The sequence below is a fragment of the Hypanus sabinus genome, chromosome 23, assembly GCF_030144855.1.
Source record: "Hypanus sabinus isolate sHypSab1 chromosome 23, sHypSab1.hap1, whole genome shotgun sequence".
NCBI lineage: Eukaryota > Metazoa > Chordata > Chondrichthyes > Myliobatiformes > Dasyatidae > Hypanus > Hypanus sabinus.
Window position 1 is genome coordinate 5,153,256 of NC_082728.1, and position 60,948 is coordinate 5,214,203.

Here is a 60,948-nt window from a genome sequence, read left to right on the forward strand (position 1 = left end):
AAACATCCTCCAACATGTGTAGGGCTGTACGTCCTTACCCCTGAAGAGCTGTGTTCAGCGTGTTCAGGTGCGCTGTCATGTCTACCATGAAGTGTAGCTTTTCCAGCCACTCTGGCTGTTCCAGCTCAGGAAAGGTGAGCCCTTTGCTGCCCAGGAAAGTTTTCACTTCTTCCAGACACGCGACAAAGCGTTTCAGCACCTTCCGTCTGGACAGCCAGCGATAAAAACACGTCGTAGCGGTGTCAGTAAACTGCAGTCAAAGATAGCTTTATTCGAACTAAACAGCCTTGCTTTTAAGCCTCTCTCAACCCAGCCCCCATGGACGCAGATGCTGCAAAAGACGCGTACTCACAAACCCCCGTAGGCTATCTCCCTTAGCCGGAATGCTGGCTAATTGTGAGCCGTTTCGGATGTCGCCACACTTAGATTGTACAAGATCACCATAATCTTCAAATTTAGAATTACATTTCAAAAGCTAACAAACTAACATAAAATACATTTTAATTAAATACTGACCAATTATTTCCCAAAGCCACAGGGAGCCGCAGCACAGAGGTGAAAGAGCCACAAATGGCTCGGGAGCCGCAGGTTGCCGACCCCCGCTCTAGCCGATCAGTGTCAGTATCTGTTTGCATTTACTTACAGAGGTGCTCAGTATACCTATACCAGAATGCCGCAAGGGTTTAAACATTCACCACACTTTTTTAATCAGGTGTTGAAGGCAGACCTAGAGGGCATACCGTTGGAAAGTACATTGTTACAGTATGTGGATGACCTGTTGATTTGCTCCCACAGCGAGGAACAGTGTGAGCAGGACACTATGGCTCTGTTAGAGAAGCTGGCGCACGGAGGACATAAAGTATCCAAAAAGAAACTGCAATTTTGCACGCAGCAAGTGGAATACTTAGACAGGGTAATATCCAAGGGAGTGAAGGCGATAGCACCAGATCAGATTGAGGCAATAACTAAGGCCCCCAAACCCCAGACTGTAGGGCAGATGATGATGTTTTTTCGGAATGGCAGGGTACAGCTCAGATTGGATCGGAGAATATGCTGAGATTGTGGCACCTTTGAGAAAGATAATGAAAGAAGCAGGACATAAAATTTGAAGAACGGCTTACAGTGGAATGGAGAGGCGGAGATAGCTTTCAATACTATTAAGCAGGAATTGCAGTCAGCACCAGCATTAGCTTTGCCTGACTACGAGAAGGTTTTTCATTTGTATGTATCCAACCGACAGGAGGGTTATGTCACAGCGGTTCTAACACAAGAGACAGGCACAGGAAAAACAAAACAGCCGATAGCATACTACAGTACGAGACTAGATGAGGTGGCTCAGGGGTATCCACTCTGTTATCAGGGATTGGCGGCGCTGTACTATGCATATGAAAAGGCATCATCTGTAACCCTGGGCTATCCTGTGTCTCTGTACACACACCACAAAGTAGCAGAATTGCTGGAAAGAGGGAAATTTGTGCAGACGCCAGCCAGGATACCAGCGTATCAGATGCTATTGACATTTCCAGATATAACTATACAGAGATGCACTACCAGTAATATAGCCGATTTTGTCCCTTTGGGCTATGAAGGAGAACCCCATGATTGTGTAGGGATGACGGTGGCATTTGCCAAATTGAGAGCAGATTTACGGTCAGAACCACTAGAGGATGCAGATAAAAAGGTTCTGTTTGTAGATGGCTCTTGTTATAGGGACTATGATGGAAACCATGCAGGATTCTCAGTAGTGCAGCAGGATCAGTCGAGCTATAAGATTATTAGGATGGAGTCCAGTCCCCAACCGTGTTCCGCCCAACTAGCGGAAATCAAAGCCCTGACAGCTGCGTGTGAAATGATGGAAAGTGAGAAAGTAGACATCTATACTAATTCGGCATATGCCCATGGAGTGTGCCATTTGTTCGGGGCAGTGTGGAAGCAGAGAGGTTTTTAAAAAAGTAATGGAGATCCCATACAACATTGTCAGCAAATTCTAGACTTAATAAAAGCCATAATGAAACCTAAAGCATTGGCTATAGTAAAATGCCAGGCACATAGAAAGGGAAATGATGTAATAACAAAGGGAAATCAAGCTGCGGACGAGGCAGCCAGAAAAGCGTCTGGGTGTACATCAGCTGTCATTGCCCCCCAGGTAAACCTAACTCCAGAACCTGAGGTAGAGTACCTGATTGAAATACAAGGTAAGGCATCTTTGGCAGAACAGATAATGTGGAGAAAAAGTGGGGCCAAGCAGAACCCGGAAGGCTTGTGGAGCATGGAAGACGGTTTGTTGGTAGTGCCCACCCCTCTACTGACGACTCTGATTTCAGAAGCGCATGGGATGGACCATTGTGCAAGGGGGGAAGTGATAAAGAAAATAAAGAAGGATGGTTTTTGGTCACCTTATTTACAGGCTTCAGTGGACTTTGCCTTGTCACAGTGCGAGGTGTGTGCACAGAATAATGTTCGGAAGGGAATTACAACCCCAATAGGTCACATTCCTGTACCTGAAGGACCATTTAAACATCTAGTGATCTACGTAGACATGTGTAAAGGGGGTTTCTTTTTTTTTGTGTTGGGAAAAGGTTTCCTTTTGTTAACTAGCAGGAATGCTAATTTACTGATAACGAGAATGGTATTCCTTTGTAAACCAAATGGGGATTAATGTTCTTTCTTCTGAGTCTGTAAACTTTTGTTGACGGGCTTTTGGGCAGATCGGCGCAAGGGGGTCGAGAGAGAGGACGCAATGCTCTAAGCTGGGCGAGGATCGGACCCCAAAAGGGGGTCCGAAGCCGGGAGATTCTCCGAGGGGGGGGGGGATGAAGCTAGATGTGCTTGGTTGACCACTCGGAGGGTCCTGAGCTGTTTGGAGAGTCGAGGAGTTCGGAGGGTCCTGAGCTGCGAGTCGAGGAGTTCGGAGGGGATCGAATGGTGGCCAGAAGACTTCAGTAATTGAGCTCCTACGGTTGTGCACGAAGTGGTTTGGACTTTGATAAGTTTGGCGCCTTTTCTTTAATTTTCTCTTCATATATACTGTATCGTTATTAATCACTTAGTTATAGTAACCTTTATAAATTGTACTCATTTAATCGCATATGGTGTACTGTCTGGTTTTGGGCGAGGCGGGGACATCACACAGCATCCACACCAGCTGATTACCCAGTTTGGCGGGACCGAAGGCTGCTCCCCCTAGACGAGAACGAGCTGAGCAAGCCTGAGGCGACCCAGGGAGTTACATTGTGGGGTGCTCGTCTGGGGTTGATTTCTGTGGAAGCTGTGTGATCACCCTCTTTAAATTGTGTCTGCGGCGAAGAGCTGGTGTGCCTTTGTGGGTGTGCGATTGCTGGTTATCGCTGTGTGTGTGTTGGGTGGGGTGGTTGCTGTTGGTAGCAATTGTCGTTGTTCGAGTTCCGACTAGTGCTGACGAAATGGTGGTGGGACCATGGGCTGTCCGTACTGTTTGGAGATTGAGGAGTGACAGGTTGGGATGTTTCAGCAGTGGTGAGCTCCGTCCGGTTATTGGAATAATGTCCAGCCCTAAAGGGGCGGAGCGGACCTCTCAGTTGTTGGGTGAGTGGCAGTGCTTGGCTGAGGAAAAGCGACAGGGACGGGTTGAAAGTTTGAGTAGGCGGGCTGGTGACTTTGTTAGAACTGTCAGGCGCAATTACCTCGAAGTGACCGCTGCCAGTTCTGGGAAAGTGTGGGAAAATGCGTGTGGTTCGACTGGAAGTCAAATGCCGCAGCTGGGGGGCTTATTATATCTGTGGCAGGAGATTGGTGGGAAGTTTTTAGGGTATCCCTTTTTGCCTAGGGGGGCAGATAAATTGCTCGTGGTGCCAAGGGGATCTGTCAAGGGGATCAGTTGTTCCGTTGATTCGAGAGGTGTCGGGAAACTTAGAGGAGGCCCAGTGGGGGAACGGCTTGGGGTCTCTGGGGGAGCATGTTCCCAGCAATGTACCAAGGAACTCCCGAAAGGAACAGACCCTATTCCTGAAGGCTTAGAGGGGCCATGCGCACAGGTGTTGTTACGGATGGATGGAAGTCAAGTTAAAGCCATCCTCGGCACCGGGGCGCCAGTGAAGTTGCTGTACAGTTTGTTTCATAACCGTTATTGGAAGCATTTACCCTTGACAACATTGAGGACACTGGAGATTCCAGTGCCAGTACCAGTGCCAGTGATTATCCAGACGACGGTTGTTGGTCAGTGAAAATGGAGTTCTTAGAGGCAAATGTGGAGGAGACTGAGGTTCATGAATCGTTAATGCTGATGTGTCCGGACCCTGTTGAGACGGGCAGCGTTTCGAGAAAGAACCAATATCCTGCTGGTGAGCTTGGGGGCCTACTCGGAGGAGGTGGGTGAGCGCTGTTTGGAGGCATTGTTGATGCACCCAGGGTTTCGAGCTGCTTGTGCGGACGTGTGTAGCAGCATTGGGCTGATACCGAATTCAAACAAGAGCCAGTGGTGGTACGGCCTGGGGGAAGTATCTGAGGGTGAGACCCTCTTCGTGGACGCTGCGAAATACCACAAGGGAGGGGAGTTGACTGCTGAAGACACCTCAGAGAGAGAGAGAGGTTGCGGCGACTGGCCCCTACAGCCATGGAAGATGTAGGCAGCGTGTGTATGGATTATATTGCGTTGAAGAGGCGCACTGTCAGTGACCAGAATATGGCCCTGAGGGCCAGAGAGGCGATGGCCTGTCTGAGTGGTGTGAAGTGGTTTAAGGTGCTGGATCTGAGGAGTGGATGTTGCCAGATCCCGATGAGTGGGGCCAACAAGGAGAAGACGGCCGTTATAAATTCCCTAGGAGTCTTCGGGTCCGAAAAGATGCCACAGGGCATATCTGGAGCCCTTGCAACCTTCCTGCTGGGCAGGTGGAAGACCATAGGGGATGTGGAGGCGTTTGGTTTTGGTGTATGTGGATGATCTCTTGGTATTTGGATTTGCCTCAGGAGAATATGAAGTGAGGTCGTTGCAGTAGCAGCTGAGAACTACCGAGTTAAAGTGTTTTCGGGACACGTGCCAGGGCTGGCGAAGGTCGCAGCTCGTGAGAGACTGTCTCTACGGAATCAAGTTTGAAATGAAGACGGAGAGACTGGAGAAAGTGATCTGGAACCATTCGGAAGACTTACAAGTTGGAGAGAATGAAGAAAGTTGTCTGACTGAGGGTAATAGCAAACTGAGAACCCGGAGAGGGGAGTTTGCAGAGGTGAAGAAATTACAGACGAATCTCAGAAGAGAGAAGCGGAAGCTTGAAGGGAACCTGAAGATGACCATCGACAGTTCAAATGAAGTGCAAAACCTGAAAGTTGATCTGGAAGAAGTCATGAGGAAGAAAAAGCTGGAGAGAAGTGCAGTGAATACTGAACAGGAGGCTGAAGAGACTGCGGGAGCAGTGCAGGCCACGTGTTTCCGTTTGGAGAAGATCAAACAGCAGCTACCGATCACAGGAATGAGGAAGAATACAGATTCGATGGATGATGTGCTGGATGTGTGGTACATGCTGCCTTTTGCTGACTTTCCCTCGATTGAGGAAGAGACCTTTGGCCCTTCTCCCATTGAGTCAGGTGTAGCGGGGAGGGTTAGCTGTGTGCAGTGTGGGGCATGAGTGAGAGGTTGAGAGAGGAGTTGGTAGTGGGCCCAAGGTATCCCCAGTTGTGTCCCAGCCTGAAGGGTTTAGGTGAGGGGGTACGGAGGCCTCAGAAGGGTTAGGGAACTCCCAGATAGTTGGCCTAAGTAGCGCCTGAGGAACAGGGCGTGAGGGTTACTGTGTGGGGAGGAGATGTCACTGTTTGTGCTTGGGTTACGGTGTGTTGGCAGGAAAGGTGACGAGTTATTTAGTAGTCATGAGGACATGACTTTTATTTGGTGGAGGAAGTGTGTAAAGGGGGTTTCTTTTTTTCTTTGTTACTGTTGGGAAAGGGTTTCCTTTTGTTAACTAGCAGGAATGCTAATTTACTGATAACGAGAATGGTATTCCTTTGTAAACCAAATGGGGATTAATGTTCTTTCTTCTGAGTCTGTAAACTTTTGTTGATGGGCTTTTGGGCAGATCGGCGCAAGGGGGTCGAGAGAGAGGACGCAATGCTCTAAGCTGGGCGAGGATCGGACCCCAAAGGGGGGTCCGAGGCCGGGAGATTCTCCGAGGAGGGAGGGGGGGATGAAGCTAGATGTGCTTGGTTGACCACTCGGAGGGTCCTGAGCTGTTTGGAGAGTCGAGGAGTTCGGAGGGTCCTGAGCTGCGAGTCGAGGAGTTCGGAGGGGATCGAATGGTGGCCAGAAGACTTCAGTAATTGTGCTCCAACGGTTGTGCACGAAGTGGTTTGGACTTTGATAAGTTTGGCGCCTTTTCTTTAATTTTCTCTTCATATATACTGTATCGTTATTAATCACTTAGTTATAGTAACCTTTATAAATTGTACTCATTTAATCGCATATGGTGTACTGTCTGGTTTTGGGCGAGGCGGGGACATCACACAGCACCCACACCAGCTGATTACCCAGTTTGGCGGGGCCGAAGGCTGCTCCCCCTAGACGAGAATGAGCTGAGCGAGCCTGAGGCGACCCAGGGAGTTACACGTGATAAAGACAGTGAGAGGGAAAAGATACATGCTGGTAGTAATTGATCGATTTAGCAGATGGGTGGAGGCGGTACCTTCAAGAGATCAAGGGGCAAAGACAGTGGTAAAATTTCTGACAAATTAAGTGATCCCAAGATTTGGAATACCTACAGAAGTTAGCTCAGACAATGGTTCAGCTTTTATCCAGAAAGTGGTCAAACTGGTACTACAGGCGCTGAGGATAAAGCAAAGATTTGAATGTGTATACCACCCTCAGTCGCAGGGCATGGTAGAGAGAATTAATGGAACCCTGAAAGCCAAACTAAACAAAATTTGTGCAGACACTAAACTTAATTGGGTCGATGCTTTACCGTTAGCGTTGATGAGTTACCGCATGCAAACTAATCGAATCACATGCCTGACGCCGCATGAGATGCTCACTGGGAGGCCCATGCCAGTGCCCCAGCGAAGAGGGCCGTATAAGGGACCTAGTTTGGAACAATTGGAAATAGAAATGAAACAATACATGCAGCAGCTAACTGTGATACATAGGTCTATTTAGGCACAGGAAAAACCGAAAGAGCTGGAGACCGTACAAGGGGAAGGACCGATCAAACCAGGAGACCAGGTTTACGTGTGAGTTTTTCAGAGAAAGTGAAATGAGCCGAGAAGGGAAGGGTCCTTTACGGTGACCAAGGCGTCACCCACCGCAGTTCAGATAGAAGGACGCTCCACCTGGTACCATCTGAACCATTGCACGAGGGCAGTCCCGCAAGGGCAATCAGGTGAGGTGTCCGAGGTAAGTGATGCGGAAGAGCAGTTAGCGGGAGACAGACAGGAGGAACAAGAAGCTGACACTGCACCGCCGGAGTTTGATCAATTAGTAAGGGAAATTTTTGATTCTGAGGACGGGCCCGAAGACCCCCAGGATGTGGTGGTGGACAGTAGGGCTTCTTCAGATAATGGGGATGAGCTGGGAACGACCAATCGTGCCCTGGGGACAAAGCACCCACAAACTCCAGTGCAGACTTGGGAACCGTTAGTGTGGCAGATATGGAATGGGAATGGTAACCTGCAGAAAGGAAGTAAGAGGAGCACAACACTTACCTCCTCGCCATGGTTAAAGACACGGACTAATCAGTGGTATCAATGGGCAACTTACACGGCAGGAATGATGAAGAGACAGAATTGCTACCTGTGCTCAAGGGAAAGCCCCACTCAGCATGTAGTCCCCATGCCTTATAACTCCTCCACTTGCACGCAGTGGCGAAGAGAGCACAGGGAACAATGCGAACGACAGTGTCCAGGTCCGGTTAGGGCTTGTTTCATGAGGATTTGCGTTAAAGCAGATCCCTGCTATCCCTGAGCTTAAGTTACCACTCAATGCACTTTAGTAAACTATTTAAGAACTTTTTAAAAGCTATTTATTAATGCTTTTTGGGAGGGTGATTTTAGATGCATATCATATTTATACTGAGTTAAATACTGTATGTAATTAGTTTTGCTACAATAAGTGTATGGGACACTGGAAAAATGTTGAATTTCCCCTTGGGGATGAATAAAGTATCTATCTATCTGTCTATCTATCTATCTATCAAAACTGTCTGAACAATGCACCAATGTGCCCCTATTGGTGTGTGCTATATCAGGCTTCCTCGCAGTTTGATCAAAGCAAGCTTGCCTCTGAATGCAATTACAGCAGACCATGGGCTATAAGTAAAAGAAGCCAGACACCTACACTGCAACAGCTTATAATGCAGGACCATCTGAATTATGAATGTTTCATGCGGGTGGGCACTCACCTGGTCGGCCACTTCCGAGGCAACTGCACTCAGACGTGGGATGTAACCTCAGGTAAAAGACACTTGACGGGTTCCCCTCCTCCCGAGGGTGCAATGGACTCTCAGACTATCCCATTAGCAGACATTTGGTGGCTGTGTGGACAGGAAGGAGGTCTGAGATCTACGCTCCCCCTCAGGTGGGAAGGAACGTGTACGAGTGTCATGCTGCTTCAGGAAGTTATAATGTCCCCTGAAGTACAGTCCAATGCTAACTTCCCTGAGCAGCGGACTCTGCTACGGCAGAAGAGAAAATATGACCCGGACCCGACAATCCGGATTGACAGTACAGGGCAGCCGAGAGGTATACCTAACGAATTCAAGGCACGAAATGAGATTGCTGCAGGCTGGGAAGCTATCATACCTGTGATAGGGGTAAGCAAAAATGTTGAATGGATAAACTATGTATACTATAATCAGCAGAGATTCATCAAATATACCGATGATGCACTGGAGGCCTTAGGGCAACAGCTGGATGCAACTAGCAGGATGGCGTGGCAAAACAGACAGGTACTGGATTGGCTTTTGGCAGAAAAAGGGGGTGTGTGTGTAATGTTTGGAGAACAATGCTGCACTTTCATACCAAACAATACTAGCACAGAAGGGTCTTTCACCAGAGCAATGAATAAATTAAAGAATCTGCGGACGGAGGTCAAACAGAATGCAGGGTTTGGACATAAGTTCTTTGATTGGTTGGAAAATAGACTCGGAGGATGGGGAGCATGGCTGACTAAAATGGCAATAACTGTCAGTATTGTATTGTTGAGCTGTGCGCTTGTGCTGTGCTGTTTTCTTCCTTGTCTCAAATCTCTTATAGTGCGTGATGCAACCAAACAATTTCCGATGCTCGTGGCAATTACTGAAGCAAGCTTAGTGGAGAAAGAAACACCGAAAATGTATCGTTACAGCCTACAACACCTGCAGGATGAACAAGAGCAAAACGACAGTGTGGGAGGAGATTGTAAGGGCTTCTGAGTCTTTTTCCCTGTCTCAGGTACAGAGGGACAGGTTTTTGGCTCAGCGGCCCAGGGTAACACAGAGAGAATACTTTGAGGTCTTGACGCAGAAAATTATAGTTTACCCAAGATTTGGGAATAAATGCTTGAGTTTATTGGGGCTTTTATGCGCAGACTCTCAGTCTTTTCTCTGTGTGAGACCCTCTGGGTCTCAAAGGGGGGATATATTGGAGTATAAAAGTTGCAACTTGCTATTTGCTAGAGAATGAAATATTAAGAATGTAGAAGACAATGGTGTGTTAATGAAAGGTAGCTAAGAGATGTCGATTAGAAAATCTGAGTTTGCTATTTGCTATGCATGTACCCAATTTAGTAGGAGAATGAAATATTAAGAATGTAGAAGACAATGGTGGGTTAATGAGAGGTAGCTAAGAGATGTAGATTAGAACATGATTAAGTCAATGGGTAGAAACAATAGTGGCGGATGTACGTGTGATACGCAACTGTAGACCGATTGCATATGCTAATGCAACTAAACCAGGAGATTGCTATAAAAAATGCTATGTCCAAAGATCGGTGGGCAATCAGCGACTAGCTCAATGATTGCCTCAGCTTTGATTTGCAAATTAAAGTTTAACCCTTCTTGAAGAATCTTCTGCATCTCCTAATTATTTGTAGGGCACGAGAAACCACGACAATACTAGGCATTAATGTCCAGCCTCGCTGATGACTGGCTCCTGAACAGGAAGGCTGAAAGTCTGGATTCACTGATTTGCGAACCCGGGGGTCATCGCAACTCGTGCATCCTGCTCGCATGGAACTCTTAATCGGAAACCCACCAACAACAAGCTGAAATGTTTTCCTGGCTTGGGGGCAGGGGCAGGGGGGGGGCAACCCAACATCCAATTTCGAACCACAGAGGTCCCACGTCTGTGTCACTGGCCTTTGATCTCGGAATGGAAACTTAAGACACTGTCCTGACCAGAAACTTGCATTCATAAATCAGGTTAAGATCAGGCACGGCTCCTGGACTCCTCAGGTTTCAGCAAAGAGCTTTCCTGACATTCCATTCTCTTTTATTTTATTTAGAGACACAAGACGGAACAGGCCCTCCAGCAACCATGGAGCGTAGCGGTCAGCGGGACATTATTACAACGTGGGGCGTCAGAGTTCAGAATTAAATTCCAGCATCCCCTGTAAGGAAACTGTATATCCTCACCGCGGAATGTGTGGGTTTTCTCCAGGGCCCCCCGGTTTCCTCCCACAGTCTAAAGACATACTGGGTAGGTTAATGGGTCATTGTAAATCATCCTATTAGTCGGCTAGGGTTAAATCGGGGTTGTTGGGGTTTACAGGCTGATGCAGCTCGAAGGGCCAGAAGGGGCCAACTCCATGCTGGGTCAATTAATAAAACAAAATAACCCCCCCCCCCACCCCAGTTTTATCCCAGCCTGATCACAGGTCAATTCACAATGACCTATTAACCAGTACGTCTCTGGGAGGTGGGTGGAAGGACACCCACATGGTCACGGGGCGAAGGTACAAACTTGTTATAGATGGCAATGGAACTGAGCTCTAAACTCAGGAGTGGCTCAGAGCAGAATGCCGTGCTTACCACGACATTACCGTAACACCAAACAGCTCAGATGAAACTGCACTGATCAAGCTGGAATGAACCGACACATTTCACACTAACCAGACTGGTTTTTACAACTGCTGTGTACCGTTTGGCTTGGTACTCAGAAATACAGTAACAAACTACAACAGATTCAGAGTGGATCCAATTATAAGCATTTTTTATTACTTGCAAGGGAAGAGCTACCTTCACGTATTAAATCATTTGGAAAGAAGCCTCAATCTTACAACTCAAAACAGACCATTTGATACATTTAAAAAGTCCGGTAATTCACCAACTTATCTGTATCCTTGGCATTTGTTCTTTAATCCGTCCATTCGTCTTTTGAGGCTTCGCCCCTCACGTCAGCTGAGTTCTGTTTTTCTCTGTTGTCAAAACATGACCTGCCATAAATCACCCCCCCCCCCCCCCCCGGTATAAAACACACACAGACTTCTTGTAAGCCTCCCATCCAAACAAACCAATAAGCCAGCAAAGCACTCTGGGATCACACACATTCCATCTTGTCACATTACCTTTTTACAAAAGTTATAAATTCATCAGTTCAGGAAGGGTTTCGGGGGTATTCCTGCAGAACATCTGGGAAGTTTCAATGTTATTCAGATTTTTTATTCTTCCAAATGTATTTAATTACTTGAATTTAAAATTTCCCAGTTGCTACATAGTCATTTAAAATTGTTTAATGTTTAATGTCATTTCCAGTACACAAGTGTTAAAGGGAATGAAATTATTGTTACTCTGGATTCAATGCTGCACAAAAAAGAGCACAATAAGATGAAGACATAATAATAAAAAATACAAAAGATGGTGGTAATTTCAGGGCATTGCTCGGAGCTGCCCAGTTTTCATTCTCCTAACATCCTGGGTACTTGTGCATACAGTAGTTTCTTGTGGAAGTATCTCAAAGGGCTGCATTGATGTGAAAGGACGGGTGCCAGGCAGGAGAAGGAGGAAACATTGTAACCAGTTAAAGTTGACAATACGTAATGCTTTCAGGCTTTCACTCAATGCATGGGATTAACTTAAGAACCATTAAAAGTCTTCCAAATGAACGTCAGGGTTACTTGGCTGTGAATGTCTTGCTTTCAAAGAACATGTCAGCACTCCATTTGTTGCTAACCTTCTATAAAGAATGCTTTCTTTCTCAGAATAATATATGTTCCTAATCAAACAAAGTTTCCTGTCTGAGTTATTTTGATGAGAAGAAAAATCAGAGCACGGCCATACAGAACCAGGGCCTTCAGCCCATCTAGTCCATGCAAACTGTTATGTACTTCCCTCAATTGTTGAAATCTAACCCACAATCACCATTTCTGCTGGCAGCTTCCTTTAGACCAGTTTCCAAAGAAGAACATGAATACAGCTAACAGCATTTACAGGAAAAGAACAGGAAAGTTGGTAGTTTCCAAATCAGAATCAGTTTTAATATCACCAGCATATGTCCTGAAATATGTTGATTGAGGCAGCAGTACATTGCAATAAGGTATATAGAGTACTGTGAAAAAGTCTGAAACAGCCTAGATTTTTTAAATAAGTTTTATTTTAGTTGCTTATTGTTTGTCTTCTGCATTAGTGTGGACATGCAAAAGAGCAAATTTTAGATTTCCAACCATCCATTTCCCAAAAAATTAAATGTTAGATAATTTTTTGCATTTTGTTAAAGAAAGTGACATATTAAGTAACAGACCACTTTACAACTACAAACGATTATTTTGTAGGTATATAACCCAGTTCGTGATTAAACAAAGATAACAAACAGGATGCTAATGATATAATAAGTTGAATGAGCTAAACTGATTCACTGGAACAGAAACAGGTGCAGAAGGAATCAAACTGGGTGAAAGACAACCAAATTAAAAGTTGTGGGTGTGGCAGATGTGACAGTTTAACCGTGGCAAGAGTGAGCATAGTAACGAGATACAAGGTGGTCATCCTGCATTAGCAAGGTCTGTCCCAAACAGGAACCTCGTGGCAGACAGGAGTTTCAAGATGTGATGTCCAAGCTCTTCTGAAGAAGCAAAGAAATGTGCAAGATTGAAGACCAGAAACACAGCAGTCTGCCATAAAAACTGAGTGCAGCAGACGAGAAATATATCAAATGGGCATCCCTGCTAAATCAGAAGATGTCCAGCTCTACTCTCAGCTCTGAACCCACAGAAACCCCTGGAAGCCAATTACAGCACTCTTACAGTCCAGAGAAATCTTGCCAGAAATAATCTTCATGGAAAAGTTGCTGCTGAAAAGCCAAGTGGAAACAAAGCCAAGAGACTCACCTACACACAGAAAACACAGATGCTGAATAATGGCAGCAAGTACTTTTGGACTGATTTTGGCTCAGACAGTTAGACAGAAGAGGTGGACAGCACTACACAAGTGAGTGTCTGCAGCAACAGTGGAGATTGCCTGCAGGGCTGGGGCTGCGTTTCTACAAATGGAGTTGGTGACGTTTCACCAATTCCATTTATGGTCCATTTCACCACTGGCGTTTAGGGCAGCAATAAAGGTTCTCCATCTCTGTCTGTCCATACAGTCTCACACAGATGTAAAAGGATTCTTCAATGCTGTTTCCCCAACATTTTTTTTGGCCAGTCAGGGTTGTTAGCCCTGAGCTGAACGCCCAAACCTGGAGGACCAGTGGACCACTCTTAGTCTGGCCTTTACCCTTTGACCAGTTTGGTATGGGTGACCCTACCAAAAGCCAAAACACAAAATCCAGCCGACATAGCTCTCTGGCCCAATGAGGTGCGCAAGCTCCAAACCCTATGACAGGGTTGTGGTTCTCTTGGAGGGAATTGGTGATCTGGTCAGAATTAATGGAATCCTCAAGGCCGAGAAGTACAAGCAGGTTCTCGTCCGCCATGCAAAAGCAGCAGGGAGGTGTCTGGTCTGTTCCAGCTTCATTCTGAGCAGGACAAATGACTGGAAATACACAGCCAAGGTCATAAAGAACTATCTTCAGCAGAAAGAAGAATGAGGAGTTCTGCAACTGATGGCACGGTATGGCCTCCACGGGGCCCTGTTCACATCGTCGAGGCTGTCTGAGACTACCTGGAGAGGCAGAAGCAAGTGAGACATCCAAAGTCTGCAGAATTATGGCAAGTTCTCCAAATAAGACTGCCTGACAATGAACCTAAGAGTATTGAGATATAGTGAAGAGTTTGTCTTACGTTCTGTTCCTGCCTCCCCCCTCCTCCCAGTTCCCCTATCTGGTTCCATGCTCCGCTTTCCTTTCCTGTTGGACTCTGACATCAGCCACAACCACACAGAGAGCAACAGCAGACCCGTCTTCACAACAATGCCCAAAAGTTCAAAGTAAACTTACTACCAAAGTACATCTATGTCACCACATACAACCCTGAGATTCATTTTCTTGCAGGCATTCACATAAATACAAGAAACGCAACGGAATCAAAGAATGACTGTACTCGGCAGGAAGGACAAGCAGAAGGGAAACAAGCTCTGCCAGTACTGAATAAATGTGAGAACACGGATGAGCGGGCCCTCGATGATGGATGCTGCTTGCTTGTGGCACTGCTCCTTGTAATCATGCTCAGTGGTGGTGAGAGTTTTGCCTGTGATCAGCTGGGCTCTGTTCACCACTCTCTGCAGATGTTACTGTTCTTAGGCATTGGCGTTTCCACATCAGAGCACGATGCAGCCGGTTAGGATACTGCCCACTGCACCTCGACAAGCTGGACAAAGATGCCAGTGACGTGCTGAGTCTCCGCAAGCATTTAGAAGGTAGTGCAGAGGTTCCCAACCTGGGGTCCATGGGCCCCCGACCATTAACCACATAAAAAGCGGTTGGGAAGCCCGGAAGCAGGGGCACTCTCGTGCCCTTTTTGTGATGGCAATTGCTTACCAGACCCAGGACAGATCCTCCAATATGATCATGCCCATGAATTTAGTTACTGACCGTCCCCACCTCCAATCTAATGAGAACTGACTCACAGTGCTTTGGCTTCTTCATCCTGTGGATCTCTCTGCTTTCTGCTGACTTTGAGTGAGAGGTACTTAAGCAGATTTTCAGTTTCCCTCCTATAAGCCTACTGTTGTGTGGTAAAATGCAAAGAGATAAAATCTACATTAATATTGTTTTACATCGTTCATAATGTATTGAGGTAGAGGGAGAGGAGGAGGGAGTAGGAGAGAGGGGGAAGGGGGTGAAGGAAGGAGGGAAGGGAAAAAGGGCAGGAAGAGGGAGGAGAGTGGGGAAGGAGGGGAGGGGCAGGAGAGGGGGAAGAGGGAAGGAGGGAGGGGAGGGACGGGGAGAGGGGAGGAGAGTGGAGGAGAGGGACGGGAAGAGAAGTGAATTATTATTGATTTATTACTTAGCTTTGTTAATCAGTTATTTGCTAATTTAATTCTTTATTGTATATACTGACATATTGACTTGATTACCTTAATGTATTTTTGTTGATCTTTAATAATAATTAGTAAAAAGATTTTAAATTGAGAAGTGAAAGGGCGGGGAGGGGCGTGGAGAGGAGAGGGGCGGGGAGAGGCGTGGAGGGATTGAGGGGAGAGTCTCAGCCGGAGCCGCTCTCACTGATCTCGTACCCGGGTCCCTGTCTCCGGAGCCCGCACCATGAGCGATCTGAACATTGTATACGAGGGGATCCCGTTCCCCAAGCACGTTGTCTCGGAGGAAAGTCTGAGATACGCCCGCGAGGAGTTCCAGGTCCGGGACGAAGACGTTTTCATTGCCACCTACCCCAAATCAGGTAGGCATTAGTTCGGGGTGTGGGGAGTGGACTCGGTAAACTCCACAACAGGGACTTTCTTTTCCTCTCCCTGGAGCTCTGCACTCTCTGCTGAACCCTTTACGCCTTCTAACTCGGTGGAATGTTGTGCCGCCTCGTTATCTCTGTTTAAACGCCGAGATTCAGCACGGTACGCGCTCTTTACGGCTCACCACCTTGTGCCGACCCTTTAACACAGTCCAGTCCTGACGAGGGAACTCGGCCCGAAACATCGACTGTTTATTCCCCTCCGCAGATGCATTTTCCGTGTGTGTCCCTCCCACATACCCCTTCATTTCCCTATCATCCACGTACCCTTAAATGTCAAAATGTATGTCCCACCACTGGTAAATGCCCCTAATATATCTGCCTCTCCCCCACCCCTGGTAAATGCCCCGAATGTATCTGCCTCTTCCCCACCCCTGGTAAATGCCCCTAATGTATCTGCCTCTCCCCCACCCCTGGTAAATGCCCCTAATGTATCTGCCTCTCCCCCACCCCTGGTAAATGCCCCTAATGTATCTGCTTCTCCCCCACCCCTGGTAAATGCCCCGAATGTATCTGCTTCTTCCCCACCCCTGGTAAATGCCCCTAATGTATCTGCCTCTCCCCCACCCCTGGTAAATGCCCCTAATGTATCTGCTTCTCCCCCACCCCTGGTAAATGCCCCGAATGTATCTGCTTCTTCCCCACCCCTGGTAAATGCCCCTAATGTATCTGCCTCTCCCCCACCCCTGGTAAATGCCCCTAATGTATCTGCCTCTCCCCCACCCCTGGTAAATGCCCCTAATGTATCTGCCTCTTCTCCTTCCTCCCCTCCCAGGCAGCATGATCCACGTATCCACGAATCGCCTTTAACGCTCCCTGCCCCCAGGTGCAACCTGATTAAATCCCAAACACCAAGGTTATAAAGGGTTATACGTTTTCTTTCTTCCATTCGGCTCAGCTGGTAACCCTGAAGGATATCTGCACATTCTTGAAGAAATAACTGACCTTTGGTTGACCCACGTCGTAAACAAGGAGATTGTTTACGAACCGGATCTGAAGCTGATGGATTCACAGCCCCCCCGCGTTATGGAAGGGGGGTGGACTGAGATGCTAGAGAAGCCTACCAGCCTCCCCCTTAAGTACACCCGCTGACTTGACCTGTACAGCTGTCAGTCAACAGTTCCTCTTTTTAACGCTGCACAGATCAGCCATTGCACCGAGCAGGAAATTTTTACAGGGCTGAAAACTGAAAGCAAATCCCAGCCATGTGCCTTACAGCGCCCCTGTGTGTAGCACAGGTTCACTACCCTCCGTGCAAAGGAATTTGGCGGGTGCCTGCCAGGGTGGTGGTGGACGGAGACAGAACAGTGGCATTTCAAAGTTGTTTAGATGAGTATGCAGAGAGGAAGGGTGTGGACATTGTGTCGCCAGGAAAGGACTAGTTGTTAGTTTACTTTGGCACACCATTGTGGTTCAAGTTGGCCCCTGCTCTGTGATGTATAGTAGTTCCTCTGTTACGTTCTGTGTCAGAGGATGTGGGCGATCGTGGTCTTTCCATGACCATGATTATTCTTGGTAATTTTTTCCTACAAAAGTAGTTTGCCATCGCCTTCTCCTGGGCAGCGTCTTTACAAGGCGGGGTGACCCCAGTCATTATCAATACCGCTCAGAGTTTGCCTGCCTAGTGTCAGTGGTGGCAAAACCAGGACTTGTGATAAGCAACAACTGCTCATACGACCATTCCCCACCATCTCCGTGGCTTCATGTGACCCTGATCAGGGGGCTAAGCAGGGGCTATGCTTTGCCCAAGGGTGACCTGCAGGCTAGGAGGGTAGGAACGCCCAAGGGAAGGGATGCCTTACATCTCCCCTGGTGGAGATGTATCTCCACCCCAGCTGTATTATACTTTGAAAGTGCAGACCGCCGGTTCAGAATGTGGTTAATTGATGCATGTAATTCTGGGTTTAATTTGTAAAGGTATACAGAGTACAAAACAGGTCCTGGGTTTTGTCTGGTCTTGGGTGCCATTCTTCGGGGAAGTTGGCAAAAGGAGCGACGCACTGGGCTGAGGAGAAACTTTGGTTGGCGAGTTTGATTGGCATCTGGAGTGTGTGGTGCAGCAAGGTGCCACTGCAGTGCCTAGCAGAGACTATCTGGATGTATCCTCACCAGGAGATCAGCCAATGTGGATTGGAAATAACATCTCCTCCTCACTATCAACTTAACCCTCTCGTCAGCCATCACTGTGTAGCTGGGCACAGCTCAATAGAAATCAATCATCTCAGGTACTGCATCAGAGGGACATTAGGACCACGTGTGTCCTTCGCTTCTCGGAATTCTATTTAATCCCTTCTGTACCGGATGCAGCAATTCAGATCAACAGGTTTACTATACGTTGTCAGGATAGATCTACAGAGTCTCTCAAAAACAGAGGTGGAGGAGTGTGCCTCATGCTTAATTCTTCTTGGTGCACAAATATATCGGTGCTGTCCCAATTCTGCTCACCAGACCTGGAATATCTAGCAGTTAAACGCCCGTCCATTTTACCTACCACGGGAGATTTCCGGGATCATTTTGGTAGCAGTATACATTCCACCTCAGGCCAGTGTCAGTCAGGCTTTAGATGATCTGAACAATGGGATCAACGTGGCTCTCTTTAATGCTTTCACCATCTTTTTGGGGGATTTTAACCAGGCCGGTCTGAAAAACTCACTAAGCAATTACCATCAACAGATTCCTGCAACACTACAAGAAACAGTACACTGGACCATTGTTACACCACCATCAAGAACGCCTACCGTGCTATTCCACGCCCTCCCTCGGGAAGTCTGATCACCTGGCTGTACTACTCCCTGAGTACAGGCGGAGACTGAAAACTGCAGCACCAATTGAGGGGATCAAGTCAAGTCACTTTTATTGTCATTTCGACCATAACTGCTGGTACAATACATAGTAAAAATGAGACAACATTTTTCAGGACCATGGTGTTACATGACACAGTACAAAAACTAGACTGAACTATGTAAAAAACAACACAGAGAAAGCTACACTAGTCTACAGACCTACACTGGACTGCAAAAAGTGCACAAAAACAGTGCAGGCATTACAATAAATTATAAAGAGGACAGTAGGGCAAGGTGTCAGTCCAGGCTTCGGGTACTGAGCAGTCTGATAGCTTGGGGGAAGAAACTGTTACATAGTCTGGTCGTGAGAGCCTGAATGCTTCGGTGCCTTTTCCCAGACAGCAGGAGGGAGAAGAGATTGTATGAGGGGTGCATGGGGTCCTTCATAAAACTGTTTCTTTTGCAAATGCAGCGTGTAGTGTAAATGTCCGTGATGCCGGGAAGAGAGACCCCGATGATCTTCTCAGCTGACCTCACTATCCGCTGCAGGGTCTTGCGATCTGAGATGGTACAATTTCTGAACCAGGCAGTGATGCAGCTGCTCAGGATGCTCTCAATACAACCCCTGTAGAATGTGATGAGGATGGGGGGTGGGAGAGGACTTTCCTCAGCCTTCGCAGAAAGTAGGTATGAACAAGGGAAGCACAGGAGTGCTTTGAATCGGTGGACTGGACTGTATTCAGGGATTCATCTTTGAACCTGGATGAGTATGCTGCAGTTGTTACCGACTTCATTAAAACCTGTGTGGATGAGTGTGTGCCTACAAAGACTTACTGTACATTCCCAAACCAAAAACCATGGATGAACCAGGAGGTATGTCATCTGCTGAAGGCTAGATCTGTGGTATTCAAGGCTGGTGACCCAGGTCTGTATCAGAAAGCCAGGTATGACTTGCAGAGGGCTGTTTCAAGGGCATAGAGACAATTTTGAACGAGGTTGGGGGTGACATTGGATGTACAACAACTCTGGCAGGACATTACATCCTACAAAGCAAAACCCAGTAGCATGAATGGCAGCAATGCTTCACTACCAGATGAATGTTACAGGCGGAAGTTCCCGCTTGCTTCAAAAAGGCAACAATTATACCAGTGCCTTAGAAGAATAATGTGAGCTGCCTTAATGACTATTGCCCAGTAGCACTCACATCGACAGTGATGAAATGCTTTAAGACGTTGGTCATGACTAGACTGAACTCCTGCCTCAGCAAGGACCTGGACCCACTGCAATTTGCCAATTGCCACAATAGGTCAATGGCAGATGCAATCTCAATGGCTCTTCACACAGCTTTAGACAACACAAACACCTATGTCAGGATGCTGTTCATTGACTCTAACTCAGCATTTACAGTAACACCATCATTCCCACAATCCTGATTGAGAAGTTACAGAACCTGGGCCTCTGTACCTCCCTCTGCAGTCAGATCCTCGACTTCCTAACTGGAAGACCACGATCTGTGTGGATTGGTGATAACACCTCCTCCTCGCTGATGATCATCGCTGACGCACTCTCAGGATTGGTGCTTAGCCCACAGCTCGACTCTGTCTACACCCATGACTGTATGGCCAGGCACAGCTCAAATACCATCTATAAACCTGCTGATGATACAGCCATTGTTAGAAGAGTCTCAGATGGAGACGAGAGGGATACAGCAGTGAGATATGCCAACTAGTGGAGTGTTGTCGCAGCAACAACCTGGCACTCAACGTCAGTAAGATGAAAGAGCTGATTGTGGTGTTCAGGAAGGGTAAGATGAAGGTACACATACCAATGGGGGTGATTGATTGATATGACTGATTTTCTGGAAATCTCCCACGTTGTAGGATTCTGCTGATTACACAGTCTGCGGGCTGTCTTGCTTTAATGTATCTGGAGATTGCATAATTTTTCCGGCTGAATTGCGAAATGAATGTTTGAAGTTGAAAGTCGAGTTTAGTGTCTCTTTGCGCTTATCAGTGCAATGATAAGTGTAAAGGGGGGTTCTTTTTTCTTTGTTACTGTGTATGTAATCAAAATGGCTTCTGTGTTTTGTTAAAAGCAGGAATGCTTCTTTGTTGCGAGAGAGTGCTGGAAGCTTGTTTGGGTTAAAATTTACTGATAACGAGAATTGTATTCCTTTGTAAACCAATTGGGATTAATGTTGTTCTTTCTTTTGAGTCTGTAAGCTATTGTTGGTGGGCTTTTGGGGAGATCAGTGCGAGGGGTTGAGAGAGAGGACGCAATGTTGTAAGCTGGGCGAGGAACGGACCCCAAGCGGGGGGGGTCCGAGGCCAGGAGGTACTCCGAGGAGTGGGGATGAAGCTAGATGTGCTTGGTTGACCACTTCGGATGGTCCTAAGCTGCGAGTCGAGAAGTTCAGAGGGGATCGAATGGTGGCCAGAAGATTTCAGTAATTGAGCTCCAACGGTTGTGCACGAAGTGGTTTGGACTTTGATAAATTTGGCGCCTTTTCTTTATTTTTTTCTTCATATATACTGTATCGTTATTAATCACTTAGTTATAGTAACCTTTATAAATTGTACTCATTTAATCGCATATGGTGTACTGTCTGTTTTTGGGCGAGGCGGGGACATCACACAGCATTCACACCAGCTGATTACCCAGTTTGGCGGGGCCGAAGGCTGCTCCCCCTAGACGAGAACGAGCTGAGCGAGCCTGAGGCGACCCAGGGGGTTACATAAGCTTACCCAGAGCGGCAGCAGCACCGCATGCCCAGAACAGCATTCACAAGAAGAACATTAATTTAACAAAGATTTTTACAAGAAGGAATGCAATTAGAACAAGTCCATTTTAGTGCAAAGAGATCAAATTGGTTACAGTCTTGTAGTTGTTATAGTTGTGCAGCTTAGTTCGAGAACCAAATGGTTGAGGCCATAGACCATAAGGTATAGGAGCAGAATTATGTCATTTGGCCCATTGAGTCTGCTCCACCATTTCATCATGGTCATAGACAAGTAGAGCACAGAAACAGAGCCCATCTACCTGTGACACCACGTGCAATGAATCCCTTTGTTCTACCACACTCCTCAGTGCCCGACCATTCACCGTGTAAGACCTACCCTCGTTGTTCCTCGCACTTGTCTGCATTAAATTCCATCTGCCATTTTTCCAGCTGATGCAGATCCCTCCGCAAGCTAGAGAGCCTTCCTCGCTGTCCACTACACCCCTAGTCTTGATGTCATCTGCCCTCGCCTTATTTTTATTCACCCTTTCCAACGAATTCCATTCAGTGATTGGGTGCAGTCCAACTTTGAAAACCGCCACGAAGCACTGAGCATGAGTTTTTAATGTTCACCTGCTCACAGAAGTGAAATTGCCGCTACTTTTTGTGCTCCCGCTCACTCAGTGGGCACCGTCCAACTCCTAAACTCCAGTCGTAGCTGTTCCTGAAACTGGCGGTGTGGGACTGCAGGCTGCTGCACCTGTCTTTCCAATGTTACCTGCTGCAATGTCATCCAAAGCTGCCTCGTGTGGACTTTTTCCTCGGTGCCTTTTTGCCCTTCAATAACATTCTCAGTCTATGCTTTGGAGTTACGGAGTGGAAAGACACGACACAGTCCATTGTGACTTTAGCAGCTCTGAAGGAGTTGCCAGTCCTTGGTTTTATTCGTTATCTCAATATCCATCCACACCCGTTTGTATTTGCTCATGAGTTGATGTACTTTTGTCGTCTTCTGAGTTCCATCAGCCTAGTAGGGTAGGGCAGCTCTCCAGAGTCCTCGATCTTGGGCCAATGACTGATTGCCCCTGTCACTTCTGATTTCACCACATGACTTTATACGTCTCTGTGAAGATCCTTCCTCTTTTGGGAATAGAAACGTAGAAAACCTACAGCACAATACAGGCCCTTCGGCCCACAAAGTTGTGCCAAACATGTCCCTACCTTAGAATTACTAGGCTTAACTATAGCCTTCTATTTTACTAAGCTCCATGTACCTATCTAAAAGTTTCTTAAAAGACTCTATTGTATCCGCCTCCACCACTGTTGCCGGCAGCCCATTCCACACACTCACCACTCTCTGAGTAAAAAACTTACCCCTGACATCTCCTCTGTACCTACTCCTTAGCACCTTAAACCTGTGTCCTCTTGTGGTAACCATTTCAGCCCTGGGAAAAAGCCTCTGACTATCCACATGATCAATGCCTCTAATCATCTGAGACACCTCTATCAGGTCACCTCTCATCCTTTGTCGCTCCAGGGAGAAAAGGCCGAGTTCACTCAACCTGTCTTCCTTCATAAGGCATGCTCCCCAATCCAGGCAACATCCTTGTAAATCTCCTCTGCACCCTTTCAATGGCTTCCACATCCTTCCTGCAGTGAGGCGACCAGAACTGATGTCTTTGGAGCATCTGCTGCTGTTTCTGCTGCTCTGGGATTTCACAGGGTGGTATTGATGGCGTCATGCCCAACCCTCGTTCTTTCACAGCCCAGCTGGGGCCATCCGTAGCGGAGTTATATATGTGTGTGAGGGAGGAGATTGTTGCACTGGCTCAGATACGGGAGGGAACGTGCTTCTGAGAACCGGCATGGAGCCACTGGAGCAAAGGGCACCCTAAGTTGTTTTCGGATCTAAGGACAGTACTGTTGAATCTGTTTTGCATTCCTAGTAAGCCATTCACTCCTTTAAGAACTGTAGCTACTCTGATGGAGCTCGGCAGGGTGAGCAGCAGCTGGACCGTCAGCAGTTTAGTCTGTGACTTTTCACCCGCCCAGATACAGGACCTCCACTTGAAATGCTCCCGTAACTGAGTCAAACTGTCTAAAGTTCAGGGAACCCACCCATGCTGATTTCATTCAAAGTCCATACTTACTTGGCTCTTTATTTTTTTTAAACTTCATTTGGAGATGCAGCACAGTAACAGGCCCTTCCAGCCCAGTGCACCCGCACCGCCCAATTACACCCATGTGACTAATTAACCTACTAACTCACGTCTTTGGACTGTGTGAGGAAACCCACTCGGTCACGGGGAGAACGTACAATCTCTTTACAGCCAGCAGCAGGAAATGAACCTCAGGGTTACGTATGGAGACATGTACTTTGGTCAATAAATTTACTTTGAACTTTGTACTGTCACTGACATTGTAACCCCCTGGGTTGCCTCAGGCTCGCTCAGCTCATTCTCATCTAGGGGGAGCAGCCTTCGGCCCCGCCAAACTGGGTAATCAGCTGGTGTGAATGATGTGTGATGTCCCCACCTCGCCCAAAAACAGACCGTACACCATAAGCGATTAAATGATTACAGTTTATAAAGATTACTCTAACTAAGTAATTAATAATGATACAGTATACATGAAGGAAAAGAAAATAAAGAAAAGGCACCAAACTTATCAAAGTCCAAACCACTTCGTGTACAACCGTTGGAGCTCAATTACTGAAGTCTTCTGGCCACCATTCGACCCCCTCCGAACTCCTCGACTCGCAGCTTGGGACCTCCCGAAGTGGTCAACCAAGCACATCTATCTTCGTCTCCACTCCTCGGGGTACCTCCTGGCCTCGGACCCCCGCTTGGGGTCCGTTCCTCGCCCAGTTTACAGCATCGCGTCCTCTCTCTCACCCCCTCGCGCCGATCTCCCCAAAAGCCCGCCAACAATAGCTTACAGACTCAGAAGAAAGAACAACATTAATCCCAATTGGTTTACAAAGGAATACAATTCTCGTTATCAGTAAATTTTAACCCAAACAAGCTTCCAGCGCTCTCTCGCAACAAAGAAGCATTCTTACTTTTAACAAAACAGCCATTTTGATTACATACACACTAACAAAGAAGAAGAAGAAAACCCCCTTTACATTGTAATGGCTGTAATCTGTCACAAAGAATCCTCGCCACACAGGACACACCCTCTTCTCATAACTACCATCAGGAAGGAGGCACATCTATTTCAGCTCTTGTTGTACTATTTATATATTGTAACACACAGCTCGAACCACATCATCAAGTTCGCCGATGACACGACCGTGGTGGGTCTCATCAGCAAGAACAACGAGTCAGCTTACAGAGAGGAGGTGCAGTGGCTAACGGACTGGTGCAGAGCCAACAACCTGTCTCTGAATGTGAACAAAACAAAAGAGATGGTTGTTGACTTCAGGAAGGCACGGAGCGACCACTCTCCACTGAAAATCGATGGCTTCTCGGTAGAGATCGTTAAGAGCACCAAATTTCTTGGTGTTCACCTGACGGAGAATCTACTTTCTGCAAAGGCTGAGGAAAGTCCATCTCTCACCCCCTCCATCCTCATCACATTCTACAGGGGTTGTATTGGGAGCATCCTGAGCAGCTGCATCACTGCCTGGTTCAGAAATTGCACCATCTCGGATCGCAAGACCCTGCAGTGGATAGTGAGGTCAGCTGAGAAGATCATCGGGGTCTCTCTTCCCGCCATCACAAACATTTACATCACATGCTGCACCTGGAAAGCTAACAGTATTGTGAAGGACCCCACACACCCCTCATACAATCTCTTCTCCCTCCTGCCATCTTAGAAATGGCACTGAAGCATTCAGGCTCTCACGACCAGACTATGTAACAGTTTCTTCCCCCAAGCTATCAGACTCCTCAATACCCAGAGACTGGACTGACACCAATTTACTGCCCTCCACTGTGCCTATTGTCTTGTTAATTATTTATTGTAATGCCTGCACTGTTTTGTGCACTTTATGCAGTCCTGGGTAGATCTGTAGTCTATAGTTTTTTTTCTGTGTTGCTTTTACATAGTTCAGTGTAGTTTTTGTACTGTTTCATGTAGCATCATGGTCCTGAAAAACGTTGTTTCGTTTTTACTGTGTACTGTACCAGCAGTTATGGTCGAAATGATAATGAAAAAAGTGACTTGACTTGAGTAATATTTTTATACCTTTGATGTACTGCTGCTGGAATAAAAAAAACAAACTTCACAACCCAGGTGGAGGAGAAGGAAAGGGGAGCCAGCAGGCAGAATGTGAGGCTGATGGGCAGATAGGAACAGAGGGTAGGTCAAGAGCTGAGAGAAAGGATAACAGAAGGTGTAGATTACCTGAAATTGGAAAATTCAGTCTAGGTACCAACAGGTTGTAGACAACCCAGGAATAGAAGATGTCGTCTTTCTAGTTCACAATTGCCATTGTAGACAAAAGCACAAGTGTTTCACATAACAGTCACCTGACCTCCACCTGGTCTTACGGATGTGCAGTAGGAGAGCGGGAGAGCTACGATGCAATGGACGAGGTTCAAACTGAATTTATTATCAAAGTAGATATGCAGTATATCACCATATACAACCTTGAGATTCATTTTCTTGCAGGTGTTTACAGGAAAATAAAGAAACATAATAGAATTTATGAAACTATACATGAACAGGCAATGTGCAAATCATGCAAGTTCTAACTAAAACTAGTAAATAAAAAATCCTGAGTTGTAGAGTCCTGAGGGTGAGTCTGTAGGTTGTGGAGTTAAACTTGGAGCATTTGGTACACTGTATTCCTACATACTGAGAATCTCCAGGCGTACATTACAGCAGGAAATGGCTTTGACAATCAACACCACCATGTCTCAGTGTTGTCGACGTTGTATCAAAAATTTGCAAAGTAAGCAATTGCAAACTGAGAATGTCTGTAATTTTAAAAGCTTTTTGTTTGCCTCTCCTGCATTCCAGCGTGGAATCTCACATGTCAGGTTAACTCAAGTCTATTGTCATGTTGAAAGTTCGAAGTAAATTTATTGTTGAAATATTCTATCCTGAGAATCGTTCGTCCAGGCTCCCACTCCGTGTTTGAAGGCTAAACAAGCAGGAGTTATGAGGGCTGGTCCTGAGTTTGAGTGTGAAGTCTTGGGGTTCCGCCATTAGCTAATCCAGGGGATCGATACTGAAGATTGGAGCCTGAAGGTTGATCGACAGGTTTCAATAGGTACATTTAATGTCAGAGAAATGTATGCAATATACATCCTGAAATTCTTTTAATTCGCAAGCATCACAAAAAATAGAGCAGTGCACCAAAGAATGAATGACAGTTAAATGTTAGAAGCCCTAAGCCCCCCCCCCAGCTCCCCCTTCCACGCATAAGTACCAGCAAAGAAACAACCCCCCACCCACCAGCAAAAAAGCATCAGCACCCCTCACTGAGCACTCCAGCGTGCAGCAAAGCGTGAATAAAGACACAGACTTGCAGTACCACAAAGACCACTCGTTCACCCGGTATTTGACACACCACAGGCCCTCTCTCTCCCTAATGAGAGAATAAGAGGTGTCCCTCTTTTGCAGTGAGAGGGGAGACGTAACAAAGCAACTCGCTGATTTATGGTGTTAAAAGTTTGTTGCGTCGCTTTTCCCGAGCTCTTCCCAAAGAACTCGGGTCCCTGGACACACAGGTAGCAGCCAGCTCGCTGCTTTCGATCTTCCGATCTTCTGTGTATTCCCACGACACACCGGGCAGCGGCCTGGAATCCGCCCGCCTCCAGAGCCACGAAAATCCGGCACCCTGGTGGCACGCTAGTCTTCCAGGCCGTGTCCTTGGCATATCGAAAAGCGGCCGGTCGTGAGGCCCTGAGAGCGGGTCCCATTTCCACAAAGAACCAAAGTCAGTGTGTAACTCTGGGCCAGGGTCTTCAAAAGAACCTTGAAAGGGGGAAAATGAGATATCAAAGATCGAAATAGTGCTGTTTCCAAAGATGCAAGCAAAGGAGTCGCTGTTAGGTGCCATCGTCCTCCTAAGGTCCACTGTATCTTTCGATATACATGGGATAAATAAATGAATCTAAATTTGAAATAAAATAGAATTTATAAATTAGTTGTATGTAAACAGGCAAAGAATGACAATCGACCAAAAAACAAGTGATTGAAGTTATCCCGATAGTTGTACACAAATACAGTGAGGCCCAGGTCCAGTAGGAATTTTGTTTGACAGTTGTGGCAGTTATGTTACTTCAGATAACACACACAGTGCAAATTGTACATAAATTATCACAGACTAGCTTGTCTGCAAGCAATCAAATATTACAGAAAGGGCCATAAAATCGTGCCAAGTGGCGATATCACAGATGTTTCTGTGTGAAGGAACTGCCGTTTGCTTTTAGCCGTTAAGCGTGGCTGAGCAGGTACGTCACAGTTACCATAGTGGTTGGCATAATGCCCCCACCCCATGATCACTCGATGTTCTCAGAAGAGGCCGTCTATTATTCCGTCAATGGAGAGTGCTGATGCGAGACTTTGTTTGACGTGGGGAGGCTGATACAGGGACAGCCACCACACGCTCCTTGACAGACTGGGCTTGGGGTCCAGTGGCGTGGAGTGCAGGACAACTGGCGACCGACCCTTCACTGCTACAGTGTTGTGTCATCATCTCCCGCCAGCTCCACCACCGCGGTCTTGGTGGGATCGCTGTTTGTCTGGAACCTTCCCCTAGACCTGGGTGATAAAGAGTGCCATGGGCGACCCCAACAGGAGCTAAGCCCCAGACTGGATCTTGGGAACTCACGACATGGTGATGATCCTCGGAGAAGGCTGTTACAGTGCCAGCTGTAAGAACAGAGTTCGTTAGCAGCCACTGTCTCCTTGTGACACTGTGGATATCCTCCTGACTTCCAAAGACCTAAAGGCTACGCCATGTTGTAGCTACGCTATGAGAGGACATGATTTGAGAGTTAGGGGGCAGAAGTTTAAGGGTAACACGAGGGGGTATTTCTTTACTCAGAGAGTGATAGCTGTGTGGAATGAGCTTCCTGTAGAAGTAGTAGAGGCCAGTTCAGTTGTGACATTTAAGGTAAAATTGGATAGGTATATGGACAGGAAAGGAGTGGAGGGTTATGGGCTGAGTGCGAGTAGGTGGGACGAGGTGAGGTTAAGAGTTCGGCACGGACTAGGAGGGCCCAGATGGCCTGTTTCCGTGCTGTGATTGTTATATGGTTATATATGTTATATGTTGGCACTGGTAACTCCAAACTATTTTTTAAAACTATTTAAATGGAAAAGACGGGAGTCAAGAGGAACAGGCCTTCGTATGTTCTGTACTTTAGCGAAATGTGCTAATTTTAAACACAAAAGCCTCACTGTGCCTCAGCAGGTCAGTAGTCGTCTCGGGTTCTTTTTAAAAATACCTCATTCTCACTGTTGGTTTGGAATTCCAAATCATAAGAATATTTTTATGTGATGCGCCTTTCTTAAAGTAAAAAATGAAGTAAGACGCTATTCTCTCTTGTTTTCCTTTCAGTTGGCTAAATGGTCTGGAGTTACAGAACGTAACACCTGTTGCTAAGTTTTGTAACTTCAAAATATTAAAACTAATTCGAAGGAAGATACAGGAGTCTGAAATGCAGGTGTAACTTGGAGTTTACTTTAAGCGAGGTGTGTGATAGCATGATGATGTTTGCAATTCACATATTTCTACATATAAGACCATAAGATACAGGAGCAAATTAGGCCATTTGGCCCATCGAGTCTGCTCCATCATTTCATCGTGACTGATCCAATTTCCCTTTCAGCCCAATCTCCTGCCTTCTTCTCCTCCCCCACCCCGTATCCCTTTACTCCTGACCAATCAAGAATCTATCACCCTCTGCCTTAAATATACATAAAGACTTGGCCTCCACAACTGCCTGCCCCCAGCACAATCCTTACCGATTTGTGTTTTTAAAAAAAATATATATTTATTTATTAAATTTTAGAAATTACAAAGAATAAATGTAATAGTAAAATAGTAAGAAAGATAATATTAACCCTCCCCCCTCCCCTTAACCCTCCCCCCTTAACCCTTATCTAAAGAAAGAAAAAAGAAAGAAGAGAAAGATTGCCTGGATATCAGAGGATCCCCACATGTTCCATGGAGTTCAAAATAATTTTGATATTTATTTTTTACTTTCCCCAATTACTATAATTTTATCTTCAAAGGACCTATGTATTTAATCCTATCTTTTGTAACCCAATCTCTCTTTAATTTCTTATGTTCTGTTTCTGTTAAATGTGTTTCTTGTAAAAAAAAGCTATATCTCCTTTCATTTTCTTAATATATATTAAAACTTTTTCTTTTCACAGGTCCATTAATTCCAATAACATTAAAACTTAAAAAATTAAGTAAATTAATCATTCATAGTACCTTGGGAATTCTTTATAATTCCCCATGTTGCTATGAGTCTCTCCTCAACCATCCAGGCAAAGAAGAAGAAAAATAGAAAAAAGATAACTAATATATAAGAAAAATAACAAAATACCCCCCCATTAATGTTGCGAATAAAAAGAACACAACATTACCCCCCCCCCTCTTTTACGGGTCATGGCAATCGCCATGATTGTACACGTGAAACTTGCAGCTATCGATCAGGAGCTCCCCCAGCTCCCCCGCAAAAAAAAAGAAAAATATATCAATAAAGAAAAAAAAATTAATGTCTCTACTCTCAATTAATACTCCTCGACCGTTTTTTTTCTTATAAATGTCCATCAGGTCCAACCTTATTTCAGTCTTCATCATTAGTCCATTCCATTTCTATAATTCTTTAGTCCTCTTCATGGACATCAGGTAACTCTTGTACAAATTCCTCTGCTTTCCGGTAGTCAACGAAGAATCTTCTTTCTCCATTATCCAGGAAAATTATCAATTTTGCTGGGTGGCTCAATAAAAATTTATAGCCTTTTCCTATAAAGATTTTTTCACTGGATTAAATTCCTTCTGACTCTTCAACAGATCGTAGCTTATGTCTGGATAAAAAAAAACCTCTTTTCCCTTCTACTATCAATGCCCCATTTCTCTTTTTAGCACCTTGAGTAGCTGCCTTCAAGATCATTTCTTTATCTTGATACCTTAAACATTTTATCAAAATTGATCTCAGATTTTGATCTTGTTGAGGTCGTGGTCTTAAAGCTCTGTGTGCTCTTTCAATTTCAATTACTTGACTTCCTTTTTTCATTTCCAAAATTTCCGGAATCCATTCTTGAAAGAATTTTATTGGATTTTCTCCCTCTGTACCTTCCATAAGACCAACAATTTTAATATTATTTCGTCTACTAGAGTTCTCAAGCGCATCCATTTTTTCCATTATCCGTTTTCTTTCTGCTGTCCAGGCAAGCTTATCGTATTCTATCTTTTCTATTCTTTCCGTGTTTTCTTCTCTTTTTACTTCCATCTCTTTACCTTTATTATCCATCTTCTTTTGTTCTTCCACCACATTGTCAAGTGTATTCTGTTTGCTTCTTATATCTGTTCTTATAGCTTTAAATTCATTCGCCATATTTGTTCTTATAACTTTTAATTTATTGATTATAAATATCAGGATATCTTTTGTGTCTCCTTTAATCTCTTCCTTCTTTTCTTTTTCTTCTGGATTTCCCAAAGAGTCTGTTTCAACTTCCGACTCACTTTCAATTTCACTTTCAACCGTAGTTAAAGCTTGTATTTTTGTTAACATCTGTTCATGCATACTTTTGCGCATGCATTGTTCTTGCCGTTTCTTCTTAGAGACCGCCGGCAATGCTGCAACTTCTTTTCCCGCAACATCAGAAATGCCATGCTCTTCGTCGGGAGAAGATCCAACTTGAGTCCGAGGCTTCGCCAAGACGGTTAGGCCTTTTTCCCCGCCGATTTGCGCAGTCTTTGAAGTAGTAGCTTTCTTCTGTTTCAGTTTAGGAGCCATATCAAAAGATAATCCTGAGTTGCTTATAAATAGTTTCTAATAGATATTTGTTAACTCTTCTTCATTTAAACCTTATTTCATTACTTTTTGCGAGGGAGCTGGAATCCCAACGTCTCGACCCTACGTCATCATGTGACGTCCCCCCGGATTTGGTTTGACACAAACAACGCATGTACATATGTTTTGATGTACATGCGACAAATAAAGCTAATCTTTGAATCTTTTTTTCTTTAAAAGGTACAACATGGATGCAAGAAATAGTGCCTCTGATCATCAGCGGTGGCGATCTGTCTCCAGTGCTGACCGTCCCAAACTGGCAGCGAGTCCCGTGGCTGGAGCACACCTTCTGTAAAGGCCTACTGGAGGAGAGGCCATCGCCTCGGCTGATTACCACACACTTTCAAAGGCACATGCTCCCAAAGACCTTTGATAAGTCAAAGGCAAAAGTGAAGTATAATTCTTCCTTCCAACCAGCTGGGGAAATGGGCTGGAAAATGGCAGATGGAATTTAATGCAGACAAGTGTGAGATGTTGCATTTCGGTAGGACAACCAGGGTGGGTCTTACACAGTGAATGGTCGGGCACTGAGGAGTGTGCTCGAATAAAGGGATTTGGGAATACAGGTCCACAATTTGTTGAAAGTGGTGTCACAGTTTGATAAAGTGGTTTAAAAAATAGCCTTTGTAACTTTGGCCTTCATAAATCAAAGTATTGAGTACAGGAGTTGGGATGTTATGCTGAAGTTGTATAAGATGTTGGTGAGGCCTAGTTTGGAGTATTGTGTGCAGTTTTGGTCACCTACCGACAGGAAAGATGTAAACTAAGTTGAAAGACTATAGATAAAATTTACAAGGATGTTGTTGGAACTGAGAACCTGAGTTATAAAGATCAGGACTTTAGAACATAGAAGACAGGGGAGATTTGATAGAGGTGTACAAGATTATGAGGGGTATAGATAGGCTAAATGCAAGCAGGTTTTTTCCACTGAGGTTGGGTGGGGACTACTACTAGAGGTCGTGGGTTAAGGATGAAGAATGAAAAGTTTAAGGGGAACATGAGGGGAAACTTCTTCACTCAGAGGGTCGTGAGAGCATGGAATGAGCTGCCAGCACAAGTGGTGCATGAGAGCTTGATTTCAATGTTTAAGAGAAGTTTGGATAGGTACATGGCCGACATAAGTATGGAGGGCTTTGGTTTTGGTCCAGGTTATGGAAGTAGGCAGTTGAATTGGCTCAGCATGGACTAGATGGGGCAAAAAGCCTGTCTCTGTGCTCTGCTTTTCTATGATTCTATTGTAGGGCAGGGACCCAGGAATATCAAAATGTCACAACTCCCCCCCCCCCTTTTCTTTGACAAGAAGAGAATTTCACTTGAGGTTAGGAGTTAGAGGTGAAATATTTATGGGGAACCTGATGGAACTTCTTCATGCAGAGGGTGGTTTAAGTGTTTCAATAGGTACATGGATGGAAGAAGTTTGGAAGGCTATGGTCCAGGTGCAGGTTGATTGGACTATGCAGCTAAACAGTTCTGTGCAGACTAGATGGGCCAAAGGGCCTATTTCTATGTTGTAGTGTTCTAACACTCTAAAGAGAGCTAGGAACTATCAAAGCAGTCACCGCACTGATATCACTAACAGGATGAGAGTTCTCCGACTTTGCAGGAGCCAGATTGAAGAAAGCATCAAAAGTGATGAAGTCAAAGTTGAGTTTATTGTCACCTACACCAGTCCATGTGCACACAGGTGCAATGAAAAGCTTACTTGCAGTAGCATCACAGGTACAGAGCATCAGATAAGTAGCATTGGTGAGGAAAAGCATAAATTAAACAAATTATACATGTTTTAATGCAAAATAAAATTTTAAAAAATGTCCATTTTAGTGCAAAGTGTTGCTAAACTTTAGTGATTAGGGTTTTATTAGTCAGTTCAAGAACTGAATAGTGAAGAGAAGTACTTCAAAGTAAACTTATTATCAATGTTTATGCATAGTACAAAAAAAAACATATAAAGTGCCTCTCAGTTTTAGGCTCTGTAAAATTTTCCTGTTCAGATAAATGGTTGGTGTACGCAGCTGTAAAAGAAGTTTGGAGGGAACGTTGAATTGTATCCCCATAAAAGCATGTCAATTCTTGCAGACTAAACATTTTGGCTGTCATTCTTATTACATTTTGCAGATTATATACATGGCACGAAATCCAAAGGATGCTCTTGTTTCATCTTTCCACTATCACAATATTGCTTCCTTCTTGGACAATCCAGGCAGCTTTGATGAGTTCATTGATAAATTTCTGGAAGGAAAAGGTAATTTCCTGCATATGTTAAACTTGTTCAAAGTATTTTCAAAGTGCATATATGTCACATATATGATAACCCTGAGATTCCTTTTCTTGTGGGCACATTGAGTAAATCCAACAACCATAATAGAATCAATTAAAGACCGCACCCAACAGGATAGATAGACAAACAACCGACATGCAAATGTCAACAAACTATAAGTACAGAAAAATGAGTAAATAAGCAATAAATATTATAGGATACTAGAAGAAGAGTGCTTCAAAGTGAGTCCATAGGAGGGCTTTACCCATGATGGCCTGGGCTGTATCCACGGCCCTTTGTAGAATTTTCTGTTCAAGGGCATTGGTGTTTCCGTACCAGGCCGTTCAACTTAGACTCTGAAGAATGGTGCAAACTCTCAATTTTTCTTTCATCTGGTTTCTTTCCCTTCAATTCTAGTTTCATTTGAAAGACAAGCCGTGCACAGGATATTTGCATAGAATGGAGCTGTGGTAATTCAGAGTAATCTACAGTAGAGTCATAGAGTGTTACAGTATGGAAACAGGCCTTTCGGCCCAACTCATCCATGCCAACCATCTGAGCTAGTCCCTTTTGCCCCTTGCTGGACCCATATCCTGCTAAGCCTGCTGCCCATGGATCTGTACAGTACTGTTTAAATGCTCCTGCCTCAACCTCTTCCTCAGGGAGCTCGTACTGACCACCATCTGAGTACAAATTTGCCCTTTGGGTTCCTATTAAATCTTTCTCTTCTCGCCCTGAAATTATGTCCTTTAGTTCTTGATTCTAGTGAGACAGCCCAGTTTCCAGTAAGTCCAGGAAAAACAAGCTCTGGCCCTGCCAAACTGGTGAGATTGAGGAGTTCTCCCACTCCAAACCCCCGGTTTGTGCAGATGCTGGGTAATTTGCCACCCTGTACAAATTGGTGCCATGAAATTACAGACGGTACACTGCATTCAATTAAAGGAATTATATTTATAAATTTTAACTAAAGGGTTAGTAAAAAAATAACAAAAAGAAAAGGGCCTATTCTAATTAAACACTCAAATGTGCCCAAGTTGGAGCTCATCTTGAATTTCTCTGTCACTTGCGCGCTGGGCCCTCAGTCAAAGTGAAAGCGCACACCACCTTCCGAACGTCATTCACAATCCATCTTGAACAACGGCCCTCCCACTGGATCGTATGCTATGACCGGTTCTCTCCAGTGTCTTCCCTTTTCATCTCCTCTCAAACAAAGGCACCAAGAGCAACCTTATTGTCCCTCACCCAGAAAACCTCCTGCTAATTGGATGGCACACATTCCGCATCATCCCTTATCTTCAGCAGTAACCCAACCAGCTGCTCTCACAGAACTGCCAAAATGAATACATACAGCATAACAGTAAAATTATGAACCGGGGCGTTACACTAGTTTTAGTAGGATTTTCAGCACCACATCCTTTTTGGAAGGAGGCAAAGTAGCATCTATGCCAGCACCATCACACTCAAAAACAGTTACTTTGCCCAACACTTCCACCTACTAACTCACCCCTCCAAACCCCCAACCACCACCATTTTATTGTTTCCAGTCAGTCTCCTTATGTACAGATACTCCTGTGCCTAGTTTCACTTTATGGACATACAATCAATCCATGTATATAAGCTAAATTGTGCATTTATATTTGTTGTGTTCTTTACCTTTTCAATGCCATAATAACAACTATTTTGTTTGTATTTATTTTGTACGCTTTTTTTTTTACTGGAAATGATATTAAACAACCCTGAATATTCTAGCATCGCATCATTATTCATGAAGTAATTTTTGGTGCTCCTGTTGTGGCCTCCTGTATATCGGTGAGACCTGATGAAGACTGGGAGACCACTTCACCAAGCATCCACACTCCATCTGCCAGAACAATTGGGATCTCCCAGTGGCCACCCATTTTCACTCCACTTCCCATTTCCATGGCCTCCTCCACTGTTGTGATGAGGTTGGAGGAACAACACCTTATATTCCGTTTGGGTAGCCTCCAACCTGATGGCATGAACATCGATTTCCAGTAATGCCCCCCTCCCTCTCTTCTCCCTCTCTCACCTCATCTCCATGCCCACCCATCACCTCCCTCTGGTGCTCCTCCCCTTTTACTTTCTTCTATGGCCTTCTGTCTCCTTCACCAATCATCTTCCCAGCTCTTTACTTCATCCCCTCCCCCTCCAAGTTTCACCTTTCACTTGCTGTTTCTCTCTCCCCTCCCCCCCCACCCCTCAGCTTTTTCTTCTCCACTACTGCCCAGGGGTCTTGGCCCGAAATGTCAACTGGACACTTTTCCATAGATGCTGCCTGGCTTGCTGAGGTCCTCCAGCATTTTGTGTGTGTTGCTCGGATTTCCAGCATGGCAGATCTTCTCTTGTTTGTGAAGTAACATTTGCTTTGTCTCTTGTAGTACTTTATGGTTCCTGGTTTGACCACATTAAAAGCTGGTGGCCAGAAAAAGATCAGGAGAACTTCTTGTTTCTGACCTATGAAGAGATGAAGCAGGTAAATATATTGTTTTTCTGAGCAGGAAGAAGGGAGCATCCAAACATTCATTTTCATTCAGTGAAGGTGACTTCTTAACCCCATGTCCACATGAGCCCCACACAGCAGTATGCAGCATACGCAAGACCAAGTGATCAAATTCAAGTCCAGGTTTATTGTCATTTAACTGCACATATATGCAACCAAAGGAAACATTCCTCTGGACCACAGTGCACCCACCATACATATACTGCACTCAGCACATAAAACAAAATACTATCACAAATATATTACTAAGATACAATTGAGAGTGCACAGCACAGGTAAACAGTAAGCAGCTCACTGTCCTAGTGACAGTCTGAGGGGAGAAGCCGTTACCCAGTCAGGCAGTCGTAATCCTGATGCTCCTGTATCTCCTTCCCGAAGGTAGTGTCATTATCATTCGAGTTAGAGGGCCACACAGCACAAAAATGCTTCAGGATGATAAGCTGCATAGATTGAGGGGAAGGTCAGACTGTTTCAGGGTGGAAATGGCTAATATAAGGGGGCATAATTTTGAGGAGATTGGATGAGAGTATCGGGGGAATGTCAGATTCAAGTTATTTTTACATAGAGAGTAGTGAGTGTGTGGAATGCACTGCCAGCGGGTGGTGGTAGAGGCAGAAACATTAGGGACATTTAAGAAACTCTTGTGCCCATGGATGATAGAAAATTGGAGGGTTATGTTGGAGATTGATCCTAGAATAGGTTAAAAGATTTGTACAACACATGCACTGAAGGGTCGGAGATAGTGCTGTGATGTTCTAATGAAAACAGCCCCTTTGGTCTGTTTTCTCCATGCCCACTGCGTTGCCCGGTGAGCTAGTCCGATCCCCTGCACTTGGCCCATGGCCCTTCAGAACTCTCCTATGTCCAGTCAGATCCAATGAGATGCATGCATGCTCAGAAACAGTGCCCTCTACAGGGACAGCCAAAGTTCTTACTGTCTCTTGTAAATGCCTTTTCTTTTCTTTTGTAATTTTTTTTATTGAAGTTCATCAAACAAACATTTCCATAAGATGTATTTCAGACATTGTACACATATATCATATAATCATATATATCACAAAATCTCCACTAAGTATTTATCTGGGATATACACTTACAGAAAAGAGTGGAAAGAAAAAACAAGCAAAAGGAAAGAACTATGTACAAGTAGGAAGTGATCTTTTTTTTTACAACAGATTCATCCATTCGTGAGAATAAAATCAGGCCTATGAGGCATTATGTAGTTAAACCATTTTTCCCAGTATGAATCAAATTGTTCCAGCTTATGATTAACAGATGCTGTTATCTTCTCTATTTTGTAAATGTCCATTGTAATTTCCATCCATGTATTTAAAGTTGGGCTCTCCTGTGATAACCATTTCCTAGTAAGAGTCTTTTTACCAGCCACCAACTGTGAATGCCTTTTCTATGATCAAAAGACCCTGCTTGACACAAAGAATTTTGAGTATTGTAGGTCTACCTCATCAGCAAGTTGCTCATTGGCGAAGAAGCTGGACTTGGTGTAGACCGTGTTGCTGTCTGCTACAGGGAGGCATTGGAGTCGGGGGGGGGTGTGGGGGGGAGGCAACGTGCAGTCTAACAATGACTGATTGTCTGAGTTGTCTTTCTCATGATCGCAGGACCCTGTCGGACATTGGTAATGTGGAATGCTGCGGGTCTGATTTATCAGTGAAATAGATGGCAGGGGAGCTGTGTGGCCTCCATTGTAGGAAGGACTAGGCCTCATGCCGTGTTGCCACTTGTTTGCAGACACCCAGGAGAGAGGCATCAGGGCGTCCATGCTGACGTCAGCGCTGCCCTCCAGGGTTCGCTCGGTCAAAGACAAGCTGGACTGCGTTTGACTGCAAACTGCTGCAGGCTTGCTCTTGCCGACAACACTCATGGACTCAGAAACCTGGGCTATTTTTTTTGTGTGACTTTGTTTACTGCTATTTTACACGTGCCATATGTGTCTTGTGCTGTTGGTATGGTGTTTTGTCCTTTGGCCTCAGAGTAATGCTGTCTTGTTTGCTGGTATTCATGCATGGCTGAATGACAAGTAAACTTGGACTAGTGAAACTTGCAGCAAGGGGGTTAAAGTGATGTTCTAACAGAAGAGGGTGCAAACACTTTCTACATCCAGCCCTTCTCCACCCCTTCCCCCAGCTCGTTATCCTGTGCTGCTGCAGATTTCCATCATCTCCTGTCCCTCCTGGTCAGTGAGGCAATCTCTTTCCAGATGTTATTGGGTGTCACAGTGCAGTGGTTAGCACGTCTCTTTACAGAATCAGTAATCACCAATTGGGGTTCAATTCCTACCAATGCCTGTAAGGAGTTAGTACATTCTCCCCATGATCATATGGGCGTCCTCCCACATTCCAAAGGGGTTAGGCTTAGTGAGTTGTGGGTAGGTTATGTTGATGCTGGAACACTTACAGGCTGCCGCCAGCACAATCTTCGCTGACTTACTTGAATTTTTGAATCTTCGATTTGATTTTGATGCTGTTACGTATCCCATAACTGGATCACTTACCAGCAAAGATAGAGAGGTCCGTTGAAGTCTGATGGCACTATTTTCAAATGTTTTTATTTATAAAGGCGGCACAAAAGTAAGGTTAATACAAACATTCAGATCATATACGTCGGCAAAACTCAATCTAAAGCGCGGGTATAGCAATAATCATCATTAAGAAATAATCTCTATTGTTGTCTAGGGGATAATATATTGTCCATTGGAAATATAAAAGTCACTCAGACGTCTGCAGGCTTCAGCCTTTTTGGGAATCGTTGGGTTTCACGTGTTTTAGAGAGATTGGTGAGAAAAGGAAAACTTGCCTGGGTCTTTATGAAGCAACTCCATTGAATCAGGGGAGCGTTGGTTCCCCGTTGTTAGTTCAAAGTCCTTTTCGGTGTTATCAGCCACCCGCTCCCCAGACAAAGGAGAAACGGAACGCATGTGGCTTTGAATGGCTTCCCGCTAGCACGGGAGCGCTGAACGATGGTGTGTCCTTCTGGTGCGTCGCTGGGGTACCGCCTCCTGCAGTCCCCTTTTATCTTGACTTGCAGAGTTGTAGATGTCCATCAAAGTAGGGTGATGCAATCCTCACCCCCACATTGCCTGAGGGTGTCCACGTCCCTGGTAGCTGGTGTCTCTAAGAACAATGGTCAAAACTGTTGCATTGTCTCTCATTTCCTGGGTCCGAGACCCGAATTAATAGTGATCTTGCAATTTTCCAGAAGGAGGGGGCTGCTCCCACCCCTTCGGCCCCTCAGAGCTGTGGTACATTCATAACAATGCAAATGACACACTTCACTTAAGTTTCAATGACATATGACAAACGAAGCTAATCTTTAATCTTATTTAGCAGAATATCTAATTATTGTATGAAATGAAATGCTTGCATTGACAGCTAATGCATGATGTGACCATAAGACAGGGGGAGAATTAGGCCATTCGGCCCATCAGGTATGCCCAATGAGGTGTCATATTATTAAAAGGTGGGGTGAACTCTTTCAGGACACATTGAATACTTTGGCAAAAGTTGGAGAATTTCTGGGGAAGCAGCTGAGCAGCGATCTGATTGACATGATTGCAAACCAAACCAAGTTCAACAAAATGAAGCAGAACAACATGTCGAACTACAGCTTCGTACCCTCAGACATCATCAATCAAGAGAAAGACAACTTCTTAAGAAAAGGTAAGGTTCAGATTCATTCTATTTTATCACTTGTACAACAAAATAATGCCAGCTTACTTGCTGCCCGTTAACCCACTGGCATTTAGGGCAACAATGAAGTCCCTTCCTCTCTGGTGATGTTCTGGGCTTCCTTTGTCATGTCAGTAGCTTCCTCTCGGTTTTCACGACTGTCAGTCAGGCAAGTCCTGGGTGGAGACTCAGGAATACCGTCACGCTCAGATGTAGAAGGATTCTTCATTGCTGTTTCCGGAAGTTATGTTTGACCACTCAGGCTTGTTAGCCCCTAGTTTAACCCCCAAACCTGGAGGACCAGTGGCCACTCTTAGTCTGGCCTGTACCCTTTGACCTGATTGGCATCGGTGACCCTATCAAGAGCCTAAGCACAAGGCCCTGACTGTCAATATAGCTCTCTGGATCACTGTGGCATTCAAGCCTCCGAACCCTACACTAGGTTCTGGTCCTCTCGCAGGAAAGTAGTACTAGACCATCTAAGGAAAGACGTGTTGGCACTGGAGAGGGTCCAGAGGAGATTCACGAGAATGATCCTGGGTACGAAGGGGTTAACATATGAGGAGCGTTTGATGGCTCTGGGCCCACACTTGCTGGAGTTTAGTTAGTTGGAAGTTAGTTGTCATTGCTGAAAATGACAAGATTACAATGCTACTCCATTCAGTTCAAAACAGCATACCAGCAGTTCAATTACTAAAAACACAGTGACTACATTTCCAATAACACCCGAGATATTTATAGAGACTCCTAAGTTACAACTCTAAAATGGGGCATTGTTCAGTTATACGACAGCCCAGAGGATAAAGCCGTTTTTCAGTCAGGAAGTCCATGCGGGGACGTGTCTGCTTTTCCTGCCGGTGGTAGGAGATTAAACAGGTGTGGGGTGAGTCATGATTTGGATGCAGTGAGCTGTAGATTGTATCCATATCTGCTAGTTGTGTCTCAGTGATGCTCTATGCATTGCGGATCACTTGTTGGAGTGCTTTGTGCTTGACCTTGTTGCATGTGGTGTACATTACTGTCGTGTTGTGCAGTAGGTCAGTGTGCTCTCAATTACATATCGGTAAAGGTTTACAGCAACCTTGGGGCAGATTTGCTCTCTTTAAATTCCTAAGGTCGTATAGGCACTTCCCTTCTACCGAGGGGGTGTTGGTGGTCCAAGAGAGCTCCTCTATGATGTTCACCCCAAACACCTAAAGCTGGGACCCTTTTCACTGCTTCACCATGTATGAGCAGTGGAGCTTGTTCATACCTTCTTGATTTCCAGAAATCGATAATCATTTCTTTGTTTTGTTAGTGTTGAGTGAAAGGTTATGGTGATTACACTATTCACAGTTTCTGCACCTCCTCTCTGTCTGCTGTTTATTTGTGATTAGTCCAGTCACTGTGGTGTCGTCTGCAAACTTGATGATGGAGTCGGCAGAGCCCCAGTCATGGGTGAAAAGATTGGGCTCAGTGCCCATCCCTGCAATGCACTGGTGTTCAGGGTCAGGGACGTTGATGTGTTTTGCTTAGTCTGACTGTCTAGGTGCAATTGGTAAGTAAGTCCACAACCCAGTTGCAAATTGATGTATTGTTACGAATTCCCATAACTGGATCACTTACCAGCAAAGATAGAGAGGTCCGTTGAAGTCTGATGGTACTATTTTTAAAAGTATTTATTGATAAAGGGCACAAAAAGAAGATTAATGCAAACATACAGATAATATACGCCGTCAATACTAAATCTAAGCGCAGGTATAATAATAACCGATAAGAAATAACTCTATCGTTGTCTAAGGGTTACTGTATTGTCCGATGGAAAGATAAGTCACTATCAGTTTGTTTAAGCTGCAGCGTTGTTGGGTTTAAAAGTGATGCGGTTTAAACTTGCCCCAGGTCTTTTAAGATGCCAATCCGTGGAGTCAGGGGAGCGGGCTTCCCTGTCGTCAGCTAAAAGCTGTTTTCCATGGTGCCAGCCACCGATTCCAGCCACGGAATCGAACGCACGTGGCTGCCTTCAGATGACTTCCTGCTGTTACGTGGTCGCTTAACATTTCTTCTGGTGCGTCTGAGGGGCTGTTCCCCAGACCCTCTTTTATCCTGACTCACAGGGTCTCAGATGTCAATCAGGTTGGGATGATGCAATCTCTCCACCAACCTCCCCCTTGGTTCATTGCCTGGGGCTTCGATGCATCGCACAGGATGCAATACACAAGGCCGGCTCCAAGAGACAATAGCCGGTATCAATGGGTCCGCCTCTCGGAGGCCACTCTTTGTGAATTCTGCATGTCTTTCTCTCATTTCCTGGGTCTCCTGAACGGACTCAATAGTGATCTTGCGATTCTCACAAAGGAGGGGGCTACCCCGCACCCTTTGGCCCCTCAGAGCTGAGGTACATTTATAACAGTATTCAGTCCCAGATTGTGTAGTTTAATGGTCAGCTTGTTGGGGAGTATGGCGTTGAGGGCAAAACTGTAGTCAGTAAAAAGCATAGAGGAATGAAGAGGGATCCGATCAAAACCTATCGAATATTGAAAGGTCTGGATGTGGAAAGATGTTTCCCATAGCGGGAGAGTCTAGGACACAACTGCAGTGTACAAGGATATATCTTTAGAACAGAGATAAGGAGGAATTTCTTTAGCCAGTGAGGAGTGAATGTGTGGAATTTATTGCCGCAGGCGGCTGTGGAGGTCAAGTAATTGAATGTATTTAAAGCAGAGGCTGATGGTTTCTTGATTAATCTGAGCATCAAAGGTTACGGGGACAAGGCAGGAGAATGGGGTTCAGAGGGATAATAAATCAGCCGTAGTAGAAAGGTGAAGCAGACTCGATGGGCCAGAAGGCCTAATTCTGCTCCTGTGTCTTCTGGAAACATACAGCGAAAAGTATCAAACACTCTACGTGCAGATGACAAATAAATAGTCATGCTGAGAAGAAAAGTGAGTTCTCCCATCCTAGTTTCCTCTGACTGTAGTGTAGTGATTAGCACAATGCTTTAGAGTACCAGCGACCCAGGTTCAATTCCTGCCGCTGCCTGTGAGGAGTTTGTATGTACTCCCGGTGACCACATGGGTTTCCTCTGGGTGCTCCAGTTTCCTCCGACATTCCAAAAACGTACAGGTTAGTAGGTTAATTGGTCTTTGTAGATCGTCCGGTGATTAGACTAGAGTTAAATCAGGGGACTGCTGGGCAGCACAGCTCAAAGTGCCGGAAGGACCGATTCCATGCTGTACCTCAATAAGTTAAAAAAAAATTAAATTAAAAACCATTTTCATTCTCTAGTCATTCCTTGTTCTCACAGAATTGGAATCTCACAAAGTAAAATACGTGAGTGTAGCTTTTCATCTACATTGAAAAAATAGCAATTATTGTGTGTAATAAATAAATAAATAAATTGACAACCAACACAACCTAAGGATATGCTGGGGCAACCCACAAGTGCTGCCACATATTCTGGTACCAACATCGCATACCCACAATGCTTAGCAGAACAATACTGAGCACAACAGGCAACAAAACAACAACAGTAAAACCAGCCCCCTTCCTCCCTCTCTTCCACCCACCACAGTCCACCAACACCAGGACAGGCCTTCGACTTCCCAGTGGACATGCAGACTCCAGGTTCCAACCATTGGTTCTTGGCTAAAGTGAAAAGGATTCTTTCCTTGGTTCCCTTGGGTCTGGATCCCGTCACAGGGCTCCCTTCTTCCCCACCCCGCCCCCCATCCCCGGTATCTCCCCCTTCCTGCAAATTATAAACAAGTCCTGAAGAAGGATCTCAGCCAGAATTGTTGACTGTTCATTCATTTCCATATATGCTGCCTGACCTGATGAGTTCCTACAGCATTTTGTATGTGTTGCTCAGGATTTCCAGCATCAGCAGAACCTCCTGTGTTTTTATATATATATATTTGATTTTGTTGGCTTATTGAATTTCCTGTGTTTATATATATATATATATTCGATTTTGTTGGCTTGTTTTGTTGTGTATTTTAATTCTGTTGGACAAGGATGATTTGATTGCTCACAAACAAGAAAAAAATCTGCAAATGCTGGAAATCCAAGCAACACACACAAAATGCTGGACAGAAATAGGATTGTACTCTTTTCCTAGACGCTGCCCGGTTGCTGAGTTCCTCCACCATTTCGTGTGTGCGATTTGGTTGCTCGATTGCCTTTTTTTGCAGCCACTCTAAATTTCAAGTTCAAGTTCAAGTTTAACTGTCACACATGAATACAGCCAAACAGAGCAGCGTTCCTCTGGGGCCAAGGTGCAATAACACAGCACCAAAATCAGACAGCACACTGCAAATAGAACGTATGGTCACAATTTCAGAAAAATATGCAGTCACAGAGGAAAAAATGTAATCAGGCCCAAGTCCTTGAGTGGCATGACTGTAGATTGTCCAGGTCCAGCTTGTTCTTCCCCTGAGCAAATGCAGGAGAGCAGCATGGTGGGCAACATAGAGCAAACGCAGGAGAGCAGCATGGTGGGCAACATGGAGCAAACACAGGAGAGCAGCATGGTGGGCAACATGGAGCAAACGCAGGAGAGCAGCATGGTGGGCAACATGGAGCAAACACAGGAGAGCAGCATGGAGCAAACGCAGGAGAGCAGCATGGTGGGCAACATGGAGCAAACGCAGGAGAGCAGCATGGTGGGCAACATGGAGCAAACGCAGGAGAGCAGCATGGTGGGCAACATAGAGCAAACGCAGGAGAGCAGCATGGAGCAAACGCAGGAGAGCAGCATGGTGGGCAACATGGAGCAAACACAGGAGAGCAGCATGGAGCAAACGCAGGAGAGCAGCATGGTGGGCAACATGGAGCAAATGCAGGAGAGCAGCATGATGGGCAACATGGAGCAAACGCAGGAGAGCAGCATGGTGGGCAACATGGAGCAAACGCAGGAGAGCAGCATGGTGGGCAACATGGAGCAAACGCAGGAGAGCAGCATGGTGGGCAACATGGAGCAAACACAGGAGTGAAGCACCGAGCCAACACAGGAGTCAGCAATGACAGGAGGGGCTAGCCCCTAACCCAGTAAGATTCCAGCTCGTCATTTATGTGACACTTTAGAATAGCGGTTAATGGAACACTTTACAGAGCTAGCTGTAAGATCAGGATTCAATTGTTGCAGCTGCTTGTACGGGGTTTGTACATTGACCCTGTAACTGTGTGGGTTTCCTCCCACATTCCAAAGACTTACTGTACGGGTTAGGGTTAGTGAGTCGTGGGCATGCCAGAAGCATGATGGCACTCGCGGGCATCCTCCCTGATCTGATTTGCTGCAAATGATACACTTAATTGGATGTTTCAATGTTTTGATGTACTCATGACAAATAATCTTAATCTTTTCTGTAATCTTCTCATGAGCAGACCTTTATAATTTGCTGTGGTTTTACTTGAGCCAAACGGACAGCACTAGTCACAAAATATTTGATAAAGAAATTTGGGGGAAGAAAGAAATCTTGGTCTTCACTCAGCCATTACGTTCTTGCAGATGGTTTTCCTAGGAAGTTGTGAACCTGTGTAGTTCTCTGCCCAGGGAAGCAGTAGAGGCTACCTTATTAAAGATATTTCAAACACAACTGTATCATCTACTGTATCTGGTGTTCCCAGTGTGGCCTACTCTACATTGGTGAGACCTGAGGTAGACTGGGGGACTGAAGGGCATCTGCAGAATCTGTAATATTTAAGACATACAGTAGTTAGATAGATTCTTGCATAGCAGGGAATTAAGGGTTCTGGGGAAAAGTCAGGTAGGTGGAGCTGAGTCCACGGCTAGATCAGCCACGATCTTTTTGAATGGGAGAGTAGGTTCATAGGCCAGATGGCGTACTTTTGCTCCTGGTTCTTGTTATTATGAGTTTGAAGGTTCTGGGCCCTTCTTCCACTCCAGACTGCCTTACAGAGTGTTAAATTGACACTAATGCAAAGTGGTGGGGTGGAGATACATCTCTACCACAGGAGGTGTAGGTTGATCCTTCCCTCCACTAACCTGCAGGACACCCTTGGGCAAGGTGTAACATCTGCTGAGCATCCCCCCGCAACCTCAGTCAGGGTCACGTGAAACCATGGGAGCAGTCGGTGTATATCACAAGTCCTGGATATGTGACCACTGTTACCAGGCAGACAATTTCTGAAGAATATTGATAACGGCTGGGGACACCTGTCTTGTAAAGACACTGCCCAGAAGAAGACAGCGAGGCATTGAGAGGAAGTGCGGCGGCGGCCATTTTCAAATTGCTTCTCAGATCAGAGTTCTGAGAGGCGGGACTGCGCAGGCGCGTGAAGGAAGCCTGGGAAGGAGGGAAGATATAAAAAGAACGCAGCCTTAAGAAGCGGGCAGCTTTGTTTGCAGGCTGCGGTGTTACGTACTCGTGACACATGACAGTGGAGCCCTTGTCATGTGACTGGGGTTGAAGCTGTACTGGACTTGAGGTGATGGTGGAATGACATCATTTTCCCGCCAGTAGAGATCATGTGACGGGTTTTTTTTACAGGTTATAAAAGGTAGACCCCACCCTGTGAGGAGGGGCAGTTCGTGGCTGGATTTGCCAAGTTGACTTCATGCCACTGCGTGTTTGAAGTGATGACGCAGTTTAGTTGAAGGATGAAGTTTTTATTTAATGCCTAAAGTTTAAAAGGTTAATGCCAACAGGTTCTTTATGATTCTGTTAGTTTGAGAATTAAAGGAGAGTGAAGATTCAAGGTTGGAAGTTAAAGATCGAGGAGAATCGCTTTCTACGGTGAAACGGGGGCGACCTTTGTTTGATCCTTATTTGGAAGGATTTCGTTGACTATCTTCGTGCTAATCCCTAGGTTTACCTAGAAAGGATTGAAGGTAGTGAGGAAGGAAAGGTCAGTGCCTTTAAGCCGTTCTGGTTTCGTAAATTCTTCGTGGGAATTTCGACGTCGGGGATCGAAGCAAGCGACGTGAAAGAGAACTTAAATCGTCCTGTAAAGTCTCTCCTTTTAAATGGACTGTGAGCATATCGAACTTTTGGCAATATCACTTTAAGAACTGTTTTGGAATATCACTTTAAGAACTGTTTTGGAATATCACTTTACGAACTGTTTGAACAGCCGCTCAGCAGCTGTTTCCGGTTACGGTAGTGTTTGTTTACTTTTGGGGGGTTTGTTTTCTGTGTTTAATAAACGTGTTGTTTGTTATAAGAAACCCTTGTCGAACTCATATATTTATTGTTGCCTGAATACGTAACAGCGGAGTGAGCCGGGAGCAGAGTGTAGGGCTTGGGCTCAGAGGGCTTAGGCGGAAGAGGGCACAGTAGGCTTATCTTTTAGTTCTCCTTGTTATTTTCAGTTATTTGGGAAGTATGAGTGTGAGGGCAGCTTGTTGTTCTCGGTGTCGGATGTGGGAGGTCCTGGAGTCTCCGAGCCTCCCGGACGTCCACATCTGCGCCAGGTGCGCCGAACTGCAGCTCCTGAGGGACCGAGTTAGGGAACTGGAGCTGCAGCTCGATGACCTTCGCCTGGTCAGGGAGAGTGAGGAGGTGATAGAGAGGAGTTACTGGCAGGTGGTCACTCCGGGGCCACGGGAGGCAGATAGGTGGGTCACGGTCAAGAAGGGGAAGAGGCAGGTACTAGAGAGTACCCCAGTGGCTGTACCCCTTGACAATAAGTACTCATGTTTGAGTACTGTTGGGGGGGACAGCCTACCTGGAGGAAGTGACAGTGGCCGGGCCTCCGGCACAGAGGACGGCCCTGTAGCTCAGAAGGGTAGGAATAGAAGAAAGAGGACCATAGTAATAGGGGATTCGATAGTCAGGGGTTCAGACAGGCAGTTCTGTGGAGGTGATCGGGAGTCCCGGATGGTAGTTTGCCTCCCTGGTGCCAGGGTTCAGGACATTTCTGATCGTGTCCAAGATATCCTGAAGTGGGAGGGTGAGGAGTCAGAGGTCGTGGTACATGTAGGTACCAATGACATAGGTAGGAAAGGGGAGGAGGTCCTGTAATGAGAGTACAGGGATTTAGGAAGGCAGTTAAGAAGAAGGACCGCAAAGGTAGTAATCTCAGGATTACTGCCTGTGCCACGCGACAGTGAGAATAGAAATAGAAATAGAAATAGAATAGGAATGGAATTAGAGGGAGGATGAATGCGTGGCTGAGGGATTGGAGCAGGGGGCAGGGATTCAAGTTTCTGGATCATTGGGACCTCTTCTGGGGCAGGCGTGACCTGTTCAAGAAGGACGGGTTACACTTGAATCCTGGGGGGACCAATATCCTAGCGGGGAGGTTTGCTAGGGCTACAGGGCAGACTTAAACTAGTAAGATGGGGGGGAGGCGGGGATCAATTTGAGGAAACTATGGGAGAGGAGGTTAGTTCACCAGTAGAGCAAGTAAGTAGACAGTGTGTGAGGGGGGAAAGGCAGGGTTGGAGAAGGGATGCGCTCAGCCCGAAGATGTAGGGGAGAAGAAAGAAAAGGATAATAAATTTGAATGCATTGTTAGGGATGAAAAGAGAGGAGAAGGTGGAGAGTATCTTAAATGTATCTATTTTAATGCTAGGAGCATTATAAGAAAGGTGGATGAGCTTAAAACGTGGATTGCTACCTGGAATTATGATGTTGTAGCTATTAGTGAAACATGGTTGCAGGAAGGGTATGATTGGCAACTAAATATTCCTGGATTTAGTTGCTTCAGGTGTGATAGAGTAGGAGGGGCCAGAGAAGAAGGTGTTACATTGCTTGTCTGAGAAAATGTTATGGCGGTGCTTTGGAAGGATAGATTAGAGAGCTCATTTAGGGAGACTATTTGGGTGGAATTGAGGAATGGGAAAGGTGTAGTAACACTGATAGGAGTGTATTATAGGCCACCTAATGGGGAGTGTGAGTTGGAAGAGCAAATGTGTAAGGAGATAGCAGATATTTGTAGTAAACACAAGGTGGTGATTGTGGGAGATTTTAATTTTCCACACGTAGATTGGGAAGCTCATTCTGTAAAAGGGCTGGATGGTTTAGAGTTTGTGAAATGTGTGCAGGATAGTTTTTTGCAACAAAACATAGAAGTACTGACTAGAGACAGGGCAGTGTTGGATCTCCTGTTAGGGAATGCGATAGGTCAGCTGACAGATGTATGTGTTGGGGAGCACTTCAGGTCCAGTGATCACAATAGCATTAGCTTCAATGTAATTATGGAGAAGGACAGGACTGGACCTAGAGTTGAGATTTTTGATTGGAGAAAGGCTAACTTTGAGGAGATGCGAAGGGATTTAGAGAGAGTGGATTGGGTCAAGTTAAATGGGAAGTATGTAATAGAGAAATGGAGGTCATTTAAGGGTGAAATTATGAGGGTACAGAATCTTTATGTTCCTGTTAGTTTGAAAGGAAAGGTTAAAGGTTTGAAAGCACCATGGTTTTCAAGGGATATTAGAAACTTGGTTCGGAAAAAGAGGGATGTCTACAATAGATATAGGCAGCATGGAGTAAAGGAATTGCTTGAGGTATATAAAGAATGTAAAAGGAATCTTAAGAAAGAGATTAGAAAAGCTAAAAGAAGATATGTGGTTGGTTTGGCAAATAAGGTGAAAGTAAATCCAAAAGGTTTCTACAGTTATATTAAAAGCAAGAGGATAGTGAGGGATAAAATTGGTCCCTTAGAGAATCAGGGTGGTCAGCTATGTGTGGAGCCGAGGGAGATGGGAGAGATTTTGAACGATTTCTTCTCTTCGGTATTCACGAAGGAGAAGGATATTGAATTGTGTAAGGTGTGGGAAACAAGTAAGGAAGTTATGGAACCTATGACAATTAAAGAGGTGGAAGTACTGGCGCTTTTAAGAAATTTAAAAGTGGATAAATCTCCGGGTCCTGACAGGATATTCCACAGGACCTTGAGGGAGGTTTGTGTAGAGATAGCAGGAGCTCTGACGGAGATCTTTCAGATGTCATTAGAAACGGGGATTGTGCCGGAGGATTGGCGTATTGCTCATGTGGTTCCATTGTTTAAAAAGGGTTCTAGAAGTAAGCCTAGCAATTATAGACCTGTCAGTTTGACATCAGTGGTGGGTAAATTAATGGAAAGTATTCTTAGAGATAGTATTTATAATTATCTGGATAGACAGGATCTGATTAGGAGTAGACAGCATGGATTTGTGCGTGGAAGGTCATGTTTGATAAACCTTATTGAATTTTTTGAAGAAGTTACGAGGAATGTTGACGAGGGTAAGGCAGCGGATGTAGTCTATATGGACTTCAGCAAAGTCTTTGACAAAGTTCCACATGGAAGGTTAGCTAAGAAGGTTCAGTCGTTAGGTATTAATGCTGGAGTAATAAAATGGATTCAACAGTGGCTAGATGGGAGATGCCAGAGAGTAGTGGTGGATAATTGTTTATCAGGATGGAGGCCGGTGACTAGCGGGGTGCCTCAGGGATCTGTTTTGGGCCCAATGTTGTTTGTAATATACATAAATGATCTGGATGATGGGGTGGTAAATTGGATTAGTAAATATGCCGATGATACTAAGGTAGGAGGTGTTGCGGATAATGAGGTGGGTTTTCAAAGCTTGCAGGGAGATTTATGCCAGTTAGAAGAATGGGCTGAACGTTGGCAGATGGAGTTTAGTGCTGAGAAGTGTGAGGTTCTGGCAGGAATAATCCAAATAGAACATACAGGGTAAATGGTAGGGCATTGAGGAATGCAGTGGAACAGAGAGATCTAGGAATAACAGTGCATAGTTCCCTGAAGGTGGAGTCTCATGTAGATAGACAATAGACAATAGGTGCAGAAGTAGACCATTCGGCCCCTCGAGTCTGCACCGCCATTCTGAGATCATGGCTGATCATTCACTATCAATACCCAGTCCCTGCCTTATCCCCATATCCCTTGATTCCCCTATCCATCAGATATCTATCTAGCTCCTTCTTGAAAGCATCCAGAGAATTGGCCTCCACCGTCTTCTGAGGCAGTGCATTCCACACCTCCACAACTCTCTGGGAGAAGAAGCTCTTCCTCAACTCTGTTTTAAATAATTGACCTCTTATTCTCAATCCATGCCCTCTGGTACTGGACTCTCCCACCATCTGCAACATATTTCCTGCCTCAATCCTATCAAATCCTTTAATTATCTTAAACATTTCAATCAGATCCCCTCTCAATCTCCTCAATTCCAGCATGTACAAGCCCAATCTCTCCAATCTCTCTGCGTGAGACAGCCCTGCCATCCCAGGAATCAACCTAGTGAATCTACGCTGCACTTCCTCAATTGCCAGAATGTCCTTCCTTAAACCTGGAGACCAAAACTGTACACAATATTCCAGATGTGGTCTCACCAGGGCCCTGTACAAATGCAAAAGGACATCCTTGCTCTTGTACTCAATTCCCCTTGTAACAAAGGCCAACATTCCATTTGCCCTCTTCACTGCCTGTTGCACTTGCTCATTCACCTTCATTGACTGATGAACTAGGACTCCGAGGTCTCTTTGCATTTCCCCCTTACCTAACTCTACACCGTTCAGACAATACTCTGCCCTCTTGTTCCCGCTTCCAAAGTGGATAACTTCACATTTATTCACATTGAATGACATCTGCCAAGTATCTGCCCACTCACTCAGCCTATCCAAGTCTCCCTGTATTCTCCTAACGTCCTCTTCGCATGTCACACTGCCACCCAGTTTAGTATCGTCAGCAAACTTGCTGATATAGTTTTCAATGCCCTCATCTAAATCGTTGACATAAATCGTAAAGAGCTGTGGTCCCAATACAGAGCCCTGTGGTACCCCACTAGTCACGTCCAGCCAGTCCGAGAAACACCCATTCACTGCTACCCTTTGCTTTCTATCTGCCAACCAGTTTTCTATCCATGTTGAAACCTTGCCCCCAATGCCATGAGCTCTGATTTTACTCACCAATCTCCTATGTGGCACCTTATCGAATGCCTTCTGAAAATCTAGGTACACAACATCCACTGGCTTACCCTCGTCTAACATCCTTGTTACACCCTCAAAAAACTCCAACAGATTAGTCAAGCATGATTTACCCTTGGTAAATCCATGCTGGCTCGGCCTAATCCTATTTCTGCCATCAAGATGTGCCACTATTTCGTCCTTAATAATGGACTCAAGCATCTTCCCCACGACTGACGTTAGGCTAACAGGGCGATAGTTCTCCGTTTTCTTCTTCCCTCCCTTCTTGAAAAGTGGGATAACATTAGCCACTTTCCAATCTTCAGGAACTGATCCTGAATCTAAGGAACATTGGAAAATGATTACCAATGCATCCGCAATTTCCTGAGCCACCTATTTTAGAACCCTCGGATGCAGACCATCTGGACCCGGGGATTTATTAGCCTTCAGTCCTACCAGTCTACTCATCACTGTTTCTTTCCTAATGTCAATCTGTCTCAATTCCTCTGATATCTTATGACCCTGGCCCATCCATACATCTGGGAGATTGCTTGTGTCCTCCCTGGTGAAGACAGATCTAAAGTACGCATTAAATTCTGTTGCCATTTCCCTGTTTCCCATAACAATTTCTCCCAATTCATTCTTCAAGGGGCCAACATTGTTCTTAACTATCTTCTTTCTCTTCACATAGCTAAAAAAGCTTTTGCTATCCCCTTTTATATTCCTGGCTAGACTGAGCTCATACCTGATTTTTTCTCTCCGTATTGCTTTTTTAGTTAAGATCTGCTGTTCCTTAAAACTTTCCCAATCATCTGTATTCCCACTCATCTTAGCCCTGTCATACTTCTTTTTCTTTAATGCTATACAATCTCTGACTTCCTTTGTCAACCACTGTGGCCCCTTCCCCTTCTTTGAATCCTTCCTTCTCATTGGAATGAACTGCTTTTGCATCTTTTGTATTATCCCCAAGAATATCTGCCACTGCTGATCCACTGTCTTTCCTGCCAGGGCATCCACCCATTTAACTTTGGCCAGCTCTTCCCTCATGGCTCCGTAGTCTCCTTTATTTAATTGCAACACTGACACCTCTGATCTGCCCTTATCCCTCTCAAATTGTAGATAAAAACTTATCATGTTATGATCACTACTTCCTAATGGCTCCTTTACTTCAAGATCACTTATCAATTCCTGTTCATTAAACATCACCTAGTCCAAAATAGCCTCGTTCCTGGTTGGCTCAAGCAGAAGCTGTTCCAAAAATACATCCCTTAGACACTCCACAAACTCCCTATCCTGGGGTCCAGCACCTACCTGATTCTCCCAGTTCACCTGCATGTTGAAATCTCCCATAATGACTGCATTACCTTTAGCACATGCCAATGTTAACTCCCTAATCAACTTGTACCCAATATCCACGCTACTGTTTGGGGGCCTGTACACAACACCCACTAGGGTCTTTTTACCCTTACTGTTCCTCAGCTCAATCCACACAGACTCTACTTCCCCTGTTCCCAAGTCACCTCTTGCTAAGGACTGAATCTCATTCCTCACCAACAGGGCCACCCCACCCCCTCTTCCCATATTTCTGTCTCTACGATAGCACGTATACCCTGGTACACGCAATTCCCAGGCCTGATCCCCTTGCAGCCATGTCTCCGTTATCCCAACAATATCGTAGTTCCCCATTTTCATCTGAGCTTCAAGCTCATCTGTCTTATTTCTGACACTACGCGTCATAGGGTGGTGAAGAAGGCTTTTGGGATGCTGGCCTTTATAAATCAGAGCATTGAGTACAGAAGTTGGGATGTAATGTTAAAATTGTACAAGGCATTGGTAAGGCCAAATTTGGAATATTGTGTACAGTTCTGGTCACCAAATTATAGAAAAGATATCAATAAATTAGAGAGAGTGCAGAGACGATTTACTAGGATGTTACCTGGGTTTCAGCACTTAAGTTACACAGAAAGGTTGAACAAGTTAGGTCTCTATTCATTGGAGCGTAGAAGGTTGAGGGGGGATTTGATCGAGGTATTTAACATTTTGGGAGGGATAGATAGAGTTGACGTGAATAGGCTGTTTCCATTGAGAGTAGGGGAGATTCAAACGAGAGGACATGATTTGAGAGTTAGGGGGCAGAAGTTTAAGGGAAACACGAGGGGGTATTTCTTTACTCAGAGAGTGATAGCTGTGTGGAATGAGCTTCCTGTAGAAGTAGTAGAGGCCAGTTCAGTTGTGTCATTTAAGGTAAAATTGGATAGGTATATGGACAGGAAAGGAGTGGAGGGTTATGGGCTGAGTGCGGGTAGGTGGGACTAGGTGAGATTAAGAGTTCGGCACAGACTAGGAGGGCCAAGATGGCCTGTTTCCGTGCTGTGATTGTTATATGGTTATATAAGAAGGCAATGGCAAACCACTTCCGTAGAAAAATTTGCCAAGAACAGCCATGATTGTGGGGCCATGATTGACACAGCACATAATAATAATGAATACAAAGCTTTTCAAGTGCAACATTAAAATGTGCCCTCTCAAACTACAAGTAAAAGATCACAAAGTAGCATTTTGTGTAAGAAGACTGCAATATATTTCCCTATAATTCTGTGGATAATATTTGACTATCATTTGTGGGAAGGCTCTGTGAACCTTATCTGAATGTTTTCTACATTAGACAGCTACGTCACTAATTAAACACAATCCTGATGCAGGGTCTTGGCCCAAAGTGTCAACTCTTTATCCCTCTCCAGAGATGCTGTGTGACCTGCAATTTGTGTGTCTTTCTTCATTAATTGAATTTTGGGCATGAAAGGTCACAATGTCTTTCAGTATTCCATTAGTTTTTTTTCAAAATGGTGAATTGATTTACTATTTTCACACATATTGGTTTACTATTGTCCAGTGGAAGAACTTGTCTTGCATACCAATCACACAGATTAATTCATTACAATACAGAATAAACTGTTACAGTTACAGAGAAGGTAGACAATAAGGTGCAAGATCATAACGAGGTATGTTGTGAGGACAAGACTTCATTTTATCTTACCGGGAATCCATTTGGGTGGAAGCTGTCCTTGAGCCTGGTGGTTCTTTAGTAAATTAAATTGCTCTTGTTACAGGTATTGTTGGAGACTGGAAGAACCATTTTACTGAAGCCCAGATTGAACATTTTAATTCAGTGTTTGCTGAAAGAATGAAAGGATTGGATTTTCCATACTACAAGGACTGAAGGCACAAGAATTGATAATGAACTAACTGTAGACTTCATAAAATATTTACTCAGTTTTTCTTGCTACCACTAAACCTTATTCACTTTGCAAAGAATTGTAATATTTCAATCATGCTTCCCATTCTTTCTGTAAGGGTGCAATGTCTCCCAAATGATTATCTATACAACAGACATGCTATTGAAACCTTTGCCTATATTTCAAGTCAAGTTTATTGTCATTTAATTATATACATGTATACAATCAAATGAGTCAATGTTTCTCCAAACCGGGGTGTAAAGCATGGTGCCCAATAACTTTGGAAAGTAATGATAAAATCTTTGGATGGATTACACATAAATAAAGTGCAGAAGTTAAATATTGTACGGTACAGAACAGATTTAATAAATTGAAACAGTACTGTGGCGACCCATTTCCTGGCACATCCGAACCGGCTCACAATTAGATAGCCTACGGGGGTTTGCGTGCACAGAGCTTTGGAGCCTCTGCGCCACGGGGGGCAGGTTGAGAGAGGCTTAAAAAGTGAGGCTGAGGATTTCGAATAAAGTTTTTCCTTCGACTGCAGTTACCGACTCCGTGTCGTAATTTTAGCGCTGCGTGTAGCACACCGCTACAATTGGTGACCCCGACGGTCCAAACGATTTTTGGACCAGAAATGACTGACGCCGCCTCTGTTCATGCGGTTTTGTTGAAACTGCCAGGTTTCTGGACACAGCGACCGAACCTATGGTTCCAGCAAGCCGAAGCCCAATTCCACGTTCGCCGGATCACCTCAGAAGACACCCGCTACTACTACGTGGTGAGCTCCCTCGACCAGGACACAGCGGCCCAGGTCGTGGAGTTTGTACAGTCACCCCCGGCAGATGGCAAGTACATGGAATTCAAAGCCCCGCTCCTCAGGACTTTCGGACTCTCACGGCGCGAGCGGCCTGCCCGTTTACTGCACCTGGATGGCTTGGGCGACAGACCTCCATCAGCTTTAATGAATGAGATGTTGTCTCTCGCCGACGGACACACACCCTGCCTCATGTTTGAGCAGGCATTCCTGGAGCAGCAGCCCGAGGACATACGCCTGCTGCTGTCCGACGCGGATTTCAGTGACCCCCGGAAGGTGGCAGCCTGGGCGGACTTGCTGTGGAACGCCAAAAAGGTGAGTGGGGCGTCCATCGCACAGATCTCCCAGCCACGCTCCCAGCAGCAAACCAGTCCAGGCCCGGCCGCGGAGCCCGCCAACCCCCGGCCCAATGAACACTGGTGCTTCTACCACCAGCGGTGGGGCGCAGAAGCCCGCCGTTGTCGCCCGCCCTGCAAGTTCCCGGGAAACGCCAGGGCCAGCCGCCGCTGATGGCTACGGCGGCTGGCCATCGGGATAGCCTCCTGTATGTGTGGGATAGAAGGTCGGGACGCTGGTTTTTGGTTGATACTGGGGCCGAGATCAGCGTTTTACCTCCCGACAAGTTACGACACCCACAGCAGGGCACCGGGACCCCCCCGAGGGCCGTGAATGGCAGCACAGTAAGGACCAATGGCACCCGTCAGGTGCAGCTACAGTTCGGCTCCAGCCAGTTCACGTGGGACTTCACACTGGCCGGCGTAGCCCAACCGCTTCTGGGTGCGGATTTTTTGCGAGCTCACAGCCTCCTGGTCGACCTGCCCAGGAAGAGACTGGTACACGCCGAGACCTTTCAGACGTTCTCCCTGGGTGCAGCCCAGTTGCCAGCCCCTCACCTCAGCTCCATCACGCTGTTCGACAACGACTTCACCAGGGTCCTGGCGGATTTCCCATCGGTTCTGGCACTGCAGTTCACAGCAGCCATGCCCAGACACGGCGTACAGCACCACATCCCGACCCAGGGACCACCCCTCCACGCCCGCGCTCGGCGGTTTCCCCCGGACAAGCTCCGACTGGCGAAGGAGGAGTTCCAGAGGATGGAGGAATTGGGGATCATCCGGCGGTCCGACAGCCCATGGGCCTCCCCCCTGCACATGGTGCCCAAAGCGACGGGAGGCTGGAGACCGTGCAGTGACTACCGCAGGCTGAACGAGGCTACCACACCGGACCGCTACCCTGTGCCGCACATTCAGGACTTTGCGGCAAACCTGCACGGTGCACGGATCTTCTCCAAGGTAGACCTCGTCTGAGGGTACCACCAAATCCCGATGCATCCTGACAACGTCCCCAAAATGGCTCTCATCACCCCGTTTGGCCTTTTCGAGTTCCTCCGCATGCCGTTCGGCCTGAAGAATGCCGCACAGACGTTCCAGCGGTTAATGGACGCGGTGGGACGGGACCTGGACTTCGCGTTCATCTATTTGGACGACATCCTCATAGCCAGCAGCAGTCGTCAGGAGCATCTGTCCCACCTCCGTCAACTCTGCGCCCGACTGAGTACGGTCTTACAATCAACCCCGCCAAATGCCAGTTCGGACTCGATACCATTGACTTCCTGGGCCACAGGATTGCTAAAGACGGGGCAACCCCTCTGCCCGCTAAGGTAGATGCGGTCCGCCACTTTCCCCGACCCACCACGATCAAAGGCCTTCAGGAATTCGTAGGTATGGTCAATTTCTACCACCGCTTCCTCCCTTCAGCTGCCCGGATCATGCGCCCCCTGTTCGCCCTGATGTCGGGTCCGAGCAAAGACATTACCTGGGACGAGGAGTCCGCCGCCGCTTTCGTTCAAACGAAGGAAGCTTTGGCGAACGCCGCGATGCTAGTACATCCCAGAATGGACGCCCCTACCGCCCTCACAGTGGATGCATCTAACACGGCAGTCGGTGGGGTGCTGGAGCAACTCATCGCAGGTCGCTGGCAACCCCTGGCGTTTTTCAGCAAACACCTGCGGCCACCCAAGCTCAAGTACAGTGCTTTCGACCGGGAACTGTTGGCGCTCTACCTGGCAATCCGGCATTTCAGGTACTTCCTAGAAGGTCGGCCCTTCACCGCTTTCACGGACCACAAACCGCTTACCTTTGCGTTTACGAAAGCGTCCGACCCCTGGTCGTCCCGCCAGCAACGCCACCTGTCCTACATCTCTGAATACACGACGGATGTCCGGCACGTCTCGGGTAAGGACAATGTCGTGGCGGATGCGCTCTCTAACCCCAAACATTCATGCCCTTTCCCAAGGGGTAGACTTTGAGGCACTGGCAGAGGCGCAGCAGGCGGATGAGGAGATTCCGAGTTACAGAACCGCAGTCTCCGGTTTGCAGCTCCAGGACCTCCCCGTAGGCCCGGGTGAGAGGACCCTACTCTGTGACGTCGCCACCGGCCAGCCCCGTCCTGTCGTCCCGACAGCCTGGCGGCGCCATGTTTTCGACTCCATTCATAACTTGGCGCATCCCTCCATCCGGACAACTGTCCGGATGGTTTCCAGCAGGTTCGTTTGGCACGGACTCTGCAAACAGGTCAGTGAATGGGCCAAAACGTGCATGCACTGCCAGACGGCCAAGGTGCAGCGGCACACCAAAGCCCCACCGCAGCAGTTCCATCCCGCCCACCGGTGTTTCGACCACATTCATGTGGATTTCGTGGGCCCCCTGTCAGTGTCGCGCGGAGCGCGGCACCTCCTGACTATCGTGGACCGGTTCACAAGATGGCCAGAGGCGGTCCCGCTCACCGACACCACCTCCGAATCTTGCGCCCGAGCCCTGATCACCACCTGGATATCTCACTTCGGTGTACCGGCCCACATTACCTCCGACAGATGCGCCCAGTTCACCTTCAGCCTGTGGTCAGCTATGGCCAGCCTTTTGGGGACTCAGCTGCACCACACAACTGCCTACCACCCACAGTCGAATGGGCTAGTGGAGCGTTTCCACCGTCACCTGAAGTCGGCCCTCATGGCCCGCCGGCGGACGAGCTTCCCTGGGTCCTACTCGGCATCCGCACAGCGCCCAAGGACGACCTGCACACCTCGTCGGCCGAGTTGGTATACGGCGCGCCCCTGGTCGTCCCCGGGGAGTTCCTACCAGCCCCACGGGGCCAAGACGAAGATCCCGCAGCAGTCCTGGGCAGACTACGCGAGAAGCTCGGTAACCTGGCCCCCATACCCACTTCACAGCACGGGCGGAACCCGACCTGCGTACCCAAAGACCTGCAGAACTGTAAGTTTGTGTTTGTACGAAGGGGCGGGCATCGGCCACCGCTGCAGCGGCCATACGAGGGGCCGTTTATGGTGCTCCGGAACAACTGGTCCACGTTTGTGCTGGACGTTGGGGGGAAAGAGGAGGTTTTCACGGTGGACTGCCTCAAACCGGCCCATGTGGACCTGGCGCAACCGGCCAAGTTTCCGGCACCTCGTTGCAGAGGCCGACCTCCCAAGCAGGTTCTGGCCCAGACTGTGGACATTGGGGGGTGTATCGCCGGTTCTGGGGGGGGGGTTATGTGGCAACCCATTTCCTGGCACATCCGAACCGGCTCACAATTAGATAGCCTACGGGGGTTTGCGAGCACAGAGCTTTGGAGCCTCTGCGCCACGGGGGGCAGGTTGAGGGAGGCTTAAAAAGTGAGGCTGAGGATTTCGAATAAAGTTTTTCCTTCGACTGCAGTTACCGACTCCATGTCGTAATTTTAGCGCTGCGTGTAGCACACCGCTACAGTACTATAATAAATATCTACTGTCAAAAATGTACTTCTAATTTCAACTTTAAAAATTTTTTTTTAATTAGTTATTTTATGCATTTTCTATATCACTACAGACAGAAAAAAAACCCAAATCAAAATGAAAAAAATTAATACAGTGCAAAAATAAACATACTGTAGCGGTGTGCTACACACAGCGCTAAAATAACGACACGGAATCGGTAAATTGCAGTCAAAGATAATTTTATTCGAACTTCACAGCCTTGCTTTAAAGCCTCCCTCATCCTGCCCTCCCGGGCGCGGATACTCCAAGAGACATGTATTCACCAACCCCCGCAGGCTTTTCTCCCTTTGTTGCGGACCTGGCCTTTGTGCCTGCACGCTGGCTAATTGTGAGCTGGTTCGAGTGTGCTAGCAAGTGGGTCGCCACAATACAATAATACTATAATACAAAAAGATAATTGAGGAAGCACCCAAATTGAAGACATGTAAAATTAGTATCCTCCCCAAGCCACGCAACAAAAAAAAACTCCAGACCAACCACGACACAATATAGAGAGTATAAATCAGGACATTCAAACCCCCAAAACTGTAAATACACTTAAAAACAGAAGATAATAATGCTTACTACCAAAAAAAAGAGCTGAAAGCAAGGGACCGAAAAAAAAACCTTAGAAGGAAGGTTATGAAAGTACTCATAAAAGGTCCCCAGACCTTATGGAACTTTATATCCGAATTAAGAACTGAATAATGAATTTTTTCAAGGTCTAAGCAGGACATGATATCATTAAGCCATTGAGCATGCGTGGGCGGGGCAACATCTCTCCATCTAAGGAGGATTAAACGTCTAGCCAGGTAAAATTTTAAATCAGTATTATTAATGACATATTTACGGTTTTATCAAAACATGTAATTTCTATTAAACACAAAGTACACAGCAGATGCTGTGGTCAAATCAATAGGTACAATTTCTATGGCTGAAAACAACAGAAACATATTTTATATTACAGGCAGGTAAGAATATGCTTCTCAATTAAAGGACATTCAAAATGAACGTGTTTCGACTCAAGTTCTCAATTTCGCAATCATCAGTGTTCTGTCACTTTCGTATCAGGGTGGATGGCTGACCAAGTCGCCTACTTTTCGTTCTGGGATCCAGGTTTCTATTTTTATCCAAACCAATAGAACAAAATCTGTACCACAAAGACGATGTGGAATGGAGCACACCGTCCCCCAGAGATACTTCATTATTTTATTTTGGGGATAGAGCGCGGAACCAGTCCTTCCAGATCTGTGAGCCACACCATCCAGCAGCTCACTGTTTAACCCTGAACGTTCATTTGTTATGTGCCATGTTGTATGATGTGGGCGATCCTGGTCTCATGACTGTGATTGTTCTTGGCAAATGTTTCCACAGAAGTGGTTTGCCATTGCCTTCTGGGCAGTGTCTTTGCAAGACGGGTGACCCCAGCCATTATCAATACTCTTCAGAGATTGTCTGCCTGGTGACAATGGTCACATAACCAGGACTTGTGATGTGCCTCAGCTGCTCATATGACCATCCACCACATG

At 46.0% G+C, this 60,948-nt stretch overlaps 2 protein-coding genes across 3 annotated transcripts in view; both read left to right on the plus strand.

The window, feature by feature from the left end:
• The window catches only part of LOC132379896 (syncytin-A-like), a 19,082-nt gene extending 7,722 nt beyond the window's left edge, over positions 1-11,360 (plus strand). The window contains exon 2 of one of the 2 annotated variants that reach the window (XR_009507562.1): positions 10,436-11,360. Coding sequence is in view for 1 of the 2 variants with exons in the window: in XM_059948203.1 (XP_059804186.1) it covers positions 8,172-9,365 (1,194 nt within the window). In the remaining variant the exon portion in view is untranslated. Of the gene's footprint in view, positions 1-7,104; positions 10,179-10,435 lie in introns of those variants that run through there. The other variant, XM_059948203.1, reaches the window with a different exon arrangement.
• Positions 11,361-15,479: 4,119 nt separating this feature from the next.
• Positions 15,480-55,355, plus strand: LOC132379897 (sulfotransferase 2B1-like). Its single transcript, XM_059948204.1, has 6 exons — positions 15,480-15,706; positions 31,444-31,652; positions 33,379-33,505; positions 35,920-36,014; positions 39,538-39,718; positions 54,684-55,355. The coding sequence occupies exons 1-6, from the start codon at positions 15,571-15,573 to the stop codon at positions 54,791-54,793; spliced, it is 858 nt and encodes a 285-aa protein (XP_059804187.1). The 5' UTR covers positions 15,480-15,570; the 3' UTR covers positions 54,794-55,355.
• Positions 55,356-60,948: the final 5,593 nt, after the last annotated feature.

Excerpts from the sequence above, each read along its gene's own strand:
- LOC132379897 (XM_059948204.1), top strand. The coding sequence starts at position 15,571 with ATGAGCGATCTGAACATTGTATACGAGGGGATCCCGTTCCCCAAGCAC. Across the intron at positions 15,707-31,443 it reads TGCCACCTACCCCAAATCAG|GTACAACATGGATGCAAGAA; the intron begins GTAGGCATTAGT and ends TTTCTTTAAAAG. Across the intron at positions 33,506-35,919 it reads TAAATTTCTGGAAGGAAAAG|TACTTTATGGTTCCTGGTTT; the intron begins GTAATTTCCTGC and ends TGTCTCTTGTAG.